The 72,089-nt window shown below is 39.9% G+C and overlaps 1 long non-coding RNA gene across 1 annotated transcript; it reads right to left on the reverse strand.

Moving 5' to 3' along the window:
- Positions 1-22,273: 22,273 nt before the first annotated feature.
- Positions 22,274-31,918, reverse strand: LOC102552685 (uncharacterized). Its single transcript, XR_005502262.2, has 3 exons — positions 31,795-31,918; positions 31,529-31,635; positions 22,274-22,599 (listed from the first exon to the last, which is right to left on the reverse strand). It is a non-coding gene; the product is annotated as an uncharacterized LOC102552685 (long non-coding RNA).
- Between the last annotated feature and the right edge of the window lie 40,171 nt (positions 31,919-72,089).

A 72,089-nucleotide genomic window follows, 5' to 3' on the forward strand; every position in this document is an offset into this window, starting at 1 on the left:
TGGGGATCCACTGAGCTTGAGGATTTGCACTGCAAAGAGCACTTACATGGATAGATAGGATGCCTGTCTCAACATTGTTTCCATCTTGTTTTACTTTACCTGATCAATTGGTTGCAAATGTGCTACATAAAGAAACGTAATTATATGTAAAGCATGTGCAAGTTACGCTTCTATGTGAAGTCATTTGTTGCATTTTTAAAAATCTAAGTCTCACAGAATGGTCCTTACTTTCAATATGCAAATATTTAGTGAGCAACTTCATGTGGGTCACAGTAGTTGAAGGAGTTAGCTTTGTCCTGAGACCTGAGAGGAAGAAGTCTTGGCTTTAACTCTTAGGTTTCTTCCCAATAAGTTAGTTGAATAGGACGAAGTCTCCTTTTCCTCTGATACTTAAAACATGCATGCCTGCTATATAGCTAGGCATCCTTACACATCTAAGTACTCGGCAAATACCCACTCATTCGTCATTTTGCTACATCCTAGTGATGCACAAGTTGAATAATTATCCATTCATTTTCTTACGGCCCAGGCTCTTATCCATCGGTGTAGGCATGGTGCAGACAATGAGCAGACGTAGTAACCCAGGCACCAATAGGAAGATTGCTGTAACTGCAGAAGAGTCGTCGTGCCCAGAAATTGAAAAAGAATGTGAATTTATTTTTCTCCTTTCATGGGTTTCAAAAAAGAAGTGATTTTAATTTGGACCAAAGACCAAGAAGAGAACGAACAGGTGTGGGATTACGAGAGGGACACAGTAAGAACGCTGTGTGACTGTTAGAGAGCGCGGGGGTGGAGTGAGAAGGACAGCAGGTGTTGCTTTGCCATTGGAATTTAACAGTCACATCTCTGGGTTCTATGTCACGGTCATGCTTATCTACCCTACCAAAGAATGTGTCACATTATTCAGGCATATTTCCTTTTGAAAACATGGGCTGTGTGTTTGCACATATGTGTTTTCTAAAGGCTCATCAGAGATTCTTTTTATTATAGATTGACCCGGCTTCCAAGTGTGGTAAGAGGTCTCATCCGTCTTTATTTTCAATGTCTTTTTTGGGAAGTACCTTAGGCTATAAGCTGGTGCTGGCCATCTAACAATCATTTTGAACATGGTGGTCTGAACTGAAAAAATAGTATGTTGTCCAGAGGTGTATGATTTCAATGTGTAATCCTTATAATATTCTTAGATGAATTCCTCTGACCCTATCCTGGGAATTGCCAGCTTTGGAAATAAAGTTCTATGGAGGATTTGAACTTTGACATAGGTCTTAAAAGGATAAAAAGAAAGTGATGGCTGCCCAGGCCTCAGAAACTTCACAAATTAGGTAGTCAAGTAAGAAAACTCAGGGCAGGAAGCACAGAGCAAGATCGAAAGCACTGAGTCACCGGGTACAAAACATGGTATCTGCCTGCACATTTTGGCCTTAATCCATGGATACTTTCAGAGTAGCTGCATTTTGAGAACATAGGGCTACCGTGGTTTAAATAGTTCTATCTGGGAAGAAAAGAAAAGCTGTAAACCACACTCCGGTGTGGACAGAGAATAAGGAATGCCACTAGATAATATTTGGAGAGCATACGAATGGTGAGAAGACTTGAATTGTGGCTGTGGTATTGAACACAAAGAGAAAGGGGAAAGGTGGAGATGTGTTCTGAAAGCATGGTCAGTCCACACATAGCTGAAACGGGGAGGGGCTGTGTTCATGGCAGGCTGAGGCTCTGGTCTAACCAAGGCTGTTTCTGGGAATAGAAAGCGGAAGCACTAAAGAACGAGGATGCTAATGTTTCAGGGAAAATATGATGAGTTAATTAGCTACACATATGTAATGTAAGTCGAGATAATAGACTGCTTTTCAAACTAGATGTTTGAGGTCAGAGGAAATTAAGCCTCTGCCAATGCTCTGACATCCGTGTTCATTTCTCTTTTGGTGCTGACTGTGGTAGATGAAGATGAAAGGTGGATTGCCATGGCCACGTTTGTTTAGATTAAGCACAACATTGTCCTCATCTGAATACCTAGCTCTCTCACTGCTTAGCCTCTGTTCGTACTAATAGGCTTTCTTACCTCCATCTAACTCAGCTGTCTCTGTGAAATCCCCAGCAAATAGAGAGTATCTGTCTCCCTTTTTACTGCTGTATGACAGCTGGAAAAGGTTACTGGTTCTGAACCCAGATAGCTTCTGTCTCATTCTCCCGCTGAACTCCCATAATTAATCTTTTCCAGACTGACAATAATTCCACTGTCTTCATTTCAGAGAAACTCGTGGTTTTCTAACACTTCAGATAACTCATTACTGGGTTAGAAAGGAATGGCGATACTCCATCAGGCTCCTCCGGTCTCTCCGTGTGCTGTCGGGTCAATGCTCTCAGCACAGCTAAGCAGGGACAGATGGTGCCCATTCCCTCAGTGACAGAACCATCTAGCAATGTCAAAGGCATTTACATCCTTGAGAGAGAAATGCTTTATGACTAAAAGTTTCCCACCATGTGTACTTCAGGATACAGAAATGAAACTCCAGGAACAATTCATGTCCAATTATGTTAAACTTTAATTACATGAATCATTTAAAAATAAACTATGTTGCTCTCTTCTGTTAGCAATTCTCCAAGGACCCTTCCTAAAAGGGCATTAGTGCACTTGACTTGAAGGTCTCTACAGTAATGATCATGTAAAACTCAAGGTTGGACACATGTTCTACTGTGAAGACATACTTAAACCACTAAAGAGAAAGGAAAAGGGGGAGAGGGAAAGATGCTTACGAAATGGCTGCCAATCCAAATTGTATGGACAAAGCTTTTTTTCTTATTTTTATTGGATATTTTATTTATTTACATTTCAAATGTCATCCCCTTTCCCAGTTTCCCCTCCGGAAACCTATCCTATCCCCCCTCTCCCTGTTTCTATGAGGGTGTTCCCTCACCGACCCATTCACTCCTACCTCACTGCCCTGGCATTCCGCCTACACTAGGGCATCAAGCCTTCACAGGATCAAGGGCCTCTCCTCCCATTGATGCCAGGTAAGTTCATCCTCTGCTATATATGCAGCTGGAGCCATGGTGGACAAAACCTTTTCTATTTCTTTAACTACAATCCTTAACCTTTATGGATAACACAAGTTTTTGTTTGTTTGATTGATTTTGTAAATACAAACTCATAACCTCTGTTTAAATAACAGAAGTCTGAAAGTTGAATGTAATGTAATAGGCCTGCAATACTATCTGTAGGGAAGACAAAGTAAGAGGAGTTGGGGTTTGAGTCCAGTAAGAGGAGTAGGGGGAGAAATAAATTTGAAGAGTTTAGTGATTTGAATTTTAGTCTCATGTGATCTTTATTAACTGACTTATTTTCTGAATCTCAGATTTCTCATAAAGAACAAAACTATATGGCCATGATCTCCCATGTTTCTGAAATATCAACAGTATGATTTGCCCAGATAGAAACAGTGAACTGATTGCAATATGAAATAGTTTGCAGAAATATATTTTTCTGAGGTTCAGCAGATAAAGTCCTTGATAGTGAGACATGAAGACCTGAACTGAGATCACCCTTTTCCTCTTAAAAAACACTAGGCATGGCAGTGTACGCTTGTAATTCCAGAGATAGGAGACAGAAGGAAGAGGATCCCTAGAGCTTGCTAATGAGCCAATATAGACCTGACTTCAAGTTGGCAAACTCTGGGTTCAGTGACAGTGCCTTTTCCAAAAATGTTTGGGGAATATGATCAAAGAACATGTAGACCTCTGCCATCCATGGAGCATATACCTGCACGCACATGTGTGTTCGATACACATAAACACATATGTTAATTTTATAACAAAGTTCATGTTTTTAGAGTCTGAAATAACTAAAAACTCTATTATTTTTGTCTTTGTCTTATTTGGAGATGACAGTAATTCTAATCTTCAATATATCAGACCTAGGAGCACAATTCCATGTCTACTATGTTAATTTCACTTCTGAGTGTTTCTACCACCAAAGTTGTATTAAGAGTTAAGCTATAGTTATGTTAAAGAAAACATATGCATTGTATAGACTTGCATTTGCTCCTTATTATTTTACCATTATATTTAAAGTATCATGGAGTAAAGTGGGCCCAACAAGAAAGTCTTTAATCGGCAAACACCCGCAAATGTAGCTGAAGTAAGCATCTTAGTTGATGGCAGGTTTATGACTCACCAAGGTGATCCGTCCCTCAGTCCCTCGTTTGCCCATTCCTTCCAAACTCATCAGTATTACATCAGTATTGTGGCCTGAAAAGCTCACAGCATGCACACAAATTGCATTGGAGTGGTCACTTAAAGAGTCTAAACCATGAAGGAAGGTTGGAAGTCAAGTGCTAATTTGTTATTCCAATCCTTTCCTGTTGTGTTGAGAAGAAATTGCTAACGTATAAGGTGAGGAGGCAAATGCAAGTCTAATCTTTATTTTCTTTCTGTAATAAAGGGACATCCCTGGGGTAGAGTTGGCCCTGGTTGACCAGAGGTAAGTGTGAGGAGCAGCCTGTGCTGTTATCTTGGTCAGGTTTTGTCCCTAGGCTGCTCTGGGCATCTGCTTCCTCTCTGTTGAGTATATGACTGTCATATGATACTTTAATTTTAGATTCTTTGTTATGAAAATTTCCCTAACCATAGAAAAGTTGAAAAATATTATAATGTACTTTCCCAGCCACACCATCTGGATTCACATCTGGTGAGGGCCATCTCGTTGTGTTAAACCACAGTGAAGGGCATGGCACGAGACAGAGCAAGCATGGGATGTCATATCTGTGCTTCTTCTGACAAAGCCACTGAGGTCATCATGGAGGTCCCACTCTTTATCCTCTTCTGACCCTCATTGCCTCCAGAGACTCACATTCTAACGACCATAAATTTGGGGTTACGTTTTCAGTACATGAACTTTTAAGGAGCACATTCACTCAAGCAAGACCATTATCCCTTCCTACTCTATCTTTTTCCAGCTTATACCTCAACCTGTCATGCAGCGCCCATTAGAACAGCATTGCAATGCTGTGAGCATCTAGGGGCTTCTGTTCAAGAGCAGATCAGAAGAGTCCTCTTGCTTACAGTCAACTGCTGTGTGTCGTTAGGTTATGACAGTTGGCTCCTGTCAGAAAGACACTAGTTAATGTGACATGTGCAGTAAATCCCACAAATAGCACATACTGTATTTTAGTACATATGGAATGTTAGAAAACAGAATTTTTCATTCTTATAAGACAATCTGTGTTTTACATGCCTAAGCATATGATGTCATATTTTAGAAGGTCTCATTCATCTTTGCTAATGAAGTTTGGTAGAATCAGAGAGAGCCCTGTGCAAAGTTGTCAAGGGTACCATGGAATGACGAATGCAGACATGAAAGAAATATGACAGAAGTAGTCTCTCTTGGAGACTAAAGGCAGAAGATATGTGTACTGCTGTTCTGTGTTTGAAAGTTTTTATAATGAAAAGTTTAGAACACAACCCAGTAAAAACCCATCTACTTTGCAGGAGAGGTAATTTACCCAGACATAGCAATACACTGATGTATGCTGTAGACAGAGAATTGGATCATGTGGCTTTACTGCCTCATATCATGAAGTGGATATTATTTTAAGTTAATTTGAAATACAATACATAAACAGCTAAATACACATATTTTAGTGGCAGCATGTAATATTTCGTCATAGATATTGATTGTTTGATGCTTAAATTGACCTAAAAATAACCATTAACCCAAACTCTCATCATTTCTCCATGTGTGCACCTGCACACATGCACGCACATGTGTCTGCCTGTGGCAGTTCATGGTCATTCTCCATGGTCTTCCATGGTCATTCTCTACCTCAGGTTTTAAGACATGGTCTCTCACTGAACCACCTGGAGTTCATTAATTCAGCTAGGTTTGCTGGCTTGTCAGCTTTAGCTCTAGGGAATCCACTTTCCACATGAGTACTGAACATCTAAATCTGGGTGACCACCATTTCACAGCAAGCACTTGGCCAGTAGAGAGTCATTTCCCCCAAGGCCTAATCATTTCGTTGTAGTAAAAGCAGTCAAAATTCTTCCTTCTAGGATTTGGGGTGATAAATTCTATTTCTGGCACCCATATAATGGAAGGAGAGAATAAATTTTAGATATTGTTCTCCATATATGTTCTGGGGTACAAATGCACAGGTTCACATGTGCATGCACACATATATGCACACATGCATACACACACAAATAAATGTAATAAAATGTATTTTCCTGTAAAACAAATATATGGATTTGATATGTTCTTCAGCATTGTCAATGAGATCATCATGCAAACAAGATTGATTAAGGTATGTTGGTGGGAGCTTCAAGAAAGAAGGAAAGGTAGCCAAACAGAAAAGAAAGACTGACAGAATCTTTGAAATGTTGAAAATGATCTCACTCAGCATATCATGTTGGAATTTAGAAGGTCTGATGTCAAAATCAATAAAAATGTTTTCAGCTATCAATTAAACCCTTCCCTGATACAGAAGCCCCGACGAAGCCATTTTTTCAATGCTCTGCTTCATACTTTATGAAGTAAAGCTCACACTGCCGAGCACATGTAGAAGTGGAGATGTGTCAAGACACTAATTAATAAAATATGTTCTAAACATCTTTATTTGACAAGACTTAAACTTTATAGTTTCCTGAATTTTTCTCATTTATAATAATATTCACAGCTGGACTTAGTGGCATACATGTGTCATCTTCAACATTTAGAAGGTATAGCCAGGACAAGCAAGAGCTCCAAGTTAGCCTTGGCTAAATAGCAAGATCCTGTCTAATTCATTTCATCTAGAATAGTTTAACCAAGGAAAGAAGACCTACTCCAACTATGGATGGAACCATCACATGCCCATGAACAAGGGAATCCTAGACTAAATAGAAAGAAAAGTGAACTGAGTATCAGTATCCATTTCCCTCTCTTTCCTGACTATGTACATGGAGTAGCCACCTGGCTTGTACTCCTGTTGCCACATATAAAGCTGCTCTCGTGGCCGTGCATGTGCCACCTTGATTAATTGATTAACTGGAATGTAAGCCCAACTAACCCCCTAGGTTGAATATCAGACCCTTTGTCACAACAGGAAACAAGCAATCTAAAGTGCTGATAGATGAATGGATATGTAACAGATAGGTAGATCAATAGATAGTGGATGGATAAATAGAAACATATAGATAGGTGATAAATAGAAGATAGGTGATAGATAGTAACTAATCAAAATTAACCCAAGGCATTGTGAAGGCTGAAAAGTTCTAGGATCTGTAGTCTGCAGACCTGGAAACCAAGAAGGCCAGTATCATCAGTTCAAATCAAAGGCTAATGACAGGAAAAAGCCTAAACCATACCTCAACTCAAATACCATCGTGAAGAGAGATGAGTTCACTCCTTCCCATCCTCTTGTTCCACTCAGGCCTGCAAGGGGTATTGGGAAGGCACGATGGTTCCCTGGCCCCACCAATTCAAATGTTAATGTTCCAGAAGCATTTTCAAAACTCTATCCAGAAATAATGTTTAGACAAACATCTGGGCACTGATGGCCCATTCAGGTTGACGCATAAAAGTTATCAATATATTTGTTTTCCTTCTCTTCCCTTTTCTCTATTATTGTTTTATATTACAGCTCCCCAAAATCAAGTGTTTAGGTGAAAGCTTGCGGAAAATAGTTAACTGAGGAATTCCACCATGGGAAAACAATGAGGACAATGGTACTAGAAAAGAAAGGAAGCCAAGTCAATGCAAGGCTGAAGCAAGCCCTGGAAAGACAAAGACACTCTCCAGGTGTGTGGACACCTTGCAGAGATTGCCCTGTGCAGTGCCTGAGAAGCTGGGGTATTAATACCTACCAGGTCAGCAAAGGGACACTGCTAGTAGGTGACTTCTGAGGAAGTATCATTGGTACTACTTTGGGAAGCTGTTTATGTCTGAAATGTCCCCTATAGGCTCATGTGCTAGAATCCCAGATCCACAGCTGAGGTGTTCCTTTCAGAAGTTGTACGTGAGACCTAACCAATCACTGAGTAGACCTGGAGGAATAGAGATGCTCTGGGTGGGTTGTATTCCAAGGTAGAGCATGGGATGATACAGACTCCGTAACCCCAATGCTGCCTCATCCTGGCATCATATCCTTTTCTATGATTCCAAATTATCAGGTGAAAATGCCAGTCTTTGCTCTGTAAGACAGTTGAGCTGAATGCCAACATTTCCTTTATTGCTACCGATGACATTTCACTACTTATAATTATGCTCTTGAATCCTTTGTTACTGCTCTATGCCAAAACTGTCTCAAACTAAAGCCCTTAGATAATGATGAAGAGTCATCCACATCGGAACTTGCTCTAACATGGTTAGAAAGTGCAGCAGTTGGTGGGTAAGTCACGGCTTTTTAAAAGCATGTAGCTTTGCACTTTGCACTCTTTTTTTCGCTTTGGCATTTTCTTTGACTGATATATCAGTTTATTTTTATTGTATGTTCTATGCCCAAGATTCTTTCTTCTAACTCTTATATTCTTTTTTTCTTTTCTTTTATTGGGTATTTTATTTATTTATATTTCAAATGTTATCCACTTACTCGGTTTCCCCTCCTGAAACCCCCACCCACCTCCTCCCTCTGCTTCTATCAGGGTGCTCCCCCACCCACCCACCCACCCACTCCTGCCTTCCTGCCCTGGCATTCCTCTACACTGGAGCATCAAGCCTTCACAGGACCTCTCCTTCCATTGATGCCTGACAAGGCCAGCCTCTGATACATATGCAGCTGGAGCCATGGGTAGCTCAATGTGTACTCTTTGGTTGATAGTTTAGTCCCTGGGAGCTCTGGGGGGGGGGTGTCTGATATTGTTTCTCTTCCTATGGGGTTGCAAACCCCTTCAGCTCCTTCAACCCTTTCTCTAACTCCTCAATTGAGGACTCCATTCTCAGTTTACCACCTCTGTATTTGTTAGGCTCTGGCAAAGCCTCTCAGGAGACAGGTATATCAGGCTCCTGTCAGCTTGCACTTCTTGGCATCTGCAATAATGTCTGGGTTTGGTGACTGTGTATGGAATGGATTCCTGAGTGGGACAGTCTCTGGATGGCCTTTCCTTCAGTCTCTGCTCTACACTTTGTCTCTGTATTTCCTCTTGTGAGTATTTTGTTCTCCCTTCTAAGAAGGACTGAAGCATCCACATTTTGGTCTTCCTGCTTCTTGAGCTTCATGTGGTCTGTGAATTGTATATTGGGTGATCTAAGCTTTGGGGCTAATACCCACTTATCAGTGAGTGCATACCATGTGTGTTATTTTGTAATTGGGTCACCTCACTCAGGATGCTATATTCTTGTTCCATCCATTTGCCTATGAATTTCATGAAGTCATTGTTTTTAATAGTTGAAGCCTTGCCTGATACAAGAGAAGTCTTGAATGTGTGGTAGAAAGACAGCGTTTCCAAACTTAGCCATTCACCCCTAAATGTAAAGAGCAAGTGCTGGAAAAAGTCCATGTGATGTGCAAGCTGTAAATTCTGGGACCATCCCACGTGGGTGAGTCATGTAATTTCACCTCCTGAAGGCTCTCACATGAACAGCTGCATGCTTTTTAAAACAAGATATGTTTGTGTACTCTACATTAGCATCAGCAATTATTTTGAGCTCTCTCATAAATGTGTATGGAATTGAAGACATAATTAGGAAGATTTAGGAAGCTTTGTATTTTCTGAAGTTACTTTCTATTTTGCAAAAAGAAATATTATCAAGAATTAGTCCACTCTGAAGGACAATTTTTTAAAAGGCTTAACAAAGGATTGATTGGTTAACCAAGCATGGGTAGGTGCCTTTTGTGTTATAAGTTATAGCTTTAATGTCATACAACTAATATTTGCAATTCCTGGGATTCGTGAAGAATTAAACAACTTGAAAATTGTTTAGACAACTCCAAATTAGATCTTTCTATTTTTATGTGCAGCAAGTGTGAAATTAAATTTTGATAAATGTGCATGGTTGCACAATATTGGGCCTGTTAAAAGGTTACACTGAGAACCTCTTATTAATTTTCACCTTGTACTTTAGCACATTTACTTTTTATTGTGATGTCTAGCATTGCTTTACATAGAAGATGATCCTTCAAGAATGTTTTCACATGTGTGGATAGATTTTAAGTTACCACGTAATGGTGTAGAGAGGCATTCAGGCAGTAATTATGAGGAAGAGAGCTTGAGGAGACTAAATTATGTGTTTCCAAATGGCCCTCTTCTAATCACCCTTTTGGGGGGTAGAGTCTTAAACTGTTTGTTATCTTTATTTGTGCCCTTCCTTCCTTCCTTCTTTCCTTCCTTCCTCCCTCCCTCCCTCCCTCCCTCTCTCCCTCCTTTCCTTCCTTCCTTTCTTTCTTCCTTCCTTTCTCTCTTTCTTTCTTTCTTTCATTCTTTCTTTCTTTCTTTCTTTCCTCCCTCCCTCCTTTCTTTCTTTCTTTCTTTCTTTCTTTCTTTCTTTCTTTCTTTCTTTCATTCTTTCTCAAATTAAATACCAGCCAGACCCATACATTTCAACACTGCAAACTAGAAGAAAAAGGCAAGTCCTTTAGTTTTCCGGCATAGTTCCATTTCTTTCAAAACCCCAGTGGGCAGTGACTGTTGTACAATGGTATCTAATTGTCCCTGAGAATCTCAGAGAAATGCTCACATACCCATGCACACATTACACACTCCTGCACTCCTGAGACTTAGTCCATCCGTGGCAATCTGTCTCACCTCGTCAAGACACTGTGCTCTCTCATCTCTGTTCAAGCACCTGACAGATTCTTCTTGAGGAGGAGTGAGAGGTCCAAAATTCTCTGAGACAAGAGCTTTTGAAGCTTGCTTAGCGTCTGGAAGTGGGAGAGCAGGAGAGAGTGAAGATGGCTGGGAAGAAAGGACTTTAGAGGAGTGTCAGACCGTGCTGCCTTCACTGCCCCACTACAGGACTAAACCTTATGATCGTCAGCTTTTGGGTACTGGGAGGGGTGGAGGGACATTGAGTCCACCCGAGCCCCTTCTCCCTGAGGATACTAGACTCCAGACATATGGAGTAGAGGAGGATGAACAGCGTCCTCTGGCTGACCTCTGTAGTCCCTGGGCAAACCCTCTGGGAGAGGATGTAGCAATTGTCTTCTGCCGCCTCACTCAAAAGAAGGCACATTAAGGTATAGGTTTATACATTCTATTCCATACCAGTAAATATTTCTTAAAACATTCTACTGGGTTTGTTTTTTTTTTTAAGACTGATTTAAAGTATTTTCCCTGTCTTTAAGAATAAGGACCACAATTTCAAAACATTCTCAATTGGAAATATTTGGGTAGACAAACTATACTAATGAAGAAAGGGGTAAGAATGTAAGACATGTGCTAAACATATGCGGTGTTCAGTTTCATGCCAGAACAAATTACAAATCAGGACAGCATTGTACTGTAGATGGTGGGCAATCTCTACAGAGGTGGGCAAGCCAAAAGCAGCTCCGTGAAGGACAGGAAGCTTGCAAGTCATAGAAACGTAACTTTGCAAATGCAAGTATGTTCAGTTGTCACAACAGAAAATTCTTCCTTGATAGGGCTTCTCCTACGCCTCGACCTTCACAGTACATCAGCAACACAAGGGGAGGAGAGTAATCCAGGGTCTTTGCCTCAAGGGAGAAAATAGTCAGAGACGTTAAGACCATTTTAGTAAAGATGAATAAATCTTCATATACCCAGATTTAAAAACATATATGATTTAAAAACATACTAAAAACATGACATCATTTAAATGCAAATCCTCTGCTCGTGCACCAGCAGGGTGCTCAAACTGCTAGTGCAAATATTTTTACATGGACAAGGGTGGCAACTTTAACCCGAAACACTATCAGAGAGACAGTCACTGCCTTGTGTAGACGCTCGAGATTCTTAAAAAGAAAGGAAAAAGAGCCATGATAATTTTTTTCCAATCCAAAAGGGTTGTTTTTTTTTAAATGAGAAATAGTAGATTTGAATTAGTGTCATAGAAACGTAACTGTTCTTCATGACAGCCATCATTGAAGAAGCATGGGATGTCCTAGCTGGGAGACTTAGGCATCCACAGGTTCTGTTGATGGGTTGAAGAGGTTCCAGTTCCTTGAAAAACTATGCACAACTTATGTTTATATTTTGAGTGCTTTCGAAATATTCTCATGAGAGCCAAGGCTTCCCAAACATTAAGAAACCATGTTGGAGAAAGGAGGGTTCAGTCGATGGAGACAAGTCTATGCCTCTTATGTTTAAAAATGACCTGTGCAGCAGAGAAAAACTTTGTAGTTAACTGAAGTCTATAACAAAGCAAGGGTTGTGTTTATGCCTTCAAACAAGTGTAATACAACAACTCCCAGTAAAATGGTTTCCTTTTGGATGAATGTTTAGATGTACAAACTATTTGTCACCAGACACTTTCTTTACAGTTTGAACATTTAAAGAGCCATGGGAACCAAACATGAATATAACTATGTCATACATTACTGATAAATACTCATGAAAGGGCTGGCAATGTAAGGCTCAACCTAATGACCAAGGGACATTAGGATAGATAATGAGTAGGGATCTGGTTACATACCTGGTTGTGGGCTGTGAAGCACATAGTGGATTTAAACGCAGCAGTAAAAAGTTATGAAAAGCGCTATGTTCTGCTGAAGGAAAAATAAACTAAACTTGAGGCTTGATTTCATTCTTGTTGCAATTCTAAGGATAACTGGTCAAGTGGAGAAAATTAAGATTCAAGTATCATTTTCTCATCCACAAGAGGATGACAGAAGAACAATGGGATCCATTTCCATTATATTAAGTTAGCGTAACTGGGGATAGAGTGCTGCAAGTTTCTACTTCTAGATTAATGAAGGGTGGTAGAGACACAGTCACGTGAGTGTTAGTAAACTATAAACCCAAGGCCTTGCTTTGCTTTGCTTCAAGGGATCAGTTTACATGGATCCCTTGCAACTTTAACCTCAAAATACTGTCAGAGTTGAGATGCCATGGACAAGAGCCCTGTTGCCGCTCTTATCCGTGGGTGATCATTAGCTGACCCACCTGTGTCCTGGGGCAGCAGTTGGCCTCCAGCTCCTCCAGCTTCTGCCAAAATCCTGACTCCCCAGCAAGATGCATGCTGAGCTCTGTGGTAGAGCAGTAGCTTTCTCTATCTGAGTTACTAAAACATACAAAACCAGAGAGAGAGAGAGAGAGAGAGAGAGAGAGAGAGAGAGAGAGAGAGAGAGATAGAGATAGATTGAAGAGAGTTTTGCTCTTCTGGGCTTCAGAAATAATCATAACTAAGAGAAGCCTATGAATCCATTGTACTTTGCCCTATTTGTAAAGTGAGTTTTGTTGTTGTTGTTTTAATAATAACAGTAGTTGAAGACCCCACTTTCAACAAAGAAAGCAGAGAAGGGGGGTGTCCAGGTCAAGAATGTCATAGGCCTCATATGTGACTTTGGAGGTCAAAGATGTTGACATTTGGCAGCAAAAATGAAGTTGGTGCCAAGATGTCATTTGCAGAAAGAGATACCTGGATCAAACTTATAGAGAAGGACCTATATCAGCTCTTTGTGAAAATATTGGTGAGAATTCTTACATACCACATTGATCCAGCCAAAGGGGTAGAGAATCATGGGCCAAGCTATGAACTGATAACGTCCATGGGGCTAAAGAGATGGCCTCAGGGGCTAAGAACATGGGTTGTTCTTCCAGAGAACCACGGTTCAGTTCCTAGAACCCACATGGTAGTTCTCTACCATTTGTAATTCCAGGTCCACAGAATCCAATGCCCTTTTCTGACATCCTTTGGCACCAGGCACACAAAGAATGCATTTTTATACATGCAGGCAAAACACTCAGACATATATAATAAATAAAGATGAACTTTAAAACTCAATTAAGTCCTAGAAGAGGATGTACCACAAGGAATAAAAATGATCTTGGTCTTGTACCTGGGTAGGACTGTTGTTGGTTATTTTCCTCTTTCTGGAGTTTGCATTGTGCCTTCTAGTTCTGTGGAAGTCTTTCCTCAGGAAGATGGCTTTCTGATCAGATCCAGCTCAAGTGCTTCTGGGTCCTGCGTTTGGAGTGTGTGGTGTCTTCAGTGATAGAGACTCATTTTCCACCTCAGGGGACAACCAAAGATAATGGCCTGTAGTGATTTAGGAGACTCTTGGTCAACTCTGACCAAAAACTCAAAAGAGCCTTTCTTATGCCTGGTTGTTGGCCAGGCGGGGAGGGGATGGTTGTTAGATGGTCTTTGACTCTTAGAGGGAAGACTGTCAGGTCCAGACTGGTAAAGTCTTGTTTAGACTCTACGTGTATATTTATACAGAGACTTAATTGTCTCATGGTTGGTTTTGTAAGAGAAATGCTAATAGAACGATTCCTTATGACTTACTGTTGCTTTGCCTTCCTTCTTCCCACTCCTGTATTTATCTTTCTCTCACATCCTGATTAGCAACCCCTCTTATTTACTACCCCCAGGCCTCATAAGATCATATTTGCCCCTCCAGACAGACAAAATGGCTGAATGCTTGCCACCAAGCCTGAGTTTGTCACTTGAAACCCACACGGTAGAAGCAGGGAACCGACTCCTGTAAGCTGTCCTCTGACTTCTACACAGGTGCTATGGCAAGTGTGTGCACCGCATGCATGTATGTGCACATGCACACATACACAAAACATGTAACATTTTAAAAAATGATCTCAAATCAAGTGGAATTAAAGGAAAATCAGAAAAACCGTTTTTGAGTTCTTATATGCAGCTGCCCTGACTTTAGAAGACATTATTTCTTTTTATTCAGCCTCTGCCTCTTACCCTTCTCCTCTTCCTGGCTCCTTTTTCTCAATGGCCCTTGAGCCTTGTAAGTCTGAGAATCCCAGCATCTTGTATCTTGACCAGCCTGAGTCAGTGTGACTTCATTCCAGTCAGAAGTACCAGATGCTCTCTGTTCTCAGGCAGGGAGTCTGGGGCCTCTTAATGTGTTGGTCCCATCAAGTCCATATGTGGTGGGAGCTCATTCCTAGTCCAGATGTAAAGGTTACTCACAGCACATGTTAGTTATGTTTTGATGTGGCAAGCCATGCTGGACTCAAGGCTCTGAGACTCACTATGTAGCCCAGGCTGGCTTTCAACTGATAGCAATCTTCATGCCTCAACCTGCTGGATCCTGAGATTATAGACATGAGCCACTGAGCCTGGCTTTCAGTGCTTTCAAAAAGTATAATTTTGAGCCAGGCACAGTTCTAAGTGTTAGAAAATAAAAGATAGGACTGTTATAAGTAAGTACCGTTTCATTACTTTAAAAGCCCAGTTAATTCTTTTACTCAAGGTAATAGTCTTGTTACTGACTAGAAAGAAAAGGTTCAGATCTGCATTCTCTAGGTATGGCTGTAATAAATGTGAGGAGGATTACAGAAGACTTTGTGATATGTCTGGCCACTCTGGGACTGCACTCTTGCTTCTATGTGAGAGGGAGAGAGTGTGCAAAGAAAATGCTAATTTTCTTTGGCTGGCACAGGAATCACCCCAAGGGGATGAAAGAATTCCTTGATGAACAAAAACCAACTAAATCCAAGAATATGCAAGCTAGGGACATTTGGAGATGGAAACGTCTAACGCAACACAACACAAACAACACAACAACACACACACAGCCCACCCCAACCCACCCCACCCCAGCCCACCCCAGCCCAGCCCAGCCTAGACCTTCCCAGTGTCTGGGTTCTCAAATGAGAGGTTGGTTGCTGTTAGGCATCTTTCTAAAGACAAGTTTACATTTGAGCTAGTACTGGATCTTTCAATTTGAAGACAAAAGCAGTAGGGAAACCTCGACTTAGAAAGTCTCTCACCACCACCCCCCACCAAGCCTCTCTCTCTCTCTGTCCCTCTGTCTCTCTGTCTCTCTCTCTGTCTCTCTCTCTCTCTTTCCCTCCCTCTCTCTCTCTCTCCCTTAAAGATGTAAGGCCATAATTAATTAGTGTTCTGCATGACTAGAAAGATAATTTTACCTTTTGTTCACAATTACTTTATCTTTTCTTTTACCAAGGGGTGTTGAAGAATATATTTTTAAATTTTTAATTAAGAGTCATGTTTAGGACACTTGTATCACTATTGTCAGAATTGGTGATGTCTTCTTTACCCATGAAGCACTGGAGAACTGAGGAGTAGAAGGGAGTTGTAAGGACAGTACAAGCTGAATTCTCGTCACACATCAGCTGAGAAGTTGAGGACAGGGATCACATTTAATATATTATGAGGGCATAAAGAATTGGAGATGCTGGAAAGAACAGAAAAGCAATACAACCTCCACATCTTTGAGAAAGAAAGTCATATTTCCATATTTTGAACTTTCAGAAACTAGAAATATTATTGGTCTATAAGGAACTTGTCTGAAGTGTGTGAAATGATAAATCTCAACTAGTCAGAGGAAATGAAAGCTAGAGTAGGGTTGTATCTATAGACGAGGCAAATGGGAGCCACTTTAACCTTGACCCTTAGGCAACTGTTTTTAGGTCACATCTTTTCCCTCTTGAGATGCAGTGGCTGCCTTCCCACCAGTTAAGTCTCTTGGCTCATTTATACACTCAAATTCCATCAAGAGAAAGCCTTTCATGTCTGTTTATATCACACTCTACTTCATTTTGTTTATTTAATGATTTATTAAAGCAGCATGACTCCCTGGGAGAATTAGAACCTAGGAATAAAATTATTTAAAAATTATGTTTATGTTGTGATTTATAGAATTGCAAATTGTCAGAGACATGAGGGATCATAGGGAAGCCATACACTGTTGCTTGGAGCTCACATCTTAACTCCTAGCAATCTCCCCAAAGTAGCCCCAGAAGGAAGGCATATGCAAGTTGAGTCAAAGCAGACACATTGAATGAATATGCCCAGAAGCAAAAGGCTGGTCAGAGGGCAGCATCAACAGAGAATACAAATACAGAAGCAACTTTGCAAGCCAATCCAAGACCGGCCCCATTCTCATCACGATTTATAGTTTCTCTTATGGAAAAGAGAAAGACATTTTGCAAAACAAAACAAAACAAAAAACAAACCAAAAATAACAACCAAACAACTGCAAAAAAACCAAACAAAAAACAAACAAACAAACAAAAACAAACACACAATTCTTGACCCGTGAGCTCATGATGTTGTATGTAAAAAGCAATAGCACCTGCTATCGAGAGTCACTTCACGCTTTGCTGAGCCCTCTGTGTGTCAGTCTTTAATAACTCACTCACTACTACAAGTCCCGATTCTCTACTGGGCGTATTCCACTAGTTCTGGGGATGGAGGAATGAGTGCTAAGAGAGGCTCCCGGAGCGGCAGGGTGATACAAGATGTAAGAGAGTCCTGTAAGAATTAGGAAAAGTGAGACCTTGCAGTTGGAGGAGAGTAGGGAGGGTGTGTGTGTGTGAGCTTCAAGGAAGGAAATTGAAGGAAGGAATATAATTAGAATCTCAAAAGTACAATAAAATAATAAAATACAGTAGGACATTCTGTCAAAAATCTAAGCACTTAGGTTTTTTTTTTTTTCGTCCTTTAAGTGTCACTAAAGGATTTTAAGAAGAGTAGTACTGTTAGGTTTGGCTCTTAAAAATAACACTCAAGGCGTTGCATGGAGCCTTGATCAAAGATGGGGCTGGTCTCAGTAGACAACTGTGGTTAGACGAAAGGTAGGGTTTGAGTAAAGGCCATTCATTCCAGTGGTGCCTGATGTACAGGAATTGTTTTTGAGAGACTTAAAAGTTCAACTTAAAATGGATTCTATGGGCACTAAAAAAGCAGCTGCCTCAACACTGATTGAGACAATCAGACTTGTCCTGTTCAGACCTTACAGGTTCACCTATATAGCAGTAAAGGTACTTGCTAGAGAGGTTTGCTGGCTGTGCCTACAGAGTTCCATGCACACAGTGGCCCAGCATGTTTTCAAACTGCGAATGGAATGACAGCAAGGTTAAAAGCTGGCTTCTGTTGTTTCACTTCTGTTAAAAACTGGGCTGAGAAAGGTGGTCCCAATTGGCAGCCTCTACGGTTTATATTTGAAGAACTGCCCTCTGTGGTAATAGGAAACAGGCCATGTATAGAAAACTCCATCTGCAGCTTTGAGGTCTAACAATGTCGGGCTTGACGGAGGAGAGCACCTGAGTATCTAATTCCTAACTCCAGAGAGCAAATGTGAGCCAATAGAACAGACGAATCCTTGACTACAGCTAATTTCTTGACTATCCGGCCATTGATTTTATGTTAAGTATCCTTCAGGTTTCTCAGTTCGTGGAAAGAACTGAATAGAAATGTGGAGAAACACAGGTCTGCAGTTCCAAGAATGTACAGTCAAGGTCACACTGACCGCTGGCAGGAAATAAAGGGGTCATCTTTTCCTGCTTGTTGTCAGATCCATTTTTAAGGTGGGGGAGGGGTGAGTGGATTGCAAACAGCCCAACTGACCCCTAGTTAAGGCTCATGCCGTAGAATGCACTTTGCCTTCATGCCAGCTTAGAGCTGAGTGTCAGGATCTGATGGGCATCAAGTGAGCAGGCTCACAATGTACAATTTCTCTTTTCTGAATTTATTATTTGTGTGTGTGTGTGTGTGTGTGTGTGTGTGTGTGTGTGTGTGTGTGGTGTGTGTAGACCAGAAATTGAATTCAGGAGCCTTTCTCTAGAACTTCTTACCTTACTTTTTGAAGCCAAGTATTCCTTTCGACCTTGATGCACAATGAGGTGTCAGAGTCTGCATGGTTCTAGCCCCCCAGTGCTAGCATCGCAGAAGTGTGGCTCACTGCCTGACCCTGATCTTTTTGCACCGATAATGGGGCTTTCATAACTCAGGTTTTCACGCCTTCACAGCAGACACTTTTATCTGCTAAGCTATCACCTCAATATATAATCTATAATTTCAAATTCTCTTCATCTATGTGATTTTGGATGTAGTGCGGAGTAACTTTGGTGCAATGGGGGGAGCCATTCATGGGGTAGAGTGAGGCGACTCTTCCAGTTTGGCTGAGTAATATGAGAATGATTTGCCTATTTTCTCCATTCAGTTGATTGCTTCGTTATCAAACGAACTGTGACTGCAAAATGCAATGGTGGGAGATACACCCGCCTAGGATCTCTCTGATCAGGAGGCTCTCATGGCCATCCTAGAACCACACATCATAACTCTATTTTGCCGACTGAATCTAAATAAGAGTAGGCCAAACTTTGCTGGGAATCTGTCTGGAACAAACAGGGAGGTAACTTATAATCCCATAAATCTTAAGGAACTAAGGTGATTGATTGTCAGAGACATTTGGAGAGCTTTTGCATTTTGAAAAATCACTCTCCTCTCCCCCATTTCAAACCACAGAGTAACCCACGCATGTCCATCAACACAGCCCTGCCAGCATTTGACCTGGTTTCTCCTGCACGCACAGCTCTGTTGCCCTGGATTAATACCGGACACATTAGCTGCAGAGGTCTGCAGTTTCCGGGGGCACTTGGTCACTGGCAATAAGTTTGCACCGACAGTCCCTGAGGGCTTGAGTTCATCTTGCCTAGCTCTGTGCTAATAGTCAATAAAACGTGGCTAATTTTAATAGCATTCTTTTAGAACATTACTATTAAGGCACAATTATAATTTTTCTATAAACAAATGAACATAGAACAAAAAATACTGCAATAAGTAACCAAGCAAGTTGTGTAAAACTGTAGGCACATGTGTAGGTCAAAGAATACTTTTGGAAATCTGGTTCTTTAGTGGTACTGTGGGATCGGGAACCTGAACTCAGGTTGTCCGGAATATGCAAGAAACACACTTTTCCCTACTGATCCATCTCACCCAACCCAAAATTCTCTCTTTCAAATCAAATACTGGAGGCTAAAGGTTTTATTATTTCTAAGTCATTTGGAGACTTTTGCATAAGGCTTCTTTCTATAAGGTGTGGCAATTTTTTTTTTTTTTTTGGTTCTTTTTTTCGGAGCTGGGGACCGAACCCAGGGCCTTGCGCTTCCTAGGTAAGCGCTCTACCACTGAGCTAAATCCCCAGCCCCACTGAGCTAAATCCCCAGCCCCATGTGGCAATGTTTTGATGCGACGTTTGAAAATGTACTCACAGACATGTTAGTTAGCTGAAGTATCGACACGACACTGTATTTCTGTGCAGAAAGTCAGCAAGCACTAATTTTTCTCTTGTTTTGCTTTGCTTTAAGTGATGATGATCAAAGCCAGGGTCTTGTGCACACTGGACCAACAACCTTTTGCTGAGTCTCGTCTCCAGCCCCTTGGCTGATCTTCTTAGCCAGGATTAAGAAGGAAGGGCTTCAGGCAATTATTCCATCTTGCAAACCTTCTCACTTTGTAATCAGTAATGTTTAGCATGAGAGGCCTGATTTGATCTAATGTTCGTGATTTGTTTACTAAACACATGTGTTTTGATCCAAGTGGCAGCTTTTTAGAAATGAGCATGAGAAACTGATGAGCATCTTGTAGCAAATAAATAAAGGGTCCTCTTGTGAAAATAGCCCTGTCCCATGTTCGACTCCCGTGTCATTAAATTTTATCGCCTGTTACTGTAGGAGCACAGAGGAAACATTTCTGTTTATTGTTTAACATACACTTTCTCAGCAGAGGGCGAATTGATGTCAAATATTGACTCTTTTTAATCCTGAGTTTTCAAATTCTCATATTTCTGTGACTTTAATGCTATTTCTTTTCACAAGACCTTGACTGATTTACTAGGGAGGATCCTTGAAACATGAGGCCCTGACATTTGAACAATTCTATCTACTCCATACTTATGAGAATTTCCTGTATTACTTGATCTCATGTGACTGAACAGGACAATCTTTCTATTTAGTATTGACAGCAACAAGGAACAGAAGAGCCATTCCTGGGCTAATAAATATTTCTTGTGCATGACTCTTGGCATATCTTAAAATTGAATTCAAGGCCTAACTTAGTCCTTTTCTAGGAATTTCTAATGACTCTCCACACACTTCTAAATTTTTAAACACCAGAAAAAGATCGAATTCTGGTGTCTGTAGTGGAAACTATTGAAGTTTAAGCCATCTTGAAGGCCAACCCCCAACAGGTTTGGGATGAAGAATCTTGTCATTCTGTATAGCCATCATTTAATAGTAATTGGTCATGTGAAGAACTGTATAGGACATGAGGATAAAGAAGGAACCATTCTTATTTGATAAAGTAGGTCACATCAAACGATGAGTAATGTTTTCCAAGGCCGAGAAAGCACAGTGTATTTCCATTTCCTTTAAAAGCAGAGACATCTTGATTACATTTTCCTGAAGATGATACTGGTATTTTTTACTCTGTTTTTCGTCAAGCAATTTTTTATGTCAACTGATAAGTACCCTCCTTTCTTCTTTAAGTCCTCTATGTTACACCTCTTCTTTCTCCTGCTACTCCTCCAGTAGTACTGACCCACGAAGACAGAAGCTTCGTGCATCTGCAGGCCTGGGCATGGCAGGGTGAGCTTGCTCATGTGTATGTGTGTATGCACACATTGGAAACGCACACATAATAAGCACCAAATTATAACTGACATGTAATGCAATCGTATATGTGTTCTCTGTAATTTATGCCTCCCATGGAAGGAGTTTTTCATATAAAATCATGAAGTTCTCACTTGATGAGTATTTAGTATTCATTTGTGTGTGTGTGTGTGTGTGTGTGTGTGTGTGTGTAGGTATGTATGTATATTTATATGTACTAGGTATATACTTTTAGGTAAATATAAAATAACATGATTTTTTAATTCATATCAAATAAGTTTTGTGTTATGTATCTCTCCTCCCTGTTTATCCACCTGTGTTGATGTTCTCACTCCCTATTTTTTTTATTTCCCCCTTTATGTCACCTTTGTCCTGCTATTTGCCTAAGCATCATCACACAGTTGACTTCACTTTCATCTTCGGTGACCATCTTTGACATGACTATTGATTGTTGGCCATCTTTTGGCATGTCCTCCTATGCTACATAACCATTTCCTCCAGCAGACTTGCTTCTGTGTTTCTTATCAGTGCACACACGAACACACACACACCACACACACCACACACACACACACACACCACACACCACACACACACACACACTACACATACACACACACACAGACACACACACCACACACACACCACACACCACACACACACCACACACCACACACACACCACACACACACACACACACCACACACACTATACACACACACACACACACACACACACACACACACACACACACACACACACTGAATTTAAGTCCCTTTTTCAAAGTAGGGTGTGTTGAGATCAGGGTGTAAGCCAAGAAAACTCACTTTGCAGACAGAAGCTAAAAAATGAAAGCTTTATTTTCTGAGCTCTCAGAGAGGCGACCAGTTCAGGATCTGAACTATGTCCCCAAACAGAGATAACACAATATTTTTGTAGGATGGGAACACAAAGCAAGGGGGAGTTGGGTGAGATGTTGCATTGTCCAATCATATTTTGATACCAGGGTAAAGGCAAGGAAGTTAACATTGGTGACTGGGCCTTATCTGGGTCACCTGGTTTCAGGGTCCTTGAGTCAGCTTTTGTAGTCAGGTCCCTGCCTGGACTCTGACCTGGAATCTAGAGTGAAAAAAGAACAAACGAGTGGGCAGGCTGCACGTAGTCAATTAAGTCAAGACCAGCAACACTTTTATTTATGACTTGTGTGCCTTAGTTTAGATAACAGCATCTTCCTTTTTTGCACCCTTTGCTGGTTAGCAGACAAACATGAATCATCTGAAGAAACAGAATAGGAGTGGGGTTCAGGGATCTGGAACTCCATTTTAATCCCACCAACAAGGTGATACTCGTTTCTGAGATGGATGAACTCAGGAAACTACCTCCTAGCAGGTTGCAAATCTTTTTCTTCCATTCATCATTTTTAAAATTTGTATTGATGTATTCTTATTTCATTTAGACAAAGACGTCATATTTGGTTATTGTTCTCAAGCATTCTGACACTTTGGAGCCAAACTAGATAATGTCTCATATCAAGAATTAGCTGATGCTTATTCATGGAGCTTTCTAGTACTTTATAACTTTATTTCATCACTTTAATCAATCCATCTGCTTCATCTCAACTACTCCTATGCATGCAATTTTTCAAATAAACTGAGCATTTCAGATTTGGATGAGGGATACTCAAGATGAATGGTATGCACAGATTAATGTTGAGCAAACGAGAATAGTAGCAATCTGGCATGCTTTAGCCCCAGCAGAAATATGCTATACTTCTCTACATGTTTAAGTTTTCCTCTATAATGAGCCATTCTACAAATCTTTGCAATTTTATGTGGTTTCTTAGTGTTTCTGAAATGATAGAATTTCTTCGATGACACCTTTTTCAAAAACTCTTGAGAAGAATTTATTTTGGTTCCATTCCTTACTTCAAACAAATCATTATGCCCAAGGAAAGGGGACATGCTGTTCTGCTGAGAATAGGAGAGGAGAGCCAACAGTGGGCAGACTAAGGAGGGGCTCCATGGAAACCACGGCCTAAGCATGGATAGTGTGGATGGCGTGATATGAGCATGTACACAGGGGAGCCGAGCTGGGAAGGTCTTAGAGACCCAGAGAATAGGACTACAGTTTCTGATTCGTTCAAGCTCATGACTGCATTTGGTTAACAACTTGGGCTCATATACAATAGTTTGAGATGCTGTTATAGAAATTGTATTAGTTATTTTATACTTATGTAGACCATAATACACATTGAGAACTAAAAGGGAGAATTTTATTTGTGCCATTTTTTTCTTTCTTTCTTCCATGAACTCTAAGTAGAGCCACCAGGCTACTCTTCTTTTCCCCTTTGGGCATCATTACTTCTGCCTCCACAGATTCTTCAAAATGGTTTATTGGAATAAGAAAAACTATAGAACAAATCAATATCATAGGCATATTGATAGAAAATTCTCCAATCTGTATTTACATAAAATTGGCTTTTATTTCTTTTAAGCTGGGAAAAGTTAAGAAAAAATATTTTCAAGTCACTTCACTTCCTTATCCTTCTCACTGCCCTTCCCTTCTTCCTAACCTTCCACACCTCTGACCTCCCCTCTGCTTCCTTCACCTTCTCTTTCTCCTCCTTTTCTCCCTCCTCCTTCTACTCCTTTTGCTTCTTCCTATTGGTCTTGATCTTTGTTACAAGATATTGACTCTTTAGAAATCTTCCTTTCCTAGGGTGGTGTTTTAGTTCTGGAATTCCAACTTACTATCAATTGCAGGTTATTAATAAGTATAGGATTAGAAAAAGAAATAAAAGTTAAGTCAGTAATATTACTTCCACCTTAGAAAATTATAGTAATAAAGGGAATAAATATCTAATGATTATAATTCCAAACTGAATTATTATTATAGACAATTTGTGCTTCCATAGAAACAAGTCATGACTATTAATCTACAAGTTGATGTCTACAGAACTTTGATGATGCTTCTGTATCATTTGAAAGATGCTTGCTTATGTTAACAGTAAAGTGGGAGCCTAAAGCAATTAGCGGTTTATTGAAGAAAGTCATTGATTACTAAACACTGCTAGGGTAAGACTAGCAATGTTCAGGGGATATGGACTGGCAAAATTTTAACGTTTAGTTCATTTACAGTCTTTAAAACAATATATTACTTAATTGTATATATTTTAACATGTACTACACTCAATGCACAACGGAAAATTCAAAATATGCTCCATCCTAAGAAAAGGGGGAATGTTACAAAATAGAAATTAATAACGATATCCTTCAAGACATTAGTTGTCACAGGATATCTGGTAATTGAAAGTGATATTCATTACATTGTATGACAAAAGAATGATTATTTAACAGTGTTGAAAAGAAAATAGCAATAGAAATGATGTAAGTGAAAAAACTGACATTTTTTTTAAAATAGAGTTCTTGAAAAACTGTTAAAGCCAGTGTATATTATGACTAAACATAAGAAAGAAAACAGTGATTTTTGTCTTTGGAAAGTTCTCTTGCCTTTTTTAACTTTTATTTTTATCACTCAGACTCCAATCATGTCCATTTTATTATTTATAATAAGTGATAGAAATAGTCAGATCACAGAACTGTAAATAATATATTTAACAGTAACTCTGATGGTCGCTGTTGTTTATACATCCTTTAATCTATTCGCATACTTCATCCAAAAGCACTGTCATTATCTGTTTAGTTTATTTACTTAGTACAATTACCTGCAAACAATTATCTTGCCCTTGTGGGTTCAGTACCTTTCTAGACTTTTAAGAAGGTTCATATGACTCGATCGCTCCACACAGTTTTTCTCTTACAGAGCTCCTGACACACAGGGACATAGAAAAGTAGACTAAAAAATCACAGCACAGCAAATATACCGCCATTGGTCCTCAGAGAGTTTGAATCTTCATGATAGATTAGCTCATCTCTAGAAAGTGCACATACAAGTTTAAAATTTAGATTATTCTACATATAAGGAAGAACAGAATAGAACAGAGGCAATTTTGTTTTGAACAGACTAGAACGTAGGCAATTTCCAAAGCACTAGACCTGGTTGAAAATCTTGGAGCTTCAGGTCCCTTGACAGTTGCCACCATTGTTTGCCAAGCCACCTGCAATTCCATAACAGAAGATCCATGCCCAATAAAGTAAGTCGAACCATTTGGGATAAGGGGAGTGGCGGTTTTCTCGTATTTATTGTGAAAAAAAAAAGAATTCTCTTGAACATAATAAACAATTGGACCCTCTTTACCTGTACCCATTTAGACATTTGTTTTCCTAGAATTTTTCCTAATCTGCATATCTCCATATTTAGGACAGTTTCTGAAATTTCACCTACCTCCACACTTGTGTTAGATACACATTCAGCAAGGTACTGCAAGCATTTCCAATATGGATTTATGAACATCCCAAGAGCTTAAGACTTTGAGACTCAGTTCTTCCCTTAAATAGTTTGAAAATGTGTGCCATTTTGGTTTCTTTTGGAGCCATCAGTGTTTACAGAGCATCATTACATTATGGATGTGGACTCTACATTGGCACAGTGAGCATAGCTTCTTCCCTCGAAGACAATTATGATTTCACGATAGGCACATATTAAGTCACAGCATTTAAGGTATTGTGGCTGAGGAAGATGCCTCGTGACTTTCTAACAGAGACTGTCTAGTACCTGAGAAGAGAGATGGAGATTCCTTTTCTATATGTGAAGTTTGCACTGGATTAGAAATGTTCGTAAGGCCTTCAAGTTTGAGAGAGCAGTTAGATTTTAAAATTGGAGTCCTACTTTCAACCACTAGGAATAGGAAGGGTTGACAGGCTAGATTCTGAGACAAGTTACATCTCTTAAACTTTATATTTTACCCAAAGCAAACGGTCCAAACTTAAAACAGTATTTAGCAGCTATTATAATGCTTCTGGCCTCAGAATATCGTTTAAAATTACATATAATGACACTATGCCTGGCTAGGATGGTTTTGTTTGTGGGTCAATGGTTTCATTTAACCTGATCATCACGAGACATGCATGGAATGTTCCTGCTTTAGTGAAGTTCAAGATAGAGTTTGAAGTCAGCAGAACACCTTGTGTAACTGATAGGGACCAGACAGAGAAGAGAGGGATTATTGAGCTCTTGAACACGGAGTCTGTGATCATCAAATATTAGAACAAAGACAGGCGGCTGAGGAGATGGCTCAGCAGGTAGGAGAGCCCGCTGCTCAAGCCTAAAGGTCTAAATTTGGATCCCAAACAACCGTGTAAAAACTGAGTGTGGCCAGGAGGGCCCAGAACACCAGCAACATAGGGCTGGATGGAAGGTTGTTGTTGGGGATTGCTGACTGCCAGCCTGTCTCCTGACTCCAGGACAGATCTTGCCAACAGGTAGAAGATGAGAATAACAAAATGCTCTCCTTTGCTCTCATAAATGATACACCTCACAATAAAAGAAAAGAAAACACGGCAAATCTCAAATCAGTTATTCCTCCATAATTGTTCTGTAAAAACTGTACAGAGAGCAAATAAATGAACAATATCTAAACAGATACCTGTCATTTTTCTGATTTTCATTTACAATGAATTAGTTGAGTCCCGCAATTATAATTAAACTACTTGGATACACAGGTCTCTATTGCTGCTAAAACATGAACACACAACGGACCATGTGGTTAAGCCCCCTGCACGCTTGTTTGTGTGGTGTAAAGTGAAACCAGCCAGCCCTATCTACTCAGAATGCTAGCATGTGGTAACCTGAGGAAACCGCATGTAACAAAGAACAACCATGCCAACTTCGTGCTGTTGTTGAAACACCACCACCCAGTGCTATCAAACCACAGACTTGGTGTCTTCTGTTTCAATAAAGATAATGCCCCATAAGAGCAAGCCGAGTGTGCAGAGAGCCGTTTTCTCTGTTTTCCTTCTTACTCTACATTAACTTTTAGAATGATAGTCTACCTAGTCAGGGCTCGATTGGCTTCCTATATGGTAATATTTCAGATAGACTATCTCGATTGCATTTCCTTATTGGATTAATGATTTGCTGACTAATGTCTGTCCTTACTATACACACCTCAGAAACATCTCAAATGACACTCTCTTGCCAATCTTCTTCCTTCTCGGCTCCACACGCCTTTCTCTTCTCACACTGCTGTTGTCAGGTGTCCATCTAAGAAGTGACGTACTTGACCTATTATCTTTATTTTCTCCTTTCCTTCATCTAAAGGACTGCCGTATAAAACCTGTCTATTCCATCATCTACTGCATCTGAAAACGGTCCTCGCCATCCCTGACTTTTTGCCACTTAAGCCTGATTCAATTTCTACTGGTTCGCTTTTGCAATTTCTTAGTTGTTAAAAATAATTTTTTCACAAATTTTAAGGGTGTCCATAAATGGGATGATTATGTTATTATACTCAAAGGGACTGTATCTTATGTCTTTTTATAAATCTAAGTTTGGTGTTTACCTTTAGCTTTGAATATCTAAATTGAGCTCAGAGAGACTTCATCCTTGCAAATTATAGCTAAGTTTCTATATGCACAGCATACACACGAGGCTATCTGTGAGCCACATCTGAATTGGGGGTTGAACTTGGTGAGCTCCCCAACACATACTCTCTTCACATGTTGATATTTGGTGTTCATTCAATATTAGAAAGCTATGATACTCAGAGAACAAGAAAAAAGTAGGTCGTAATACCCACTGTGTGTGTGTGTGTGTGTGTGTGTGAATGTGTGTGCGCGCGCGCGTGCGCACGTGCACGCTGTGCAGTTAGAATCTCAGTTTGTCTCATTTGACTTACTGTAATTTTATCTAGTGCACAGTGTATGAAAGATATCAGGACAGATATAATGAAGAATCAGATATGACTCCTACTCCAGAGAAACTAAACTATAAGGTGACTCAAAATAAGAATAAGATAGACTGAGCGTGCCCCCTCTTGGGCTGATTGATCTCATGCAACACCCACAGGAGAAGAGTTTATCAGTCCTTTCAGCTCTGTGACTTCCACTGTTGTCCAAGAGAAGGCCTGCAGCTGTGTAATCCTCTGGCATGCGGCCTTATGGTTTTTAACAAGTAATCACTTCAACTGGTTATTCGGCACTATCTCTCTATAATTCTTACCTTTTAAAAACATTTTAAAAAAGTTTCAAGATTATATTATAATAACAATGTTTCTCAATTCTCTTTCCTCCCTCAAACCCTCCCGTCTACCTCTCCTAGTCTCCTTCAAATTCATGGTCATCCTAAATATAACCTGTTCAGTCCAAATAAGGTCACTTGCACGTACATTTTCAGAACTGACCGTTGGGCACTAGACAACCTGTTCTCCCCTGGGGACACCTCTCCAGGCCCCAGCTTTCTTTGGTTGCTGCAGTTCTTTGTGTAGGGTTGGGGCTTCGTGGACTTTTCCCCGCCTAGCAGGACATTATTGGCGTTCTCCTCCTTCAGCTCGTGTTTGGCCATAGCTCTGGCGTTACTGGGAGAAACAATCTCGCGGTAAACTCCCTGACTCTCTTGCTTGTATAGCCTTTCAGTCCCCTCTTCTACATTTTCCCTTAGGTGCAGGAGTGTTTGTAGACATATCCACTGGGACTGGGCTCTGCGTTTTGGTGGGCTGTGGTTTTCTGTAGTGGTCTCTCTGTGTTAAACGAGTCATTTATTTATTGTTTGTTTGTTCCATTGATCCCTAAATCATGATTGTATTTTTTTCTCTTTCTAGGTACTGTTCAGTTTCAAATATATATTAATATAGAACAATTATCAAAACACTTTACAGTACATTAGCTAGAGATGTTTGAATCTCCCCCCAGGAAGTTGGCCAACAGAAGCATGAAGCTGCTTTTCAGAGAAATCTGCATCAACTGGCCGGCTCTGATGCACTCCGGACTATAGACAGGAATGTAGGATGTTGAGGTTTACGTGTCTGAGACACTGAAACGCTAGTTTCCATTGTGAAGGGAATATCTCTCATTACCAAAAATTTAAACGAAAAAAAATATTTGAAGATCGAAATTGAAGTTATTCTAACCCAAGCCCACATTGTAATTTCAGCTCTTTGTATGTAAACTGCTAAGAACAGTGATCACTTCCTACAGCCTGTTTATCACTGGAGAATAATGTAACTTAGTTGACATGCTGATAACTCACAACTTTAATTACTTACTGTAGGACAGAGATGGTATATGTTATTTAAACCTATGTTCATGTACGTGAAAGACTAAACCTACACGTCTGAATTTTCATGGACGTGTTCATATGTATGCAGAGTGGAAACAAACATGTCTTCGATTAGGTCTTGGAAATTTCAACACTTAAGAGTGGCACATTAATAGAGTAAATAAGATATATAATAAAAAATGTATAGTAGGTATGATTTACATATTTATGTACTTAATGGCACACTATTCACTAGACTTCTAGACATTTAATAACTGTTAAAACAATATTTTAGTCTTTAAAAGCTAGGTGGTTGTCCAGCTGAAGGTTTAGATTTTGGCATTAATAATATACACAGCTATATGCATAAACATAACTTTTCTGAATAACTTGGTGCCATTTTGGAGGTGTGCTCTTTTTATTTAAGACATCCCACGGAAGTGCCTCCTGGAGATGGGCAGTTTTTCAAGTGCCTTACAAAATTATTAACTCAGATCACCATCATGGTAAGAAAGCCTTCATCAGCAGGTCCTAGTGTCATACCCAATTTGCTGAGGAAGGTGAGTGGTTTACTCCTTGTCAATCAGCTAGGGGGCGGGGCTGAGATTCGGAAGAAGGCAGAGCTCACAAAACTGGAAAGTGCTTGAGTCAATGCCGAGCTTTTCATGAGTATCTGGGAAGGCACAAAGCTGAGTCAGACCGTTGAGTAGTACTAAGAAATGCATGCCGTCACATCTGAGCAGGTTTTATCCATTAATTAGAAGTCAGGGGCACAAGGAGGATTGCTTCCCTGTTTTCCCCCAGGAAGGCATACCTTACTTGCCCCTGTAGGCCATGGCTGTGAGGATCACACAGCCACCAACAATGGCAAAGTTAGTCCCTAACATCAGTCCTTTGCGCTGCATAGAATAGTCTCTTGCCTTTTTTTTTTCTGACTGACATCATTGCTGTCAAAAGTGCTAGGCTAGCCCAGGTGACAGGCTTCATTCCTTGGTGTAGCGATTGTAAGTCTTTGAACCCTGTAAGGCAGCCCACCTGCCTCCGTTGGCCTTGTAAATTTGTGAGTGTACCTAACTGCAGACCTTCAGATCGAATCGATAAATAGAACTACAGAATGTTTTCCACTGTCTTTTAGAACTTAGGCTTTTGTTTGTTTGTTGTTTGTTTGCATTTTTTATTTTTGTTTTTCAGTGGCAGGGCTCAAAACAAGGCCCTTGCAGATCCTAGGCAAGCGCTCTACCACTGATCTACACCTCCAGCCTTGGGGAATAGGTGAAAAGGACAAAGCAAATTTATTCAATGGTTTTCCTGTTTTCATATTACACTAAACATTGAACACTAGAATACAAGTTGTTGTTTGACTTCAATTCTTACTTTTTATATTTATTCACTTTGTGTATGTATATATGAAAGAGCATGCATATGTGTGCATGTATGTGAGTGCATGTGCCATGGTGTGTGTACAGAAGTCAGAAGACAACTGGCAAATGTTGGTTCTCTTCCTCCACTCCGTGGGTTCCAAGGGTTGGACTCAGATCGCTGGTTTTGGTGGCAAATGCCTTTACCTATTAGGACACCTCACTGGCCCACTGTGGCCTCTGAATTACATGTTAAACTAATTGAGATCACCCTCTATGTTATTTCAGAAAGTAAAGCGCCTTAGAAGTTCCCTAAAAATCTTAAGTCATAATATAAATTCAGAAGTCTTTCTCAAGAACAATTTAAAAAGTTGTTCTAAAATAAAGCTTTATAATAATATACATTATTGTGCATACAATAATAATATACATGTATGTAAATATCTATTTATAATTACACATAATATTTATACATTCATAACTATATACATCTTATATATAATTATATATAATATATAATAAATGAACGAACTTACTGTTTTGTGCCAAGGCTGAAGTAGCAAGCTCATGTCCAGTGCATCCACAGTGTAGACCTGACACCTCCCTTCCAGTCCTCATACAGAGTATGTAGTGGATGTTCTTCCTTTTATTTTACCAGAGCAAGAGAACATTAGAGACATTAGATAAACCAACCATGTAGAGGTCATAAGTGACATCTACAATGGATTATTCTAGCCTTAAAAGTTATATTCTTTTTATTCCAATTCTATCAGCTTTCAAAACAAATCCTTGTTGTTTTTACCTTTAAATAACCACAGCAGCAGGGATGCACTTTAAAGAGGAAGGACATCTTTAGAGAGAGGCCCCTTTGCTCCTTTCCCCCAGTGATTGTAATTGTGCTGACTATCCAGGGAAAGTTACAGGACTCAGTGCTACGGTTTAAACTAGGGAGCACCAGTGTCTTAATTAAATACCAGCCTGCAAAACATTAAAATGCTGATTAGGGTCCTGGTGTGAAGTAGGAGCCTCTGTTTCCTGTGCCCTGGGGTCACTATACCTTGCAGATTCAATGCTTACATTACAGTAGTTTCACCTCAGAGCCCCTTGAATAGCTGAGAGGAAAGACAGGGAGACCAACAAGTGAGAGGCATAAAAGGTTGCCACTCACATTCCTCAGTACCCTTGACCCTCAGTCCACATCTTAACTGTCTACAACAAAAAGCTATTGTGTGAGAGAATTGCTTAAAATACTTGAGTCTCTCTCCCTACTAGTGGTGGTAGCTTGTGGTTGGGGAAGCTATAGTGACAGTTTGAAACTGTTGTAGAGTACGTATATATATCTACATCTTTGCAGTGTGGTGTGCCTTCTTATCTTCGGGAGCTTGACCTCAAACAGTTGACAAAACTAAGCACAAAAGGTAAAGTCTCCCATTTCCTCATTTCAAGGTTTGTGACAGTTAGCGAATCAGCAAAAGTCGGTATTAATCCATTTGTGACATGAACAGGACCAGCGATGGGTTTTTCATTTTGTATTCCCTTAACAACTGTGAACAAGGCTGTGCTGAATTTACATTCCACTATTGAAAGTTTATCACTTAACCAAATAAAATACAAAAAGGTGACCTTGTAAAGAGGTTATTAAAATAATGCCACAAAACCACTCACTAATCATATTTAGTGATCATTCACAGAATTAATAGTAATTCTAGGCAATCTTATTGTAGAAAATGAAAGTCTTACAAGCCACACATTATAAAAGTAAATACCTCCTGTATTAAAATGTGAATATGGTATTGTCCTTGCTCTGAGAAATAAGCACATAGCTAATTAAATGTTAGGTGCTCTTTAAAAGGACGTAGACTTCATTCCGGAAGCGACTTCGTGATTCATGTGTGCAGGAGCTAAGAGAGACTCCTCTACCCAGCAAGGAAGGTCAAGGAACATAGAAGGAGCATGATGAGGACAAACCGGGAAAATGAAAAGAACTGTATCATTTTCATTTACCGTTCTGCAAATGTCTTTATTTTAAATACTTCTAATAATTGTGCACAGATATAAAGGAGATGCAGAAATGAGTCAAAGGCCATAGAAATAAAGGGGGACAGGTTACTGAAAAGAGGGGAACAGGATGTGACAGAAAGGATCTAAGGGGCGGAAGGAGACATCCAAAGGAACAAAGGTGTTTGTAAAATGACAGTCCTCTGCCCTTTCGGAGTCTTCCGACTCCTGTGGATTCTCAGTCTCCGAGTCTTTCACAGGATGTCCATTTTTAGCCTGTTTACTCAGTAACTGAAACCTTTGCTTTTGTCCTCTTTGAACAAGGCATGGAAGAGTAGGAAGGAGAAGTGGGTTTCAAGCCAGTTAAGGTACAGTTCTTGTCTGGGGCAGCACAGTGTCTCAAAGTGTAGACCCAGCTCTACCTCTCCTGGGCATATATTCAAAAGATGCTCCACCGTGCTACAAGGACACATCCTCCACTACGTTCCTAGCAGCTTTATTTATAATAGTCAGGAACTGGGAACAGCCTGACCTTCCCTCAACTGAAAAATTGATCAAGAAAATGTGGTTCATTCACACAATGAGATACTCTTCAGCTATTTAAAACAAGGACATCATGAACTTTCCAGGCAAACGTGGCATCACATCAGTGACTTTTGACTGAGAAGTGCACTAGTACCAGCCATGGAGTTTTCTTCACAGTCATTTTAGAATGTCTTCAAGAAGGTAAGTTGTTGATACTCCAGTCAAGTACCTACAAATCACTCCCACTCAGCAAGAAGCGCTCAACTCAACTGTTAACCAAGGAAAGCATCAAAGCAGGAGAGGACTTAGCTAGAATAGGGATTTCAACAGGAGAGGAAGGGGTGACAGAGAAAAACTGAGGGGGGGGCGCGAAATGACTAAACTGCATTGTATAAATGTAGGAAACTGTCAAAAACAGGGAAAAAATAAAAGCAGAAACCCATTTTAAAAAGAAAATGAGTATCTATCCAAAAGATAAAGATTCTAAGGCTGCAGCAAATGTTAATGGAATCAATCTATCAAAATAACCTTCATATAATGAAAGTTCTATTAATATTTGCTGAAAGAATTGATGAGGGCAAGGATAAAATATATAGAATTTGAGCCTTTTGACAAGATAACAATAGATTCAGATATGAGCTTAGATTGCGATAGGTCCCTTTTGATTGCTGGACTGAGAGTGGACATGACACAGTCTCTGAGGGTGATTTCAATTTGTTGAAGGAAAGAGGAGAGCGAATATAGCAGGCATGGACGTCTGGTTTCTTACATAACGGGCTCTTAGTAAGAGCTCAAATACTTACTAGCTAGTTAAATCGAAAGCACGAGTGAATTATAAGCGATAATAGCAATGTATAAAATTATTACCAAGGGATTTGGAAGGACACAAGTTATATGTGTGGGTTCCATCCTAAATCAGTAGTTTGGCAGATGATTAATATACTTGTGGATGTAGGCGTGGCATGTTTGCCCAAGGATTACATCATAATAGAGAAAGTTTAATCCCTACCGAAGAATAATTCCAAAAATGACTCTTAATCTTTTACTCAAGGTATGTCTTAGGGTTACTATGGCTGTGATTAAACACCATGACCTAAAACTACGTAGAGAGAGAACGTTCATCTGGCTTTCACTGCCACTTCACTCTTCACCACTGAAGTGTTGGAGCACAGTCTAAGAATGGATTTGTATGAGAACTCTGAGTTCTTGTGCGAAAACTCCAAGAAAGCAAACAAGACCTGTGAACTTCAAAGCACAGACTTGTTCTTCTAGTGTGTGCAAATGCTCCTTCCGGGTGTAGTGAGTTTACTTCAGGTGTTGCTATATTCGTGCCTCAGTGGAAAAATATGTTTTTGCCACCTGTGGCTTGTTTTTCTAATCGAGCACCTTACTAATGTGGTTCTTCTCAACTGACAAGAGTATAAATCTTCTGGCTCTCTAAACAAAGTTGGCCAATACATGAGACTTTAGTCTGACCCATTTCTATGCCCTTCCTTATCTCCAAGGTTCACTCCACCAACTAGTGTGATAAACATTGAAGGAAGTCAGGACAGGAACCTAGAGGTAGGAGTGATACAGAGACCATGAGGAAGTGCTGCTTACCGGCTTGCTCCACGTAGCTTGCTCTTTTTTGTTTTTTATAGAACGGACAAGCACCAGTCCAGGAGTGGCCTCACTCATAATAGGTTGAACTCTTCCACATCACTCACCAATTAAGAAAATGCCCTATAAGCTTGCCTATAGCTGATTTTATGGAAGCATTTTCTTTTCTTTTTTTCTTTTTTTTTTTTTTTTGGACCTGGGGACCGAACCCAGGGCCTTGCGCTTGCTAGGCAAGCGCTCTACCACTGAGCTAAATCCCCAACCCCCCTGGAAGCATTTTCTTAATTGAGGTTCTCTCCTTTCAGATGACTCTTGCTTGTGGCAATTTGACATAAAGTCAGCTTATCCAGGGGTCAGTGAAGCCAAAGGCAGGCAAGTTCCAAGAGAGACCAGAGGAGGGTTTATTAGTAGGGCCTTGGAAAGATATATAATCGCTTGGAAGGCAGTCATCCTGAGATGAGTCTATATCAATGCTGAGGTAAATAAGTCCTAAAATGGAGTGGTCTATGGAGTGGTCTGACAAGGCTGGGAGTGACAGATAAATGACTGTCCTGTGAGCAGCTCTGATATTAGGTAGGCCCCAGTCAATCTCCTTGGACAGTTGTGTAGTATCTTCGTGTCTTAAATTTCACAGCTACAAAGTGGACAATAATTCTGCCTCATGGAATAAGTGCTACTGTGACCAAAGGAAGCAGTAAAAGGAAAAGCTGGGACAGAGAAGGATGAGGCAATAAAAGGAACAGAAGCAAGTCATGTGCTTCAGGAGCTCCTATGGTCTTATTCCCAGGGCTTTGGGTCACTAAGAAATGGCTTGATTGAAATGGCCCAGATCTCTAAGCTACAGTTCCAGGAAGCAAAGCAAACCCTACCTTCTCCCAAGACTCACAACCAGCAGTAGTAAAGCTTCCCTCAGAGCTGACCTTACCAGCTCAGAAGTGAGAATAGTAATATGTCCTTTGGTGCAAAATAAGAAATGACTCCCTTGAAAGTTTCCTTGATGCTTTTAAACACTCATAGTAGAAGCAGAAGTAAGTGAGTCCCATGAGAAAAAGTTAAATGAAAATAGGAAGTGCTGAGCATTGAAAGCCACACATGTTTTGTAAGATTTTGTTCTTCCAAATTCTCTGTGAACTCTTCTTTGTTCGTAAAAATTACTTAAATGGTTAGCGTTTCCGCCAAACATTAATCTTGATGGCAACACTACATTTCTGACTAAGTAATTTAGTGATGGGGTGTCACACTTTATCGTAGGCTAGGCTGGAACACACTGTGTAGCCTAAACTAGCCCCAGATGCACAGCGACTGGACTGTCCCTCCCCAGCCTCCTAAGTGCTGTGACCGTGGGCGTGAGCTACCATGCCTGGCTGTCGAGCTATCGTTAAACTGAAGTAATATACTGCTCAGAGATCAAGAGACAGTTAGGAATTCATTTTGAGTTAGAGTAAATACAGCTTAAGAATACAGAGAGTGATCTACAAACAAGACAGGATAAATCCATACAAGGAAATTACCTTTTCGTTTGCAGTTGTGGAGATTTGTCAGCCCAGCTTTCAGAGTTATTTCTAGACATTGTTGGTGAAGTATTTCCATGATATCTGTGTTTTGCGGAGCATCTTTGCTCGTTTTATTGCCACAAGTCTCAGAGATAGAGTTAGCATTTTATTCTTCAGAGCAAAGAAGGAGGCTAACGACAGGGACTAACAGTCCTGAGAATGTATCCCTAGCTGAACATTAGCTGTGGTGAGGCTGTACCGAAGCTCAACTTTCTCGGGGTTCAGGTAATGGTAGCTCATTTTGGGGTACAGCATCCATTCCTATGGTCAATGAACTTTTCAGCCAGAGTAAGTAGGAAGCATTGTGCATCTTGCTTCCTCTTGGTATAGCACCATGGTAACCAAAAATACCCTCTTCATGGAACTGTGGATGACTGCAAATGTGGCTCATGTCACTTCAAAATACGTACTACTTCACACACACACACACACACACACACACACACACACACAGAGAGAGAGAGAGAGAGAGAGAGAGAGAGAAAGAAAAAGAGAGAGAGAACTATTTTAGGCAATTTTAGTTTCACAATCAGAATTTTCACTCATGAAATTAAAAATAGTTGATACTTTAATACTTGTAATTATTTGAATAAATATTATTAGTGTGATTTATATGATTTTGATACTGAAATGATGACTTCACAATGGAACTATGATTAGTGACTTACTTCTTCAAAAATTTTAAAAGTAACAACACTGGTGTTATAACAAAAATTCTTTGAAAAAAATCGTACTTTAGAATATGGAATAATATTTCCAATGCAAATATGTAAAATTATTTTTAAAAACTGCATCAATTTCCTAAAAGCTAGGCCACTAGATTTGTTCATTTTCATGTATAAAGTAAACACATAAAAATAGCCAAGGAACCATAGTGACGAAAACGCACTGGGGGCTAGTGCTAAACAAATTTTGAAACCTAGAGTAATTCTATATTCAAAAGCTTTCCAGGTCTAGTGGTGACCTAGACCTATAATCCTGGCTTCCTGCCTATCTCCACCCCAGGCAGATCCAAGAAGATTGCAAGTTTAAGACCAAATTAAGGAAATCAGTGTGATCTTGTAGTGTGATCCGAAATTAAAAGAGGAGTGGACCTGTAACTTGAGAAAGAAGGAAGAAAAGTGGAAGGAAGGAAGGAAGGAAGGAAGGAAGGAAGGAAAGAAAGTGGAAGGGAGGAAGGAAGGGAGGAAGGGAGGGAAGGAGGGAGAGAATATAAAGGAGGGTGTGGTTCACACTCTACATAGCCCCAAGGATTGACTAAAATGGAGTTGGTTGACCTCAGCTTTCTAGCAGAGAATGTTTTTGTTTGAAAAAAGAATAAAACTCTTTGATGATTGGTGAAAGCTAAACTTTTCTGTGTGTGTAAAAGTATTTATAGTAGAATCCAGGATTATATCAGTAGAAAATGGCAAAAGTGGGTTCTGTCCTGGGTAGAGAGTAGCTGCAGCCATGGTTAGCTGACTAGGTTTACAGTGCCAGGCATGGACCCCTCCCTCCCCACTGAGTGGGTTATAAGTCCAATCAGATGGCTGTTGATTCTCTTCAAGATAAATGTGACACTATGACATCCTTGGGAATTCCTTGCTTGTCCAGTCGTTGTCGTGGTTCACAGGGTCTAGCACCGGATAGGACTGATTACTGTGTTCTTTTCCTAGGATACTTGCATAGCCCCTTAAGCTACTATGAAAGCTAGTCTTCAGCAGTAGACTTCCAGAGGTTATATTCTAGCTATATTCCTCCAAGTCCTGTATCTGAAGCATGTGGTGTCTTCAGCATGGGGTAGTACCTTCAAGTTCTGGTAAAAGAAATCAAAATTCTAAAATGGGGGCTGCCCAGGTGGCGACTACTACTTGCTGTGCTGTGGAGTCCTTGGAGAACTAGTGCAACAAGAGGGTTCATTTTTAAGCTTATACCTAATTTCAATAGCAATACATTCATATGGCTGCGCAGAGCTATTGGTCCTGGGGACTCAGCATTATGCTGTCAGCCCATCCAAGACAGGCCTAAGTCTAAACACACCAGAAGCTTGCATGTTGTCTTCCCATCCCCAGAGAGAGAATGGAGTGGATAAAGAAGACAGACTAAAGTCTTGTGAAGTGGCCAACTTCATTCAGAGCATCAGCTTATTATACTTTGAGGGCTGAGGGCAGTTGTATGAATGTCATCACCAGAGCAAACCACATAGGACAGGCAGGCTGCACATGGTGGACAAGTCCCACATAGCGAAAACAGGTTTTTCCACAGAGGCACCAAAACAAATAACAACAGGCAGCTGTAACAGAAAATCTGAAGTGAATCCTTTCTCTCCACTACACCTGGGATGGGCATGGAAGTAAGCATAATCCAAGAACATTCTGTGTTTTTGAAGAAACTGAGGTCACAAGACTCTTGTCTTGGTTTCTTGTAGTTTTCTCACAAGCACTCAAAATTCTCCTCCCAGGACTCCACGCCTGGATCACGTTCAGACACTGTCTGAAGGATGATAGGCTTTATTTTTCTGTCTTAATTCTTCTTTATATGAGCTGCCAGTGTGATGACACATCCCCACGGGCAGGACTGAGGAGAACTGTCTGGGCCACAGGTGTTCCTTGCAATGGCTGTCACTTGCAAAGTAGAAGCTGGCTTGGTATCACTCATGAAAGTTTGCAAAACGCCACTCTCCTTTGCAAGAGCCCGAGAGTATTTTTTCTTTTATAATACCGAGTTTCTAAAAAGCAGGTATAAACACATTCATTCACCTGATTCAAGGGAATTCTTGAATCCTTAAAATAATGCTTCCAGCTTTTCAGGCACAGAAACATGTTATTGAGGAAACATTTAAATAAACATGAGTTGCAGGAGAACAGAATATAGATAGAATGATTGAGAGTTATAAAAATGGAAACTGGCATTTTCAAAATAAATTCTAGCAATCTGAGAATCATTCAAGTCAGCCCTATATGGATAATTTTGGACAGTCAACATAAAAAGTTGAACAGCATTATTAATGACAGCTTTGGGGCGCAGGACACAAATTTGACTTTCAGCTCTCCTTTCAACTTTGGGTTTCTAAAGAAAGCTCCTTAGTTGCTCAGTCTTGCTCTCTTTATCGCAAAAAAAAAAAAAAGAGGAAACACTGTGTTGTGTAAACATAGCCTTCGAAGAGTAGGCTGGGCCCGCTTCAGCACATGTCAATAAAGGTGAATTCCCTCACTTAGCATCTCTCCCACAGCTGGAAAATATTCTAGAAACCACCTGTCAGAGCGGAAATCGAGCATGCAAAAGTGCAAAGGCACCAGTGATACTGGCAGCAAATTCTGAAAAGGAGAGAGGACGCTGGACACCTGCTGCATGCTCTGTCACCAGTTCTGAAACCAGAACTCATTGCCAAAACGGCAAGACGGGCAGACATGTCCACCCCCCCAAATTTCAGAGTTCTCTCTCTCTCTCTCAGCCTGTCATTTCCTGCTTGCTTTTCAGTCCCTTCAAAAAGCTACCACAGTAGTGACGAATGTTCTTGAGCAGAGAGAAGACAGAGAGAAGAAGGCCTTTGCTGTTGGTGCACACGGTCTTTGAACCTCTCTCTCTTCCAGCGTAGTTCTTTGGGCAGTCCTGAATTCAAACCAAAACATGCATTTGAGTATTCACACCCCTGTGTTCCCCACTAAGGGCTAATTTCAAGTTTCCCTTGTCTCTTAGGGTGTCCCTTTTGCTTATTATCTTTTCTCTTGATAATCAATCCTACAACATAGCTTACTGTGACGTATAGACCCAGGAGATCACCTCTGGAGATGGCGGAGTTGTCTAGCAGCGGGGATTAGCATAGTGCAGCGGACCGGACCAGCATCAACACACAGATCCCACATTTGCTTTAAATGTCCTAGAGTCAGAACACTTAGGAGATTCGTTTTGCTCATATTTGACCACGGTCTTACTCTCTTTTTTTTTTTTTTTTTTTTTTTTTTTTGAGCTGGGGACCGAACCCAGGACCTTGCGCTTGCTAGGCAAGTGCTCTACCACTGAGCTAAATCCCCAACCCCGGTCTTACTCTTAAAGTGCAAAACTTTTCTCTGTTCTTGATTTGGGGTACTGAGTTTTACACAGAAAAGCATGAACAAAATGGGCTTATTTTTATTGTTTCAAGTTATTTTTCTCTTATAGCAATTTTGAACTTCACAACTGAAAATGACATTTGTGGTATTCAGATATACTAGAATGTAGGAAGAGCACAAGTCAAAGCCATTTTTATTTTATTTTGGTATAAAAGAAACCATATCCAATACAAACAAAGCAATGCACACCTAATATTTTATTCAAATATTTAATTACTCCATAATGTCTCTCTAGAGGTTGACATAGGGGATCCCTGTAATAAAGACCTGTAACTGGGTGATCCCATTACTAATGTCACCACAGACTCTAATGTATCCAGTTGGCCATCTAGTTTTGCCTTGTGGAACAGGATACACTATTATCAGGGTTGCTAGAGAGTCTCCAATCTCAACCTTCCTAGAGCTGTGACCCTTAAATTCAGATCCTTGTATTGTGGTGACCCCCAACTGTAAAATTATTTTTGTTGCTACTTCATAATTGTAAATTTGCTACTGTTATGAATCATAATGTAAATGTCTGTTTTTTTTATGATGGTCTTTGAGTGATTGCTGTGAAAGGGTCATTCAATGACCCCAAGGGGGCTACAACCCATAGGTTGAGAACCACTGCTGTAGTACACCTAATGAGGAATCTGGTCTCTGCAGTCTACCTTTGGTTACTCTTTCTCCAGTGTTTTCTTTTTCTTCCAGTAGGCCCCATCTCCCAATTTCACTAGCACACACTTGTTCTATATTTATGCCTCTTTGTCTGTTTGTCCCTCCATCTGTCCATCTGTCATATTTGGGAAAAACCCACAGGATAAGGCAAACGTTAATCAAAAGGGAAGGTGGACTCCCAAGGAAAGCTTTCTTTCAGAGTGCTGAATTTTTGTCTCTGCTTTTTCTTGCTAGATGCTATTTGGACACAGTCTCAAATGAAACTTGCCCTAAACAATAACTCCCCAAGTAAAGCTATTTTATGGCTGATTTTCCTCCTTTACAATTTCATGCTTTAGTGCAGAATTTTTGGACACTTAACCTCTCACTCCTTTCTACCAGGAATCTCTTCCTTTATGGAGAATAACAAAGCCAGGAAGAGAAGCAGGTGTTCAAAGCCTCAGGGGCCACAATTATAAATAAAAAACAAATACGTAAAGCTTCATCCCTCATCTATATAGAATATAATCTTTAAAAATATGCCTTTCTGGATGTTATATTCAATTTTCTTAACTGTGAGTGCGTAGGAGAAGCTTGCCAGGAGGTTTCTCTGATCCCCTGCTTTTCTTGTTCTTGCTAATGAGTGGGAGACCCTGCACAGCACTCTCCCTTGACTAGCTCCTGCCCTGACCTGAGGGAAGGGGTCTAACCAGAATAAAGACAAAGGGACTTTGTCATCGGTCCTTTATAATTGCAGTCTGTAGTGATCCATGCTGTAGCAATCAAAACGTCCAATTCTGAGAGGAGCTTATTCTAGTAATATGAGTTCTTTACAAAATAACCACGTTGTACAAATTAAATTATAATGCCATTGGTCCACTACTTTTCTTTTCTAATAGGGTGAAAGGGAATCCAAAATGATCTATGGAAATAATTAAATTTTTTAATGTGATAAATTAGTGGAATTAACGTGTTAATTATTATGAGACATTGAAATATTAGTGCTTTCCACTCAGAGTAAGGAAACATTAGACACATTACCTGATACCTTTAATTTTTTCTCTTATATGTTACCTTAGTTATCTAAAATAAAATATAAGTAAATATAAAATATAAGCAGACCTCTGGGTGCTTATTTGTCCTTAAGTATACAGATTCATGAACTAAGTGGTATAGGCGCAGTGATATTTTCTACATTTATATAATACTAAAGACTACAATCAACCCAAATCCCACTAGACTAACAGGAAATACATAAAATAAGTTTTTCTATGTTTATATTGTGACACGACACCAAATTATTAAATCAAAAGGTAAAGTATTACTAACAAAGTCATGTATTAATTACAATCATAATGACACCTAACATCCACTGGGTAGCATTAACCGACATTTATAAAATGGGTAACTGCACGCACCCCCCTCATATTTCTGTGATGCACACACAATTTACCAATCCCCAGTTTACAAGTAGAAAGTCGAGATAGAGAGAGGGTTTCTGTCTTTACTGTTATTGTCATTACTTGGTTTTGTTTCAAAGGTAACAGGGTGTAGAGAGGCAAAAATAGTACATAAACAGAACCAGTCTTTTCTCCAGTGCATTGTGTAAACTATTACAGTTGTAAAGAGTATGTGTCTATTTGTAAGAGAATGTATAGTGCAAAGGAAGAAAGGGAGAGGCTCCATACCCTTAATTTATATTATTTAATTTAATTAATTATATTAATTTGAATTATAGTTCTTTAAAACATGGACCTTCCTCCTATTTTCACTGTTAGTTCACATATGGCCATAATTCAGTAAGCTTTGTCAACATCGGTGAAGGCTTTCTTTCCTAAGGTCTGACTCCTGGGAACACAGAATACTGTAGCATCATAGTAGTGTCCCTTAGGCATGTGACACTTCTGATGCTTATCATGTAGCTCTTTTACTGAAACAAAGGAACCCTTGCTAGGTTTTGAAAAGAGAAGATGTAAAATTTCTTATTAAACATTTTTTATCACGTTCTTGCAAGAATGTTTGTATTTCATCAAGTTAATTTATTGTTAATTTCATGTATTTCTTTGACTTTTGGAAAGGTGTCTACTAAAACTTAAAATTGTTCATATCTTTTGGTTAGATGTCAAGGGTTTTGGAGCAGTCAGATTTCTTGAAGTTTTTCTTTCTTTCCTTCCAAAATTAGTGCTCCTTGTCCTCGAATGACTTTAGAGTCCCCTGGGAAACATTAAGTACTACCTAGGTTCCCTGCCAGAGGCCCTGAATGGCCTGGGTTTACCTGTGCTAGTCAGCTACTCTGGGGTTTGCTGCATTTTAGGCTTCAGATCCTAATTTAAGGTCATGCAGAGAACAACTTCTCTAGGTTAAATAGCTTAGCCATTCCCAAGGCGTCACTTCTATTAATATTTGAGATGCTATATTTTTTGTTACTTTGTCAGCTAAAGGTTTTCCTGGGTGTTTTGTTTCGTTTTTCCTCTTTAAAAGCAATGCCAAATATTTTGGGAGACAGGGAAATGCACACTTTCAGGAATGTACTGGGAGCTTAAAAATCTTTATTTAGTAAGGCTTCTTTAGCTTCAACGAATCAGTCTTATTTATATTGTTATCTCTCCTCCAAACCTGGTCAACAGCAGCATGTAAAACACTTCAAATGGAGCAAAGGGAAGGTGCAGACTGTGATCATTTAAGCACGTTCTCAAGCAAGCAGTGGCCTTGGAGGATATGTCTTTGTAAATCACAGAAGTAACTTTTTATGGCCCTAAGAACAGAGGATGGTGCATACAGTATTAGAATAGTTTGCACCCTTACTCCAACTTTGTAAAAATGCTACTCAAAGTTTATATATATCATTGGCATTGTTTAATTTTTTTTTTCTAAAAATTTCTTATTAGCCGCCTGTGTTGGCAAGAGAGAATGTAAGTTTCTTCCAGGTAGAAACATCTGTCTTGTTTTCTGTTTCTCTCCATGTCTGTTAAAGTACTACACATGCACTGTTTTAAATGAAAGGAAGTAGGAAGTTGTCATGACGTTTTAAAATATAACATTGTCTTATTTACAATAAAATTCCTTAACAAATTCTTTATTTGACATTTGTTCTCTTTTTGACATTTTTCTGTTTACTTCTGAATAATTACAAAATTAGATTACCAATTAGACTGAATTTATAAATTATTTTTGGGAGTGAGAGCATATGAGAGACATATAAATACATATGTATGTGGTGTATATGCAGTTGGGTGGGGGTTAGAGAGTGAGTGTCTTCAGATAGTGGAAGCCTGAGGAAGTTTTTCAATGTTTCACTCTATCTATCTCCACCTTGTTCCTCTGAGGAAGGGTCTTTGATGATCCTGATCATAGTTTTTAGCTCAGAAGAGGCAGCAAGGCCCAGCAATGCTCATGTCTCCCACACTCAGTGCTGGGTTGACACACATTCGAAGGGTCACGATTGAAGTAGGTACCAGGACCTGGAACTCTGGCCCTCAGGCTTGAACAACAAAGGCTCCTACCTGCCGAGCTACCTCTCCTGCCCTGAGATACTTTTAAGTAATTTTAAAACAAAAAGATTTTTATTGCCAAATTTTGGAGAAATCAGTTGATTGCATGTTTAGCTTTTCCTATCAACAATTCTTAGAGGAGGCTAAATGAGAGCAGTAAACAATTTACACAGTACCTACTGTAGCCTTCGTGAAAGTGTAGTGCAGTACTCATTCATTTCTGGGAGATTCAGTGGTGAGACGGAGTGGGCAGTGTTAATTGAGCTATGGTGAGCTCACCCTGGGAAGCCTGTGATGCCCGGGTCAGCCGAGGGCTCAGCTTATGATCAGGTGCAAGCAATTATCAGGTCACTTTGAAAGACATGATCTAGCTTGGATGTAAATTGGGAACAGTTGTGAAAAATGCCATTCTCTTCTGTAGATATCGCAAAGAGATTTACAAATTCCAAACAGAGCACCGGGATTTGTAAAAGCCTGGCATTTAACTCAATAGATCTGGAAGCAATTGTGATATCAGGTAAGATTATGCTCTCTTCATCAAATTGTTTGTAGAGGGGGCTCTATCAAGGGTAGGATATACTTAGCAAAGCAGCCCTAATGACACTGGGGGTTATTCAAGCTTTGTGTTATTTATTATTACAATATTTTCATATGAGTGCTCTAAAGTGAAGAATGTTCCAGTAGAGGGGGTTTCATACCGGATCAACCCTGGAGAAATTACTTTTCTGCGGCTAATTTGGCCCTTTTTACTTTTTAAGTGGCAACAAAATACAATAGTTATAAATCGACATCTTGGAACTAAGAGGGAAACGTGAAGTTGCTGTTCTAGAACTATTGCAGGAATTAACGTAGTTCTCAACGTTAAAGCATCGAGCATAGCCAGCACTTGACAGATTGGTGTTCTCAATATAGCAAATTGCAAACTGTGGGAAATCATGTCACAATTTGAACAAATAAAACCCTGCAAAGCCTTGACAATAAGGAGTTTAGCTTTAGCCATTAGCGCCTCTGCCTGGAAGACCCTTTAGCATAGCCAGGCCAGCTTCTCTTCCATTCTCTGCTGGCTAGCTGCTTGATTACCGAGCAAGTGGAGCTGATGGGATAATATTCCTACTCAAGTCACCATGAACTTACCCTCCTCAGTCTAAACTGTATCAAAACAATGGTCAAGATTTATTAGGGGATTCTCATCTTCTAGATACATAGTTTTGTTTGATCCTCACATGACCCTGTTGGGAACAGAGGCCATAATATGGTCAGTTTATGCTTACCCTACATGGAACTAACATGGCTCTCCAGAGTGGGTCAAGACGGCTAATGCTGAGCATTGGGAACAGGGGGAGAAGGAAAGTGTCACCACAAAATGGCTGATATGTCTGTGCAGGGAACCCCAAAAATAAACAGCAGTGTAATGTGTTGTCCAACTATTCAGAAGGATGCCACTTTTGTTGGGGATCTGTATAATTTGTCCTTGCAGTCAAAGGTATTTGCCTTCAAGAACCTTCCTGTGTGTCCACTCTAGATCTGCGTACCTACTTCTAGGAGGTGTGTGTGCCATCCTGCCCGTGTGAGTCCTGTACGGGCTGCCATGTGAGGGCTGACATCCAGTTTACTAGTGCTCTGTGTGGCAGCAGTCTGTGACTCCTCAAATTCTCTTCAAGGCCTTGCACCCCATCCATGGTCTTCCTCCTTTCCTGCACTGGAGACTGGACCTCAGAGAAGCTTTTATTGAAAGTCCTATTATTTTTATTCTTTATGGGTAAAGCAACTAAGACGTAGTTAGAAAGTGCGCCGGGTGTTCCACAGCGAGCACACGTTAAAACTGCAATCTAATCACAAAGGATCTGATGTTATTGTTTAATTTTAAGTTTAACATGTTTCTTTCAAAGGTATATGCATATATACATACCATAGTATGTGCATCTCACAGGATTTATTTTAATCTACACAGTAGGTACAGCTAAACATTGATTTAAGTAAAGAAAGTAAACTTTTGCTCAGAACTGGGGTTTTAAAAGATTTTACTTGAGACGTGCCAAAGTAGGTAAGTGGGCAATCTGTGCAGAGTAGACCGTGTGCGTATCCTCATGGGGTACAGCAACACCTACTGACATCTCCCCAGTTAAACTGTTAGGCTATGAGCATAATAAGGATTAGTTGATTACTACTATGGGTTTTAAGCCTGGAATGTCTACATTATTTCTTTTCAGTGATGATCAATTATCACTTCCAAAATGTGAGGGTATCAATTATCAGCTGCAACCCCAATAGTGAGTACGTTGTTCTCTCCCTTTCTCTAGATCCATCATGAATCCGAGGTTTATAAATATGTCCTTAAAGCATCGTGCTAATAATAGTGACGGGAATGCTGGTTCTAGGGTGGTCAGGATGAAGTCACCCCTACATTTTCAGGATAGGAGGAAGATCAAATTGATGAGTCGCCGGAAGCCATCCGCTGCCAGTAAAAGTCACCAGCTGTGCCAAAAACCAAAGCAACAGCAGCTAGAGTGGTTATTATCTGAAGCTTGCATTTTTACAGACTATCAATGAATTCATACTTCATCATCAGGTGCAGTATATTTGGGGTGTTACAAAGTTGTAGTTATAACTGCCACCCCTCCAAAAAAAAACCAAACAAACAAACAAACAAAAAAAAACCCAAACCAAACCAAACCAAAACAAAACAAAAAACATCCTACACAGACACCAGTTTGGAAAGATCAAAAGTCTTACCCAGGAAAGTATCAGTATCACATTGTCTTTTTTTTTTTTTTTTTTTAATTTATAATGCGGTTACATCATTGTTCTCTTCTGTTTCCTCCCTCGAACACCTCCTTGTAACCCTGTTGCTCAAGTAAGACACTGATCACTTGGCATTGAAAACCAGCCGAGGGAGGGCATTGTTCTTCCCTGGAGAGGACTATTTCCTTCAGCCTCAGTATTTCTTAGTTTCCCGGAGTTCTTTGTCTAGCGCCGGGGACTGCTGAGTTTTCTCCTGTCCACATTAGCAGGTCTGTTGCTGTCATCCTCGTTTAGGCCTTTCTTACTGAGTTTTAAAAATTGAAACAGGAAGAAGTTTCAGGCCTCGGAAACATCAGCTTGGTATGAGGGCGGGGTGGAGGGTGAGGGTGGAGCGTGAAACTGCTAAGGTGCAGGAGCCTTGATTTCAATTGGCAAGGTGTCACCGCTCATGCAATTGGTGGGATAATTCCCAAAAAAGTTGCCAAATGGTGTGGGTGCTTATCTTAGTGGCAAAACAAGGGAAAAAAGTCAATAGAGCATCTTGGTCAGACACAGTGACGCAAGTGAACCAGCAGACAGCGATCTTTGCTATACATGGATAGCCACAGCACTGACTGGAGAGTAAGATGAATTTACTTATTGTCAGCACTGGAAGTGACCCTATGTGTTTGTCAGAATAAAGAAGCCCAGTGGAACATAATGCTGGGCCAATCTTTGTTAACTCTTACAACTGCAAAAGAGACTTTACTGCCGTTCGCTTCAAGATACGCGGTCACGTGGAAGGGGCGCGCAGCGTTGTGCACAGATGGTGCTAACGCAATGGTATCCAATAAGAATGACTGTTCCATGTCCTCAAGCTGTTGTACTGGGAACAAGATCTATTCACTGATTCACACATGGGGGAAGTTCTCACCACCAGGGATGTTGGTAAAAGATTTATTAAAAGAACCTAATGAAAATATAGATCATCAACCACATTATGGATAGCAAATTAAATCCACAACTTCTTCTCAGCTTTACGAAAACACCGGCACTGATTTCAAATATTGCTGTTCATGTAAGAACGTGAAGAAAAGCTTCGTGTCTTTGGTGATAAACCTTACACGATGTGTAAGAGCAAATGCATACTTGGGATTGGTTTTGCAAATCATTGCGTTAAAGATGTATTTTCTCTTTTAAATGAACTAACGTTGTCATATCAAGGCAAGCAAATCCCCACTTTCCCACGTAATAGAAGCAGTGAGCAAGATGAATACAGATTTGACTGTGTGGGACATATGGACCCGATACAGCGAGCTGGATTGGTATGATGGTCTGAATGGCTTTGTTAAAACTCATTAAAATGAAATAAATAAAATATCCTGAAAATGTCAAATACTTAGTGATAGATCTTCCCATAAATACCTGGCAAAGGAAATGAGTCTTGGTGTTAGGTGAATACTACAGTTTTATAGTTTGGCCCACGATACCAAATATCCCCCAACACTCATACTTAAATACTTTTAAAGTGGGTTCTTCTGAAAGGTTATTGAGCTAAACTTACTCAGGAAATGTTATGACAGTGTGAGCTATCACATCACTCATATCATGTCCATGGCTATTAGTAAACATGGTTCATGTGTGCTAAATTTCAGATATTCATTTATGAGTGAGTTCCCTCTTCAGAAACGTATGATACTGCCATTAAATAAATTCTTTAATAACATTTATATCCTGTTCAACCTTAAATAACATCATTTATTCAACCTTATGGAACTTCATGTGGTACTTCTTCAAAGCCAGAGAGAGCACTGCCAATACTCTCAATTCCCTGTTCTTTCCTTATCTCTGTCTCTCATAGTATACATTGGGATATTCTCTGAGTTAAAGATACCATGAGTGTTACTTCATCGTGGTTTGGAAAAATCTTTAAAATGAGTTAAATTATTTGTTCCACTAAGAATTCTTATTCCGGAGCTCCTTTTTAAAATCTTTATTAAATAATTTTATTTATACCTTCCAAAAGTTTCCCCCTTCCTGGTTCCCCCTCCCCAAGTTCTTCACCCCTTACCCTTCATCCCATCTCTGAGAGAGTGCTCTCTCACCCACCCACCTACCCTCACCTCACCCCTACCAACATCCATCTTCCCTGGGGCATCAAGTTGCCACTGGATGAAGTGCATCCTCTCCCACTGAGGCCATACAAAGCAGTCCTTCACTACACATGTGCCCGGGGCCACAAAGCAGCCCATGTATGCTCCTTGGTTTTTGGCTTAGTTTCTGGGAGCTCTGAGGGGTCCAGGTGAGTTGACACCATTGTTCTTCCTATGGGGTTGTAATCCCCTTCAGTTCCTTCAGTCCTTCCTCTAACTCCTCCATTTTGGTCCCTGACCTCAATCCAATGGTTGGCCATGAATATCTACAGTTTTCTCAGTCAGATGCTAGTAGAGCCTCTCCAAGGACAGCCATGCCAGGCTCCTGTCTGCACACACAATATGGCCTCAGTAATAGGAGTTTGGTGTGCGTGCATGGGATGGATCCCAAGTTGTACCAGTCACTGAATGGCCTTTCTCTTGGTCTCTGCTCTATTTTTGTCAGCATTTCCCTTAGATGGGAGCAATTCTGGGTTAAAAATATTCTGGAGCTCTTAATTGTTTAATTTTAGTATGTTTTTAAAAAGCTTTATTTTTGTTTGAACATTTATATGTGTATTATTCTAGAAGCCTCTTTTATATGCTCCTGTTTCGTTAAATTCCTTTCAAAGAATCTCTTTTGACAAAGTTTCAGAAATAATCAATACATTCTATTTGTTTACATTTTAATAGATCTCTCCCCAATCTGCATCTGTGACTTATGTCTTTTAGCTTTTATTATATCCCCATTTCTTTATTTTATTTTAAATTTATTATCAGATAGCTGTTTTCTAGTCATTTTGAGTTATGAAGTTTGAACTGAAATATATCAGCTATTAATTTACTTTAGAAAGCCCCTATGTGTTTGCTTTCTCTGTCATAAACTTCAGAAGCTAAACAGCTGTGCCTGTGATCTCACGGTCTCCCGCATTATTGGCATAACAGTGCCATTTATCCCTCCTTTTATCATTTTTCTCTCCAAGCAATTCTTAGTAACTTTTACTAATCTTCAAATTTCATCCATAAAAGCAACCTTGCCTCTTTCACCACACATTTCTCTTCAGTGCATGATCCATCTCCTCTCCTTAGCTTTCCTCTAGAATGAGTTTGCAGTACCAGCTGCTCCCATTTATCATGTGCCTGGTCTTTGGCCAAATGCCTGCCCCACATTTCTTCCTAACACTATGTGGCTACTTCCTGGTCTTCTGTACTGTGCCTCCTGCCTTCATAGTCCTCAAAGCTTGATTCTGAAGTTCTCCTCTTCCCTTTCTGGAACACCCTGTCAAAAAGGTTCATATGACACCACATACAGATGACTTGCAAATACATAGCTGCAGTCACAGACACCCCTGGCCTGGTAATGGCACTACATATGTGTTTGTGTGTGTATCTGCATGAGTTTGCATGGGTGTTGGCGTGTGGAGGGTTGGGGGGGTGGTGGACAGGCAGACTTCAGAGACTCACAAGCCAGTCAGTCTGGTTAAAACAGTAAGCTACAGATTTAGTAAGAGGTTGTGTTTAAAAAGTAATATTGACAGCGTTTAAAGATCTGAATCCTGATGCCAAACTCCGGCTTCTGTATGGACTGTACTATGACCCTCCAACCTCCAGTATACACCCAAGTACTATACTACAATACCTACCCTCCAGTATAAAGAGGGGAAAATGTTGGAGTCAGGAAAAGCCATGACATGCCAAGCTCAGTTGTCATGCCTTTCTCCTTCCTTTCCTCCAGTGAAGAATTCATAACGCTATTAGTTCAAAGTAAAAAGAAAAGTCCTCCAAGGTTGGTGGGCCTCATCTTTTATGACTTACCTTACTGTGTCACTACCATTTCTGACCTGGGGACTCCTCGTAGCAATGAGATTTATTTACACATAATCCTTTACTTTGTGAGTTGCGATACCCACAATTCACTCCTCACCTTAAAAGTACCAGCATTGCTTCATTTCCCATGATCATATCTTTGACACATTGAGCATTCCTATAGGTTTGACACATTTGACACATTCCTATAGGTTTCTAGTTTACTGATCTTGTTTTGTAATGTTAGGCACAAAGTCACTTCATAGATTCAACTTTGGAAATATGGAAGCATGTAGATGGCACATTATTTTTATGAAGATCACAAAGCCAGTGAGCCCCTGTTGGACTTAGCTTTACACAGTTAGAGAAAGTAATTAATTTCTAAAAGTGACCACTCTTCAGTTCTTACAGTCCTGAAATGTTTCCATTGATAGGGCAGAATGAATGGTTTACTAGAAGGAGTGTGTCAAAGAAAGACTAGCTGCTATTACCGTCAATACTGTTACAATGTTATAAAAGTTTCACAGTCCTGTTTCACACAGTGTTTAGATCTATAGGGAACTCCCCAAGCCATGTATCAGTAACTTGTGAGCTTTAAACTCTGAACAAGTATCTTGAGTAAGTATCTGCTTGAACAAATAAAAGTGCTTTTTAAAAAAAAAAGGCATTTCTCTTCCTAAGCATTAAGTGTTAAGTCCTCATTGAGATAGACCCCACCCCACCTGCCTCCTTACTCTCTCATCCAGTTGGCTGGCCCTCCAGTTATATGTACGCCTTCACATGCTCCAGACCATCAGCCTGTTTTCTACCCGTGGCTTATTCATGTGCTTTCATTATTGGAATCTCCTTTGTTTCGTGATCCCCTGAACAATCACTTTTTCTTCCAAAGTCTAGTTCTGTCAGACATCTTCTGCTTATGAAACTCCTTAGGAAGCAGCTGCTCCTGCTTACAGCCTCTAAGGCTCTCTCTTACCCTGTAAAGGCCCTTAAAACATCACAACCATTACGTCTTATGCCATTCATTTCTTTCCACGTATTTATTAAGCTTACTGTGAGTTGGCGTACTGTGTGCACTTACTGTCAATGTATCTATTATGCATTTCTGAGTGTGTAAAAAATGCTTAGTAACACCTTGTCATATTTATGAGTGATACCCAAAATTAATGCCCATAATAAACAATCTGAATAGCCATTCATCCAGTCATAAGGCCCAGAAGACAGTGCCCATTAGCCGAAATAGGTTCTCCAAGTTGGCTTAATTCGTATTACATATCTTTGTTCTTTATTTGTTTGACCCTCATGGATCTGGTGAAATATCGTCTGAGCAAGTGGTTCCCCAGCTCAGTAGGTATTTAGTCTCAGAACCCAGTGTCTGAAAGTAGCAATAGCTGACACTCCTCCCTTTGTTTTATAAAACCATGTCAAGTTCCAGGACAGAATTTCACCAGATCTTCATACTGGCATATCTTCTGAATTATTTGTGTATACTTACTGATGACATTATACAGACCGAGCAGGTGGTATTTAGATTTAGAGGCCATGAATTCGAAAGAGAGCAAGGCAACTTGGAGGGAAGAAAGGGAAGAGGGAAAGGATGTAATTAAATTATATATATTTTTTAAAAATTTTTAAAAAACCATTGATTTTTACCTTGTAAAGTGAGGTTTGGGCACTCCCTACCAGTTCCCTATCTTCTGAAGTGTATTTATCTTATCTTGGACACATCGGTTAGATAATGGGAAACAGTGAAGTTTTGAGCCTCTCCTTGAAAGCTTATTTACGAAGCATCTAGAACCATTTCACCAACTGATGAAATTCAACAAAATTCAATGCCACTTGAAAAGAGCTCCCGTTTCGTACTCTGAGAGTGATTAGACAAACCCACCATGCCAGAGCAGCCCTGGATAAGGATGAGAAAGGACAGAAGCTGCTGGAGCAGATTCATCATTTTGGACTCAGGGATCTAGAAGCACTTTTCTTTTGAAGACACAAAGTGAAAGTTAACGTGAAAATCAAGTGGGCAAGCAAGTGATGGCGCTTTCCATTGTCAACACATAAAGGCACACATGGAGGGAATAGATATCTTAGTCATCAAGGTCTAAGATTGAACTTTTTTACAATTCCAGCATGCAGGATCAAAAAGAATCACGTGAAATGCTACTCAGTCTTTAAAGAGTATTTACAACAATCCAATGCCCTCTAGGATAAAAGCAGGCGAGCAATGTGGCAGACCATGATGGAGGGGAGGCAATAAAAGAGAAGGCACAGCTTGAAGTACGGTATAACCAACCGTCTAACTGGGTGACTTACACCTCCCTGCTGAAGGCAGCAGACTCGCGGTTATGAAACCGGTAATCTGTTCTACTGTTTTTTAATCAGATGTTGGCATTATCTGCCACTAATTGCTTTTTCATTTCCACTTGTAATTATTCCATTGCATGTTTGTAGTGAGAAGCTGAAAATGAGGCAGATCACTGAGAAAGAATTAATTGTTAATGAATAATCATCAGTAGGAAGCCAATTTCATTATCTTCAAAGAGGTAGCCAGAGATTAGCCACTAGCTGTGGGTCCCCTGCTTTCTGTGCATGACCGTAAAGTAATCACAAATAATCACGCCCTCCAACTTCATCAATTATTTTCTATTATGTGGATTGATACCCATTTTTGTCTTTGTTGTTTAATTATAATGGCAGTATTCAAGCTGGGGAGTGCTAATTGGAAGGTGTTACATTCGGTGGGCTCCAGGCCTAATTATTAGAACATCTTCTTCATTAGCACATGATCCTACAAGGGCTGCGTGGCAGGAGTTACTCATTTTCCCCAGCTACAGGAATATCATATTAGGAAACTTTTGCACATCTTTATGCCAAGTAACACAGAAAAATCTTCTGCTTGTCCAATGTAGTACAACGACCGCCAGACATTGTTTAAGTAAGCCAAGTTGGATTATTTAATCTGAGTCTTCGAATACAAAGTCTGTATCTGCCCCAGAAGCTGGAGCTGCCAGGCTTGCGGGCAAGCTTCCATTTGTCCTTTGTTTCTTGCTAAATGCTTATCCTCCCTCATGGATCACATTGGCCACCGAGGAGGCAGGGGCTCTCAGGAGAGCCCTGTTAACTCCTAATGGCCGCCTCCCGTGATGAACTGGAAGTCAGGATAGAAGAGTCTTACTGTTTGCTGTTTCAGTGGTCTAATGATGTCATGCTACCAGAATTTATTTAGAGAAAAATAGAAATTCTTACTTCACACTTGGCTGGAACGCTGTAGGTTCTCGGGGTATTTCCATGTTTAATGGCACACAGTGTCCTTTAATAGAGCCTCGGTTTTTTGCCTGGCAGACCTGCAGTAGCTTCAGAAGCTCCTTTGTTGCACACCTATCTACATACCAGCATAGCACACGTTCATTCACCAACCTTCCCTTCCCATGGCACTTGGCCTCTCCTTGAACGTGACTCTATGAACCTGAGTAAACACATTCCCTTTGATATGTTAGAGCTTTCCTGGTGTTTCTAATCACTCCCAGGCAACTGACTGGTTTCTAAAAAAGAAAGTCACAGACTAAGGCAGTTCCAGCATACAACTATCTCAACCTTATTGGACTACAGGGCATGATTTAAAAATACATGCAGGAAAAAAGCTTTGTAAAAAGAGATGAAAAATTGGATATAGAGGAAAGAGTGGGCTTTGGTAAATGTATCAGGAATGAAGGTAGATGTGTGAACCAGTGTAAATTGTTTAGTATCTTAGACTATCAGTCTCCTTCTCTGAGTTACTACAGAGCACAAGTGATAAATGAAATCTCTCTGTAAATCACATAACCTAATGTCTGGCTCAGAATGTTTTCTGAAAGTAAATCAGAAATTTCTAGGTGTTTATAAGTGCTGCATAGGCAAACCCTAAAAGGTCATTGGCTTGGTGTGAGAGTAAAAACCTCCCTGCCAGGAAGTCCCACCCTCTCTCACCTATCCAGTAAGCTGGGCATCTGGGTTCCTTCCATGTGCTTCTTTACCATCTGAAAACATGTTTCCATGCTCATGCAGGAAGGGAAAGTAACAAATGGCAGAGAACTTCAGACCTTCAGATCCTCAGATGCCCACATGTTAGAATCCAGCCATTACCAATGTAACACCTGAGAAATACGCTCTTCTGTGTGCTATGAAGATGACATGGTGAGGGGAACACAGCACTATGTCAGCCACACTATGTCAAGCACCATGATAAAGAGGCCTCCTTAAAGGCATTTATTAGGATCACATGGAGATGGTTGGGAGCAGTAGCAAAACCAGAATAACTCTTTAGGAAATATCACAGAAGTAAAGGGACCGAGAGGGAAGACGCTGATTAAAGAATGACAGACAAAGGAAAAGTCAAGGTTAAATGGTGTTTCTATGGAGACAGACAGGCTATAATGCCAGGGGAAGTGGATTTATACAAGGTACCACTGTAAATAAACCAAGTAGCTCTGGCCACTGCTCTAAAAATGAGGGGAGATGCAACCGTGGTGGAAAGAATATACCCTTTTAGGAGATGCCCTTTGAAATGTCCATTCTTGAGAAGAGGCAAGTTCCCAGAAGATAACACTGTTTGATGAAAATTCTACTGAGAAGTTTCCTAGAACACAATAGCCAGATTACTATTTTGCACAGAGCCTTTAACCCCAGCACAAAACAACTTATTTGATAGTACTAGGTTCTTGGTTCTTTTGTGAAATGGTACATTTGGAAGGAAGTAGTGAGAATCAGGAAGAAAGAAATAGCATACATTTAGACATCTTTTTAAAAGTATTTCTAATGTTATATGTGAGAAACATGATTGCCTACCAGAATTTCTTGTTTATAAAGGGGTAAAATTCTGTTTGTAATCATGGGTGTCAAAGTATAAATTGTGGTAGTATAAAATGCTTTCTTCTGTATGAATAGTATTATCTAAGACTCCTTCTTTCTCCATCTTGTTGACACGTCACAGGGCAGTTAGCAGTCACTTTAAGATCTTGATGTTATTTATGATGTGGGTGTCAGAGCAGGCTTACCAGTGACTATTTCAACCTCCAATACCACACTATCAGAGACTCACATGCCTTTGATGAGTTATGACCTCTGCCACTCCAGCTTAAACCCCAGTGGCAGCATGATTACCATACTTGAAACTATAAGCTAAAGAGAATGAAGAGGAGGAGGAGGAGGAGGAGGAGGAGGAGGAGGAGGAGGAGGAGAAGAAGAAGAAGAAGAAGAAGAAGAAGAAGAAGAAGAAGAAGAAGAAGAAGAAGAAGAGATTCTTGTGTGCAGAACTAATAAGTATCTTTGGATTGACAGAAATGTAAAAGGGATAGTGATCTGTCTTCAGCAACAGCTGTCTTCTGGTAAAGGTTAGACAAGATATGCATCCCTAGAGGGCATTGTGGTACAATGGGACTGAGGGATTTCTGAAAATAGGATGCTTCATCCCTACATCTCCCTTTATGCTTTCATTTGACCCAGTTTTCAGAATCAAATAAAATTCTTTTTAATTTTTATTTTGAACCGATGGACAGATTTGTTTATTTATACAATGAATTTTAGTCATTTTTACTCCCACACTGATTGAAACACCCTTTCCTAACAAGTCCTCTCATTTCTACTTCTTTGTGTGTGATATATTGGGTTTATTTAGAGTTTGTTGCCTGAGTATCAAATGGGTCAAGGGAAACATCAGTGGCTACCCCACTGAAGATTGTAACTCCTGCCCTTACAATCTAACCTTCTGTAACATTTTTGTATAATGTTTTTGTAAATAAATATGGATGTCCTATATTTAAGTATGTATGACAAATTGACATGTAAATATTCCTTTATGCTAAATAAATAACAGTTATTGTGTGTGCGGTATAAGGGGAGGTGCTGATGATAAGGTCCTATTCTCCAGTTGGTTCTTGATTTGTCAGTAAAGAAAGCCTTGGGACAATTACTGAGCAGAAAGCAAAGGTGAGACTTCTGAGTCCAGGGAGGCATGCAGAGGCACTAGCCAAAGAATTTTTGCTATGCTTTGGAACGGGAAGAATGCAGCAGCCATGTGAAGTCTCATCCTGGGGTCACTACTACAGTCATGTGGCCAAGGATGTTTGGTAAGGGCCAGATGGGATTAGTCACTAAGTTTAGGGCAGGTAGAAGAGACTGAGTTAAGATATTGATAAGGGCATACTTTTCCAGGTGGTGCCCAGCAAATGTGCCAAGAAGGCACATTGTAAAGGAACAAACTGTGTATGTATCTTTTATCCATGGAGCAGATTTGAAGGGTCTTGGGAGGGGGCTGGTAGCTCTGTCAGCTCCAGAGCAAAGGAGGGTAGAACAAAAGGAAAGCCAGGTGGGAACTGGTAGCTCTGTAGTCCAGGAGCAAAGGCAATAGAATAAAACTGCATGCAACAAGTTATGATCTAGTCTTTCCCTCTAAAGCGGACCTTAGATATTATCCCTTCAAGCTACTCTACTTCAGAATGTTTCACTCATGAACGAGATATATCAGGAAGAGAAAGTCAAACTGGGGAGTTCTGAGTCTTCTGATTATTTTAGGTTATAATGACAGTTATAAATCCAAACAATACAGGTTTAAATACTATAAAATGTTTTGAGATTATAGTCCTTGACTTCAGGATGAAGCTTGCTAATAACGATATTCTTTAAAACACATCAATATGAAGTTTATAACATATGTAAATAGATCTAGATACAATTAAAGTAAGTACTAAAATGTATTTGGTAGAATCCTTCTGTCAGTCCATTCAACCAAATATGTAGCATTGAACCCCAGTCATTGGAAAAGTGGATTCTGAATCCAACACAGATGAGCAGATAGACTCCAGGACAGGAGCTAAACCAAACCTGATGCCGGCGAAAGAGAACATCCTTGCGTTTGCACCCTCATATTAATTATAATATGTTATCCCTCATCAGATAGTGCTTATACTCTGATATATCTCCTCTTGGTACAAGTTACTAGCAACTAAAATATAAATCAAGCCAGAGAATGACTGCATGTAAAGCCAATTATTCTAATAAAATAGCACAGTGTTCATTTCAGCTTGAGAATGATGAGTTTTGTGTCGTGATGTAACATACAGATGATAACAGTGTCATCTACTGCCATAAAATATGCTTCTGATGGGCTGCAGTTTTTTCATTTCAACCAGGGTGATTTCTGCCACATTTTTCTCTTTCCTTCCTTCCTTCCTTCCTTCCTTCCTTCCTTCCTTCCTTCCTTCCTTCCTTCCTTCCTAATTTCTTTCTTTCCTTCTTTGTATAAAGCTGACAATCTATTAAATAAATATTAATCCCTTGCAGTCTTCAAAGCAGGCCCAACCATATCAGGATTTTAAATAACTTCATTAATTGCTTAACTACCCTTTCCCTCAATTCCTCTGGGATTCTTTGATGCTAGTCACTCTAATGAGTTACCAAGTGATTCATGACTTCAACCTGTTATCAAGCAAAATACATTTCCAGTTGGAAATCTTTGCAGATGGTTCTGACAGAAACTAAATAACCTGTTTAGATTTTAGAGAGGACAAATCCTATATATGCAGTATAAGAAAAAATATTTGGCTTTCTTTTTGCCATTTAGTACTCAACAAGAGAATAATATATTCCAAATTCAGTTTGGGCAGCATGTGATCAAAGAGATCTGCTCGAATAGTAAAAAAGGACCTGATTATCTGTGAGTGAACTGTCCTTGGCAAACTTTGAAGGTCTGTCCTGGCTGAGACTCAAAAACTGCCAGTGCCACATCATCATTTATTTTCTCCTTCTGAAGTATCTATAACAAACAGAATATTACATATATATATATATATATATAATAGATATGGTAGCAGTCTTTTTTAAAGGATGAAAAGAAATGATTAAAAATCTGTAAAAAGTAGTAATAGTAGTAGTAGTAATGATAGTAGTAGTAATGATAGTAGTAGTAACGGTAGGATGGAGAGATAGCCAAGTGCTTAAGAGCATCAACTACTCTTAGAAGGGAACTGGATTTGATTCCAGTCCTCACATTGCAGCCCACAAGCACCTCTAACTTCAGACAAGACACCCTATTTTGCCCTCTGTGAATGACAGGCATGCACATAAAATACAAACACATGTAGAAATATGGAGACAAAACACCCATACACATAAATATTTTTTTAAATTTCCATTTAAATAGTAATCAAATATTCTGTGTTCTTTTTAGTAAGATACATACATACATACATACATACATACATACACACATACATACACACATACATAAATTTGCATTACTGGGAATAAATATCCCTGGTGGTTGATATTAGAGGCTCTTCCCTATCTCCCTATAGAAGTCAGCATATTCCCAGAATTGCAATGGTCTGAAGGAACCAACAACTCATTCCATTCTATAGCACCCGCTTTTTCTCAAATACTACATACTTAATGACCGATCTTTATGTATTTTACTCTTCTACTTAAGATACTAATACAGATTTCATGATGATATATGTAGAATGTAATTTGATTTTTAGACTTTTCAGAAAACTAGGCGTGAATTGCCCTTCTGGCTGGCGGCCTGTTTAGATTCTTCCTCCTGCCAGCTTCCTGTCTATTTATTCAACTTTACTCCACACGGGTTCCCTTGATTTCATTTAAATTGCACCAACTTGCACAGACATATCTGCCCTAGAGAAGTTTGACTCTTTTAACATTCTACTCACCACTAATGTTTCTTTTTCATTTGAGCTTTTAATTTGGATGAATTCCAAATTACTATTTATTCTGATAGAAACCCTACTAATTGCACAGGGCATCGTAATAAAGAATGGAGATGCAATTCACAGCATTCTCCTTGTGGTATTCTAATGCCTTGTGGTTTTAAAATAGCACCAAGGCCCCTTGCTTCCAGAGCTGTTATCTAATGCGATTAAAACTCTAAGTGGCCTTTGTTTTCTAATGCTGAACTAACTTAGATTCTAAGCATCTCTGGAGTGCTCTCAGTCCCTATATAGGTCTTAAGTTTGACCAACAAGGACAGTTTAAGAGAGCGTGGTGAGCTCGGCTGTTGATATAACTAACTCACGAGAGTTGTGCTAAACACAGATACAAACAGAAATGAATACATTCGTATTTTCTCGCAGCTGACACTGTGTATTCCTGGATTGTGACCCATGCTTCTTCGTTTGCATTAGCGCAGTACATTAAACCTCCAGGCTCTCACTCTTCCTCATCCCTTCTCTATTCCTTTGGTTAAGCACTTTCCAGTTTTACTTGTGACATGAAGGGCTTCCTTTGTCTTTGGGTTCTGAGTGTAGGTATATAATTGATTTTAGGCAATGTGGTTCAGAGGCTTGAAGAAGTGGTTCTGTGCCAAGATTTAGTCTTGTGATTCAACCATTTCCATGAATTTGTAAGCCCAGCCTCACTTCAAGCTCCAAGCCGGACACCTAGGACATGGACAGTAAACCTCAGCTGAGCCAGGCAAGACCAGCCTAGATTAGTTTATTTCTGATGACGTCCAGACCTGCCTGAATCCACTCTGACTAAGATGATCAAAATACTTGCTGTCATATGTCTCTGAGGAATGAGAAGTCTTAAGTTCCTCAAAAGTTGCCAAATGAATTAAAAGCAGCTGGAAGGCATGGTGCTTGTTTCACTCTTTATTTGAACCTTGGGTATCTAGAACTTCATAGAGGTGTGATCTGTGCTTACCAGAAGTTACATAAATGTAAATATAGCAATCATTAGAAGTAATGTTTCTCAACCATTTTTTTTTGTTATCCTTAGCTATTCTAGTAGTCTCAACTACAAACTTCCCAGTGTAACAATAGATTTATCAAATGAGCAAACCTGCAATGTGCTCTCTTAAAGAGGCTCGGCCATCACATTATTTTTCTCATTGATGTGACAATATCTGATAAAACCCTATTTAAAGTCCTAACTAAAGGAGAGTTTATGTAATTCATATTTAGTAATAAAATCAATTGTGATGAGAAGAGCATGATGGGAGGAGCCTGAGGTAGCTGGTCACTGTGTGTCCACAGTCAGGAAGCAGAGAGAGATGGATGTTCAGCCGTTTGTGTGTGTGTGCATGTGTGTGTGTGCATGCGTTTGTGTGTTCCTTTTCATTCAGTCCTAAGTCCCAGCCTGTGGGATTGAACCATCTGTATATTTAAAAAAAACACATAATAAATGTAACTTTATTAATATACTTAAGAACAATGCCAAATATGCATATGGAACATTTACCAAAATTGACCATGTGCAGGGTAGTAAGGTAATTTCCAATATCTTATAATTCTGGCATTTTAACATTAGACATACTATATAGTTTCTGTACATAGAGCTGTGCACCTAGACTTAGGATGAGTTTTCTCCCCGTAGTTAAACCTTTCTGGAAATACCCTTTCAGATGCAAGGGGATGAGTGTCTCAGAGGTCATTTGGAATCTAGTCTAGTTGATGACGAAGGTTGATCATCAGGCCCATTTCTTATTCTTCCTTAACTATTTCAGACATAATTCCCACAGAGTTTCCCTGGCCTGGTTTGTATGTCCTCACTCATAACAGTAAGATCATCAGTTTATAAAAATTGAGTATCTGTTGATGAATGATATGCAGATAAAGAGGAATATGTAGAGGAAAATCATGTGACACTCAACACTAAACTAGTGTTTTATCTCAGGTTACATTCTATAGCAAACTGAAGAGTGAACCATCTACATTTCCTTTTGAACTTACCTCCTTCTTCTTCTCCATTAAATCCAAGTCTAAAACATGCTTTGCAAAAGGATTCTTATAAGGAACTATGTAGCATTGCTTCTTATCGAGGGATTTGTGAGTTAACATTTGTTCATTCAGTCATTCATGCAATGGTTCTGCCTGGTGCCTTTGCCTAATCCAGTGGAAAGTACGGAGGGTATGACGGTAACTAACACAAACCTGGTGTCTTTCCTAAAGTTTCCAGTTTGGAGGTCTGATGACGGTGTGGAGCCGACACTGAGCGCGGACCCCACATGTTGTAAAATGTAGTAAGAGCTGCTAATCCATCAACAGAGATAGGGAATTCCCCTGAGAAAATTAGGTTTGCATAAGAAGAAGTTGAATTTGGTTCAAACTGTACAAGAAAAACTTTCTTGGAAAATGAACTCTGTATAGAGAGTTCTCAAGAAGGGGAAGATCATGATTTGTTTCAAGGGGGTTGGGGATTTAGCTCAGTGGTAGAGCGCTTGCCTAGCAAGCGCTAGGCCCTGGGTTCGGTCCCCAGCTCTGAAAAAAAAGAGAGAGAGAGAGAGAAAGCAGAAGAATGATTTGTTTCAAGAACCAAGGAGGCTGTGGAAAGGTGGGTAAAGGGAGGATTAACCCTTGATAGTGATATCTGGAACATTGTTCAAAGTTTTTTGAGCATCAAAATTAGTGTCTTAGAGTACAATTAGTATTTATCTTGTATGCATGTTAAAAAAGCATATATCTGGGTTACCGCCAGTGTTACTCAGAATATTCAGTTAGACCTCTGTTCTAGGTTTTAGTAGACTCAATTCTTATACTCTCAATTTTGGCAAATCTAAATGAATAAAGATTCCCAGAGTATAAACATGCATGACAGAATTCACAGAAGACATCTGCCTCTGGTATATATGTACATTTGAGTGAGTGGAACAGAGAATACACCTAGAGTTCTTAGATACAATAGCAGATGGATCAGAATCTACCCCCATTTGTCTAACTGGGTGGCTGCTTCTTTCTAAGAATAAGGATGTAAAAATCTTTCAAGATAAAACTTGAAAAAAGAGTCAAAATAGTCCCTCCATGTCTGCCTTGAGGTAACATACCCAATGTGCAATTACAAAACTGATTTAAAGAAAATTTAGCTCTAGTTTTTATAATTTTTTATAATTTGGGGAAAGATAACCAGAAGACCTTTATTACAAATATTTCCTTAATAGACCACCACACTTGACCAATTTTCTGGACTTTAGCAATCTGTTCAGTCCCTCTGCCCCCTCCCTCTAGAACTCTTTTCTACTTGGGTTTTGTCACCATGACACAAATCTGGACATATCTGGAAACAAGGAATTTTAATTGATAAAATGCAGTCATCAGATGTCTGATTGCAAGTTGGTAGGGTATTACCCTGATTAATGATTGATGTGAATGGTTTCATCACTGGGCCAGGTGGTCCAGGGTTCAATAAGAAAGGCTGAGCAAGCTGTCAGGAGCAAGCAAGTAAGCAACATTCCTCCATGGCTTCTGCTTCAGTTCCTGCCCTGACTTTCTTAGACAAAGAACAATGATTCATACGCTGAAACACCAAGTTGCACTTGGCTATGGTGTTTCATTGGAACGCTAGAAGGTCTTAGCTAAGACACATGGGAATATTTGTTGGACAAGCGATCTTAAGATCAATTACATATTTCTGCACTTGAGTTGAGTTTTACTCTAAATGATGTTTAACATTTTGGTGAATTATACTGCTTAATTTTCATTTCACAATTATAAAATTTGAATGCTAAAGAAATATAATGCAATTGTTAAAATAAATCTCATTTTGGGGAATGATATTTGAAACTGAGTTGAATGCTTTTAAAGGTTTTGAAAATTGTCTTTAATACTATTTTCAGATGAAGTACGGTTAAATAATGGAAAGTATTTAGGGAAATCAGAAATCCTAGCTGGGTCTCCTGAGGATTCTTTCATGTATGTTCTTATTTACTTCAAATAAAATCAACAAAACAAATGTAATTTACACTCAATCTAGGGGTCCTATAACTAACCCTAAATGCCTCTGAGCCTATATCCCAAGTTGATAAATGAATGAGTGTATGGCACTGAGTAAGGGGGAGGACAAAACACCACAATAAACTGTGGATAAAAAGTCCATATATAAATGTATTACTTTGTAAGCTTGTAACAACTAAAAAGATGTATGTTAAGACGAACGTGCCTTTCCATTATTTCAGTTTCAATGAACATTCTTGTTTGAACATGTGGATATTGATTTGCTTACAATTTCATCATCTAAGAATGTTTTCATTTATAAGGATCATAGGGATCAGTGTGTGCTATCAACTTGGAATGTTGCCTGCATGTATTCTAAGTACACGACCAACTCCAGCCTCGTTAAATAATAGTCATGTCTTTGCAGCCAAAAGTGCTATGCTTGTGCTATGAACCCTGACTGACGATGTAATAGAGTGTTCGAGGGCCGCAGTCCTTTCCGTTTTCAGAAAGGAACCATCGTTTGCTCCTTTGGTTTATTTAGCCACAGTGCAAAGCCATGGTGCATTTATTTCAATCTAAAGAAATCCAGAGGTTGTAGATGCTTCCACAATGCGGTTACTCACTGCACTCTTTGCTCTTTCTGGTTGTAATGGCAGTTGTAGCAAAAACAGAGAACCTCAGTTTGGGCACTCACTTCCCATCTCCTAGAGATGCTAACTCTATGAGACAGCCACTCTTACAAATCTAAGCAAAGAGTATTAGCAAGAGGTGCTTGGGAATCGGGTCCCTGACCAGGGTGCCACATGTAGAAGGTAAATATCAGGTGACAAGAATGACAGTCCTAGGCTCGGCTCTTCAGCAAGCATTCCCAGGAGCAGTGACTAAGTCAGCACAACGAGCACAGGCATCTGCACTTGCAGAGTCTGAGTGAAGGTGGCACCTCTGGTCTTGAGTCTGTTAAAACAAGACACCACCATGCACATCTTAGAACGCCCCAATCTACACAGACAGTAAATGCTAGTGAATGTACCGAGTATGTACCTATTCCAAGCCTTTGCTAATGTGAAGCCTACAGCCACTTTGAAAATGGCTTTTGATTTCATTTAAAAAATATATGAGAGAGAGAGAGAAGACAAAGTCAGGTGAGGAGGGGTTGGAAAGGATCTCAGGAAGGAGAAAGAATATGATCAAAATATATTGTATGCAAAATTTTAATGCACACATGTATATGATACAGACAGAATACAACACACACACATAAGTACGTGTGTGTGCACATGTGCATTGGTGCACACATAGTTATCAGAGGATAACCTGTGGGAACTGGTACTCATCTTCTATTCTATGGGCTCTGGGTATTGATGGAGGTCACTAGGGTTGGAAGTAAAATCCTTTGCCTGATGTTCTATCCCACTGACCAGGTTTCTCTGATGAAATCGTATGACATGGCAGTCTTGCTATCTTTTCAAGGGAGTTCACAAGTCATGTCATTCACAAAAATATGCACCTAAGTGTCTATAACAGCATCGTTCATAATTTCAAACTTGGTGGGGATACATGCTCACGATCCCAGGTCTTAGGAAGCCGACTTCTGAATATCTTCACTTCGGTCAGAGGTAACCTGGGACATATAATACGTTTGAGGCCAGCCTGGGCTACATAGTAAGATTCTGAAAAAGAAAGACCGAAAACTATTCAACTAACCAATCGACAAAACAAACTAAAAAAGATGTCTTGGAGATAACCGTAATGTCCTTTAGTAATTTAATGGATAAACTGGTTCCTGCTGACAATGAAATAATTTTTCAAGACTAGAAAGAAATGAGCTATCAAATGTTACAAAGATGTGGAAGAACCTGACAATCACTGCTACCTGACAGGAGCCAAAGGCTATGCCCACCGTCACTGGGCGAGAGCATGGCTCCACAATGGAATTGTGGGAAAGGTAAAGCCATGAACACTAAAGACAGGTTGCCAGAATCGGAGTACAGAGGGTTTATAGGGCCCTGCAAATAGTTTATACAACACTACAATGATGGATGGATGCTATACTTATGTACATTTTATATGCCTGTTTTATACCTACATACTTGCTATATGCTTGTTTAAACTCACAAAATATGCAATGCCAAAACTGAACTGTAACATAAAGTATAAGCTTTGAGATTACGATGTATCTAAGAAACTTTATAGTTGTAAAATAAGTGTGCCATTCTCTTAGGGAGTATTAATCCTAGTCAGGGTTATGCCTGTGTTTTGGCAGAGCAGGCTATGGGAACTCTCTACTTCTCAATTTTACTGCACATCTAAAATTGCTTTCCTCCTAAAATACTGACTTTTAAAATTCCAGTGCTTATTTCTATAATTCACTTGGTTTCAGTACTGTGAATTTGCTAGCTCTCTATATTCTTATTTATTTGGAAAACAATTTGTGTGATGAAGCCCACCTCAAGGACTCTTAGACATGGAGCTGGTGAATGAACGATCAAGGGCCACTCTGTCATATTTTTATGGCTGGTCTAGCACCATTTTTATGTAGTTTTGTGATAGGTTATTTACACTGAGTACTAGTGTCTCTCAATGTCACAGTCTCTATTGTGAACCACAGATATCTCGGCAATACCTTCATTGGGGTCTATAGATGACAAACAGATGATGGTGTGTTTGTCTCGAAGTGAGTAAAATGTGTGTGTGTGTGTTCAGAAGATGTCTGCACCGCTCCATTTGTTTCCCACACCTCGATTGTGAGCGTTACAAATTGTCTGTCTAACAGAATTAGGTTGTGGAAGTATATACCAGGTCATGATCCCTTGTGAAGAATTGACTAGCCACACAGGTGTACAAGATTTCAAGGTGATTTCCCCTTTATTCATTTTCAGAGGGGGTGAAGACTATTATTATAAAATTATAAGAAGAGATTTTCCTTTCATCTTGAGAACAGAATTCTGTGTGGTTTATAGATCATGACATGCGCACTGCTGTTGTTGTGGTGTTCTTGGCATCAAACTTTCCTTGAGAAAATAAAATTTCATCATTTATTCTGACAGTTGTGGTCATGTTTTACACAATTGACTTTGTTCCCTTCCGTTTGGGGGGAGCAGGATGCTGCTCCAGCATGATAGCCAATCGTATTCTATTAAAGCACTTTTACCCAGTCTCAGTCATAGTGATGCCACCACATTAGGAATGGGGTGCAGAGGGTTAACCCTTGAATTAACCATAGAATCAAGTAGGCGATTAACCTGTGATTGTGAATGGAAAAATGAATACAAATACACAGAAGTTACTGGGAAGTCCGTCATCCCCCACCCCACCTCCACTCCTCTTCTGACTCTCCCTAGCGCTGTTGTGGGTGGTGGAATCCCAAAGGGAAGTAGAGGCAACCCAAGTGGTAAGGTCAACTCTCTGTACTCTAAGGCCATGCTCAGCCTGTGCTCAATCCCTTCCTCTCTGGTTCTGGGTACAGATGTGAACCTCTGTAGGCAAGCAAAAGTGAAGAATTAGGCAGAGACTAGCAAGGATTTGGGAGTAGTATCAACTAGAAACCAATTATTTTCACACGGGGGCAAGGTCACATTCATACCACTCTTTATTCTTTTAGAGAAAACCTGTGGCCAGTTTCACTATAGTGAGATCATTCTTAACCTTTAAAATTTGACCTCACAGCAGAGAACTAGAACTTCCCATAATCCACTTTTCATGACCTTGGAAATTTAGGTTACCAGGCTCCTTCCCCATTTTCCCATTTCCCCAGTATACTTTGAGATTGCTGGCCTTTAGGATAAATTATTGTTATACTTCCCCTAGGAGTATTTTATTTGGTGTGGTGCAATCAAAGGTGGCAGCAGTCAGTGGTAAATGGTGTGGGCTCGAAAAAAAACCCCTTGAGGTCAAAGCTCTGTCGATTACTCATAATGCAGCCATAATCAAATTATTTTATCTAAAAAGTGAGATGGTATCTCTTTCACATCCTGAAACATCAGGAGCCTGAATCTCAGAGTCCTGGCTGATTATCTCTTCTCTTGGTCGGAAGATCTAGTTCTGGCCACACCACAGTTAAATCATGAATTTTCCTCCCCGCAGGAAGTTGCCCGTGTACTTTTCCTATAACTTTCAGCTCCATTCCCATCCTCATTCAGCTAATCTCTGACTCATTTTTACATCCTAACTTTGTTACTTTCCTTTTGTACATTTGAATCATTGTGGTCTACCATTTCTTTTATCTTCTCTCCTATCTAGTTTCTCTCCCTCCCTCTCCCTCCCTCCCTCTCCCTCCCTTTCCCTCCCTCTCCCTCTCTCTCCCTCCCTCTCCCTCCCTTTCCCTCCCTCTCCCTCTCTCTCTCACTGAGAAAATGGACCCAGATTGGAGATTTAGATCCTTTTTTTTTTTTTTTTGGTTACACAGTCAGGAAAGAACAGAGAGATAGTTGATACCTTACCTTTTATGTAAAATTCTGAGTATCAGAGGCATATCTCTATCAGGTCACGATGTATTGAGACAGTGATTTCTGTCTTTCATTAGTTCAATTTGTTCTTTGGCAATTGTTACATGTATGTAACGCATGCTGATCCCTCTCTTCTCCCAGCCTCTTTTATATCCCTTCCTACTCCTATTTTCCCTGCAAGTCTCTTTCTCAGATTCCTGTCTGCTAGTTTTGTTTGGATATGTAATTCTATTAGTGTTGAACTCTTACAAGATGGTAACGTTTTAAAGGGTTTTGGGAAGCATATACCAATTCAGTACTGCTTTTGACAGCTTCCTGTGGCTACTTTTTACAGCCAGCGGATTACTGTGTCAAACATACAGATACAAAGATGCAGTGTGCAAAGTCCTCTGATGGATATGCCCAAGGTTCTTCTATCTCCAAGACTCTGGTGCTTCTTTAAATTATGCAGAGTAGGCACTGGGAGCTGAGAGGGCTCAGCTGTCAGGAGCTGGTTCCTGCCAAGGACTTGAGCAAGTTCCTAGCACACATGCCAGGCAGCTCACATCTGTAGCTCCATCTCCAAGGGAGATAACACTCTTCTCTGGCTTCAGTGGAGACCTACACATGTGTGGCAAACCTTCCCATAGACACATGCATAAAAATAGAAAAAATCTTTTTTTTTCCTTCGGAGCTGGGGACCGAACCCAGGGCCTTATGCTCTCTAGGCAAGTGCTCTACCGCTGAGCTAAATCCCCAACCTCAATAGAAAAAATCTTAAAAAGTAATTTGACAAAGTGAAAACACGGGGCTAAGTTTGCCTTTAAAAATCTCACCTAATAGGTCTGTTCCACTATTGCCAGTGAAGCTGAATCTTTGGGGGTTGCTCAGGAAAACTGCCAATCTCCTATCACCGTTCTGCTATTCACACTCTGTAAGAAGTCAAGAAGGTCAGCAGTCAGATGATGGCCACAAATCAATCCAACTCCAATAACGCTGATGTCCTGTTTACTGGGCATCTTCAACCCAGATTTTCTCTTTTTATCCCCTTCCAAGTTCTGCTAGGATCCCCTTTTTCCAGAACGTCCTTCTTCAGGAAAAATTGCCTATCTCAATTATCTATCTCCCCTGCAGGCTATCAGCCCCCCATGCTATGGGCTAAGACTAAACTGGAGAAGCTACAACTTTGAAGACTTAGCTGTCACTGCCTAAGTCATGGCTGGAGTTATCATAGCATTCGCAGAGTCTAATTAAAGACTCTTGATGAACCACAGTGACTTAAGTTAACAGTATTGCCAAGATGGGATTCTAAATAGTCACTTGTAAAATCAAACTGGTATGGAGGAAGTGAGTCTCCTTTTAATTTGCTAGCAGGTCGCCTCAGCAGGGAAACCTGGCAGCTACTTAAGGTCTAAGATTGGGTTTCTATTAAGAAAGGAGAGAGTGGACCAGAAGGAGAGTACAACCCGGAGTGAAAAAAATTAAATAAAATTAAAAAAAAATAAGGAAGGAAAATGAAATTGCACATCATGGGTCCAAACACCAAAATCACATGAGGGGAAGTGTTAGGGTCTTGTTCCTAAAACTCAATATATTCTGTTGAAACTCCCATAATCGTTTATATTGTTTCTGTCTCTATTCATATCTCTGTCTCTTTCTGTGTCTCTGTTCTGTGTTTCTGTCTCTATCTGTCTTGTCTTTCTCTCTGTCTCTCAATCTCTCTGTCTGTCTCTGTCTCTCACTTTCTCTCTGCTTCTCTGCCTACCCTCTCTTTTCAAGACGGGGTTCTCTGTAGCTCTGGTTGCTCTCTAACTCCCTCTGTAATCCAGGCTGCCCTGGAACTCAGAGATCTTCCTGTCTCTGCCTCCCGAGTGCTTGAATTAAAGGTGTGCACATCACTGCCCAGTTCAGTTTCACTTTTCAAACCATTGGAAAAAGAAGCGTTGTACCCATTTTGGACTAGCATAGGAGATGATAAAGTCGTTTGACTTTTCTAGTGAGTACTAATAGTCACTGTGAATTCCTTCTCCTGGGTCACAGAGGGAATTAGAGATGGATCTTCCTACCCTTCAAATTCAATTGACTTCTCTTTTAAAGAGATTAATTAACATTCTGTTACCGCATACCTTGGTGAGTTCTCTCCTCCTCCACATACATTGTATACACAAACTCGAAGGAATTAATATTTTATTTCTAATTAAAAATAACTACAGAGAATGTCACATCATGTCATAGTGGACATACATCAACGATGTGCTTCGACTTGAACCCTAGGGAAGAAATATCTCAAATTTTATGCATGAATATTCAATAGTCTGTGCATCTTTTAGTTGCAAGTTAATGCTCAGAAAGAAAGATCGGTACTGTGCGTCACACAAATCAGAAACTAATGAACACTTGCTTTATCGTCAGAGCCATAGATGTCCTTTATACTTTCTTTGTATCCAGACTAATCAAATATCTAACTGGAAAAAATACAAATGAAATTTTACTTTTGATCACATAATGTTTAACAATTAAGAAAAACTCCTTTACCAAAAATTAGTCTCTAGTCACTTAAATATATAAAGACACAATATTAGACTTTTTTCTATCATAGTAGATAATTTAACATGAACTTTCTCTTAATATGCTTTCTATGAATTATCTCTTAATAAAGAGTTTTCGTATGTCAAATGATAAATATATCTCTGATGCCTGACTTCAGTAGAAATGGAAGGTTTTCCAACTTGGAGATGTGGAGATATTCCACATCTCAGTTTTGGACTGTGCCTAAGAATGTCAGGAGAAAGAATCAGACTTGAGTGAATAGAACGATGTCAGGAGACTGATGTCCAGGCATTGTTGTGTCAAAAAGAGATTTGTTTTACAAAAAACCTAACTCCCTTTAGAAATAACCGATAAAAGATTTAGATATTTATGGGTTCTGCTCTTTACTAAGTTGTTCTACAAAACAACTATAGTGTAGGACCCCTCTTTAAAGGAGCCGAAATGGCGTTCAAAAGAATTTAAAAGAAAAACTGAAGGATCTCCTCAAAGCCAGTGCACAGCACATTCTGCATAAATTAACACTGGAACTCATTTCGAAAGCCATGACTTTGTACAGTAGACCCCAGAACTTACTCACTTTGTAAGAGTAAGCTTATGCTTTTCCACCAGTATCCCCATGTCTCCCCCACTGTTCAGTCTCTGGTAGCAGTGGTTCTACATCAAGTTCATGAACTGGCTGTTTAGTTCTCAAGAATAACCGAGACCATGTGCTGTTTGTCTTTGTGTTATCTCACATCACTTGGTTTTTCCAGGGCAATAATTCCTCTTTTTTGTGGGTGAATAATACTCCATCGTATGACTGTGAATCAGACGTTCTTGATCTGTTATAGCTATAGGTGATATTACTGTACTATTTACTTGAACTTTAGA

This window comes from Rattus norvegicus, chromosome 3 (assembly GCF_036323735.1).
Source record: "Rattus norvegicus strain BN/NHsdMcwi chromosome 3, GRCr8, whole genome shotgun sequence".
NCBI classification, from domain to species: Eukaryota; Metazoa; Chordata; class Mammalia; order Rodentia; family Muridae; genus Rattus; species Rattus norvegicus.